This window comes from Cornus florida, unplaced genomic scaffold, assembly GCF_030987335.1.
Source record: "Cornus florida cultivar Cherokee Brave unplaced genomic scaffold, ASM3098733v1 CherokeeBrave_3.0.0_Hap2_Chr10, whole genome shotgun sequence".
Classification (NCBI taxonomy): domain Eukaryota; kingdom Viridiplantae; phylum Streptophyta; class Magnoliopsida; order Cornales; family Cornaceae; genus Cornus; species Cornus florida.
This window is the reverse complement of record NW_026775580.1, coordinates 60,265,079-60,337,167: the sequence shown is the minus strand read 5'-3', so window position 1 is coordinate 60,337,167 and position 72,089 is coordinate 60,265,079. Positions and strand designations below refer to the sequence as shown.

Here is a 72,089-nt window from a genome sequence, read left to right as displayed (position 1 = left end):
ATTTTCTAAAAACGGTTCTCAAAAAATTTAGAAAAATATAAAACAATTTTCAAAAACTTTCAACCAAATGGACTGAAAATCTTGTCCAGCAAAAAAAAAAAGTCTTGTTTTGTCCGGTTAGTGATATACCTTACAAAAATATTGTACGAAAACATAACTAAAAGGATGACTACTGTTTCGCATGTTAGGATTTTGATCACAAACAAATATGATTTTTTAATTTTTAATTCTTAGAAAACTATTCTTAAAAATCCAAGGCAAACAAACTCTAGACCTCTTAGGAGAAACCCTAATTATCCTTCGGACTCTAATCCCTTGGGAAAAACACACGTCATAATGTATTCGTAGAGGAGGGAACATGAATTACTGTTTCGGAGGAGAGAATTTTGATCCCAACCAAATACAGTTTTCTAGTAATTTTTAGTTCTTAGAAAACTGTTATTAAAAATCCATGACAAAACAAACTCTAGATCTATTGGGAGAAACCCTAGCTATCTTTCTCAACTTGCAGACTCTAGAGTCTCTTGGGAGAAACCCTAGTTATCTTTCTCATCTTTCAGACTCTAGAATCTCTTGGGAGAAACCCTAGTTATCTTTCATATTTCAGATTGCATTGTGACAACGAAAGTAGGAAAAGAAGTTGATAAGATTTGCATCATTTCTAAGAGCATTGCAAACACAAATTATGCATAAATACACACGTGCTACAAACGCACATAGGCATACACACAACAGACACCACCAAACAAGTTACAAGACATCACACCAACGTACCATCACTAACCACCAAAGCCTCTAAAAATGTCATTTCTAGTAACAAGAGAGACATAAACCCCATGATAGAAGCAAGCACGACATAACCTCATGATCTGCATTTCATTGGTCCAATTACAAAACCACCAAGGGGAAACAACCAGTTCCACCGTATCGACAATGATGGTCGTCACATTGATAGCATCTCTTGCTCACAGCCACACACAGGAAATTGAAGTTGATCGATGGATGGATGCATGCATGCATGTAGTGCTCTATCGAGGCCCCATAGCAGAAAAGAAGTATGTGATGAACTGAGAACACGTCTCCCTCGTGCAATTTCCTAAGAAAGGAAAACCCCACAATGGATACTATGTGACGAGATCACGAAGATGGTAGAAAAAGTGAAGAGTTGGGGCCTAATTCACCCACCAAGCCTGCACTCTTCCCTTTCTGGAGCCAGCTGGGATAACCAGACTTTGCAATCCACACCACTACCCTCATGCGCAAAATAGTGAATGTCACTTTGTTTGAACCCCAAGGCATCAACTAATGATTCACCACTCTTTTATTGGGGTATGATATACTGCTCTTTATGCATGTATATATATATATATATAGAGAGAGAGAGAGAGAGAGAGAGAGATGTTTCACCGGCCAAAGCTACCAATTCCAACACCCTCGCTGAAGAAAGACTTCATGAGTGTTTCAAGCTTCCTTTCCAGAACATCCGGTTTTCATTTCTTATGTCGGGAAAATCAGATTCAGCAGAAACTGTCCTCTCCAACTAATGTTTTCCAACTTATTGTGCACACAAATTAACAACTTCTAATGAAGCATTAGTACTACTATTCTCATGAATGCTATCGTTTCGTCTCAGAGAGTATTGACTCCTAATTCCTTGGCTTTGCGCTTCAATGATCTCAAGTAATGGATAGCTTCATCAAGAACCACAATTGCATCCTTGCCCTTCCCGCCAGGAATTATACTCCGGAGAATGCTAACAGTCTCGCGTATTTTCTCCTTCCTCGACATCTTGTTGCCCAATGAGGAACCAAATTCCCCTAACTCTTGATTCTTTTCAACAGCACAACTAGATTCTGCATCAGCCTCATACTCAAAGCATTTATTGGGTTCCTCAGAGCTTGGCATTTTCACGAATGATGGTACAACATAACCTATATCGGACAGTTTCTGTCGTTTGGTCGACTCAGCAGAACTAACAACTTCTTCTGCATTTTTCTCAAGCCATTCGTGCTTATCATAAGCTGTCACTGTACTTGGAGAGTGACCCGTGCTTGTTTCTTCATCATCCTCAGAATAACTGGTATTATCATCAGAGTAAAGCAAGGCATTGAGTTCTTCTGTGTCTTCATGCATCTCACTCTCACTATCATCCCTGTGATTTTCATTATGCTCATCAGTCAAAATTGGACCAGATTGATGAATTTTATCCATCTTGATTCCTGGTTCTTCCCTATTCAGATCGTAAGCACCAGGAGGTTTGGGCATCCAAGAAGTCATACGCTGAACAGGAGGAGTCCCAATCCCAGAACTAAAAATCAAGGTGGTTTGATCACCGGACTGATCAAACACAAGAAACTTCTTCTGAGCACATCCAGTAGCTGGATTGGGTGTGACAACCTCCCTGCCATTCTCATAAGGATCAGCAATTACTTTCTCTTTGAAAACGGAGTTCGACATAGCAGTGGATGCCTGACGATAACGAGGTAAACAATAAAACCAACCATGAGGTTCATTTGGGTGGCTCGCCTTAAAATGTGGCATCCCAGAAAATGGAAACGCAGGCAACATCCCATTTGTAGAAATCATATTAGTGCCGGGCCTCATGCAAGGCGGGATGGTGTTTTGTTGCCCCAGGTCCAATGGAGACCGCAGGGAATTCAAATTGGGTGATTGCCAATCAGAATGCGGGTGTTGAAACCAGGACCCCAAGTCCTTTTCCATCCAACCAAAACAATCACCTATCAATTAACAAACAAAAAGACCCAACCTATCAGATAAATCAGGTGTAAAATAAACTGCAGTTACACAAATGACAGGTAGGATACGGCAAAACATACCAGAAGAATGATATATGCAGTATGAGGGATTGCTGATCACTTCTTGTATCTTACAGGAACAATGGAAAAAACTAAAAACTCCAGCTTAACTTGAATGCAAATCGGGGAAAAACAAACTACGTAACCGGTTTAAGCAAATGACGGAAATATTCGGCCTGACAAACACACAGAAACTAAAATCATACAAAAATTTCTAGACTACCAACATAAATTAGAAGCACAAAGCATCATCATTTGAAGGACACAGAGTGTCTATACATGTATATATATATACAAATCAAAAGCTCAAACATCAACAAATTGACTGCGAATCAAATATTACTAACCTGACAATCTTGAAGTTGTTGAAAGCATGCTATTACTCTAACTATAATGGTGGCGTTCCCGGCAATCCCATTCTCATGTTTCAGTGCCCGAAATCTTGTTTGGCTAGCTGCTTGGCACACCATAACTACTACTTCCCAACCCTTTTTAATTAACACAAAGATCGCGTTAACTTCGATCAAGCAACAATCAAAAGTACCAAACACCCTTCAACCGAAACTCAAGCAGATGACAGATATTGAGAGAAAATGATCAAAGACGTATCAAGCAGCAATCAAATAACCAAACACCCTTCAACCAAAACTCAAACAGAAGACAGATATGGAGAGAAAATGATCAACGATGTATCTGAATCAATGTGGAGAATGAAATGAGTAAATTTTGTGGAACAGAAAGTTCAGCTGATCCTGCGGACGTAGCAGGGAATGACTACAAAGAGATTAGATCCCATGGAAGGAAAGGAAAGAAATGTATGGAAGGGAAGGGAAAGGAAATGGAGGATTGTGATCTGATAGAGGGATTTACAGAATCACACGACAATAAAGGTTCAGAGAGATGACTTTTCGGAACACGTCAATAGAAAGACTGTACCACCGCATGCTGTTCTTCTCTGTAATTTGATCGCCACAACTACCACTTTTGATTTCAACTATGCAAAGTCCCTGCAAAAGTAGTACATTTAGATCTCCCAGATATGTATATATATATATAGACCTATAAGTAAAAGAGAAAATGAAAGAAATCTGAGGAAGAAAGTAAAACCCTTTTTTTACGATGTAAAACCCTGTTTGGTTGCTGAGAAAATGGAGGAAAGTGAATGCAAGCATTTTTGGAAATTAAGATTTTTGTTACTAAAAGTTACAAGTCTAGATATCAGCTCAATTTAGGGGTTGTATTAGGCAAAGCTGAATCAGGATTTGTGTTACTCTGTGTCTCAAATACAGGGAAAAATGGGGTATTTGCAATTCTAATCTTTCGCCATTCATACCTTTTCTCAGTAACCAAACAGAGCTAGAGCTGACAAATAATCTCAATATATGCAGTTCAAATAAAAAATAACTTTCTTCAATCAACGATGCAGAGCATAACAGAACAGAACAGAACCCATCAGAAGCTTTTGAGAATTTTCCGGGAAAGTGAATGAAAAACACAAAGCAATTGAAACCCACAAGAGAGATCGGAAAATATATCAACAAAAACACACAGAGTCACACATACAAAACCCAAAGGTCTTTCGTACAAAGCATGTGGGGCTCAAGAGAAACAAATCAACAACAAAACAATGAACCCAGAAAAGATCGAAGAACAAACTAACTTACAAGCACAGCCAATTATCAAGTAAGACCTCGAATAGCTTATCCACCAGAGATTGATACTCAGATCGAACACACGAGAAGACCCAAAAGGCGTTGCAGAGAAAAAGAAATGGCAGAGAGAGAGAGTATCGTAGAGAGAGATAGAGAGAGAGAGAGAGCACAGTCAAAGTCGAAACATGAGAGAGTGCACGTATGGTGAGACTATATAGACAAAGGAATTGACATGAATGTCCTTTTGGCTCGTGCGGTGGTGGGGACTACAGTTTTCATACGTGCGTAGTACACGCTTGGTATCAGTGTACAATCATGTGCAACACACACATATATATACATACATAGATGTAACTGTGTGTTTGTGTGTGTGTGGTCAATATCCAATATCGTAGATGAGCGAACCTGCTTGGGACGTGGGTGGACCCGTCGGTGGTTGCATAATGCATCATGATTCCATGAGTCCGTGTCCAGTTGTTTGATCCATGTGTGCGGTTCGAACCAACCCTCTTTGATTAATATGGACTCACCATTTAATGTCAACACACACACACACACACACACACACACACACACACAATGTTGATGTATGTGTGTTATTCCTATAATGCCCTTGGTTTGATTGAAAATTCTCTTCTTTTCTCTTTATGGGAAACTATAATTGAGGCGAATTGATAAGTGATTAAGAAGTATAATTGAGGTGAATTGATTAGTGCTTTACTCGTGTGACCTTTAATTAATGTAGCCAACTATTGAGTTTACATTATACCTGCTCAAATTAATTATGTTCTACTGTTTAAATCAATGAATTGAAAGGCCAAGAATAATCACAAACCACAATACCATAAATGGTGATTGGAAAAAAAGAAGTTATAAATGGTGATTGAACATCCATTAAACTCAAATGACATGACCCACAATTTATTTTAATTTAGAGTTTTGCTAATCCGAGTTGCTTTGCTAATCACCCAAAGAGTTGGGCAACTGTCTCATTATGATCTAATAGTATTCTTCTTTATTCTATACTTTCTTCCCGAAAGAAAGGGGGGTGAAGAGAAGATACTGCATTCATTCAATAGAAAGGAGACAATGAGAGAGAAAGAATGGATACAAATTTTCATCACTTCTAATATGGACGGATGGAAGACAAATGACCTATTAAAAATGTTTTGAATTACAATATTAACCTTTATAAATTACAATAATGTAGTTAGCGATAGATATAATAGTAAAAACAATTTAAAACTTTATCTTCCTTCTCTCCTCACGAACACATTAAGTTGTTACTTTATTATGTTATCTTTCATCCAACCGAAAAAAGAGAGAATAATACAATATTTTCTTCAAGGATGTCTCTTCCATTGCTTCTTCTCTCATTTGTATCCAAATTTTTTTGCGAATACGTAAATTTTGGTTTTTTATTTTTCCACCATTATTTCAATATAAAACACTAAACTCTTCTTTCTTCACTAATGCATTCATTGATCTTTCTTACACATAACCACTCTAGTTTCTCCCATCTCATCTTCAATGGATACAAATTTCAACTATTTCATGAATATAAGAATATCTACATGTATGTGACGCTTATATAATCATATCTTCATTGCATTTTGTGTAATATATAAAAATGAAATGGTCTAATAATTATTCTATACTTCTCTATATAGCAAATCTTCTTTTGATTTTATTAATACGCTCATCTTCAATCTCAATAACTAATTTTAGGTAATAAAGTTATTTACTTTTTATGTCTGCTAATTATTGATCTTATATTTGTTTAATTCGATCTATTCCTTAGCTTTGTGGTATACACTGTAAATTGTGGACATCGCTATGGAAAATCTGAAGCTCAATTGTGCCCTAATGCCAAAATCTGAAAGCTATTTGGCATAGCAAGCAAAAAGACAGAAGTTGGCGCCATAAAGAAACCACTGTGATTCTTCAACTTGCAAAAATAAAAATAAAAATACTAATAAAAGACTACAACCATATATCCATACCAACCCATAATGACATCTAGATTCTAATATTACCCCCTGAAATTAAAATAAATAAATAAAATAAAATAAAATAAAATTCATTTTTACCCCCTTTTACTCAATATCTTGGATTCGATTATGCATAGATGTTTACTTCCGTAACTTTGACTAAATAATTTATTTTGATATTTTGTCTCAAATATCACTGCTGAAAAATGATAAACTTAATAATGATAGACTGATAATTAGTAATTGAGATAAATTCCTTAAAAGGGAGAATCTATTCTTTTTAAAAGCTTACAAAAATCATTGTTTAAGACCTAAACAAATCGATTGATTTTTACAGCATTACTCATGATTCTATTCTAGATTTAGCATTTAATCCAAATCAAAATTCTCCCTAGTGTACCCTTTTTCTCTGCCACTAATGTGGTCAATTGAATTTTGCCATTGGGAGTGGGTAAAAAAAGAGGAGAAAAGAAATACTATTAAGATTAGGGAAGATGGTATCCTATGTTTGGCATGAATACCAATAATTTGAAGCTTGACCGTTCAAACTATGAATCATATTAACACAATGTAGCCCCCCACTAAAAAACACACTCTCTCACACACACACACACACACACACATTATCTGTATAAATTCGTAGTCCTCCAGTACTGAGTACTCCTCTTCATCCATCTGACAATGTAATATAAGTATCTCCAGTTAGCTCCATCAATGACCTACTTTAAGATTTGGGTTAAAAAGGGAGCTTAGGCCACTGGCCCACCAAAGAGAGTACAATAATACTTTTCATTGACGTGATTCATGGCCATGTCTGAACCACCAAAGAGACCCATCAATCGCTGCCCAAAAACCAGGGTTGGTGACCATATCATCAAAGCTTTACACTACCCACTTACCATTATATTCTGGGTCACTTCTCACAAGTGTGTGTAGTGTGTGTTTTTATTCACTACTTTTTAGTTTATGCCCCCTTTAATCAACTTTATTCTCTCCCTCTTTTTATCTTCTCTTTTTTTCTATGATAGATGAGAATTTTAATATAGTAGTAAATAGAATAATACTCCGGAAATAGTAAAGACATATGTAATGGACTTTATTGTAAGACTTATAAGATCTAACGACTAATGTTGTGCAGTCGTGAAAGTCACAATTGCACGTGGCATAACTCAAGACATAAATATTTTTGGTTAATTAGGGTTTTGGCTAGCATTGGCCGCACATCTAATAGGAAAACTGATGACAGGGATAGGTTTGCTACGAATGTATAACTAAAATTAGGGTGGTAATTGTAATTATTTAAAAGATAGGAAAAGTAAGTGTAATAAATCCTAATTATAGGGGAGGTAAGTATAATTTATCAAAATAATAATAATTAAGAGAATAGACCTCAAATCATCTAAACTTGAATTTTTATTTTATTATTATTATTATTATTTTGGGTAAAGATAAACTTGTTGCAAATCAAGCTGAAATTATAATTATTACAAATCAAGACAAATTAATGATGCAAATTAAAATTTTTTTTTCTTCTGATATTAGAATATTTTGTAGTTTAGTAGTTATTGGAGAAAATATCATGAATTACTCAATAATGCTAAAAAAAAATAAAATAAAATAAAAAAACTTTTCAAGTGTTAAGAACTTATATTTTAATACTAATTAATGCCGAATCATGATTTCAAGTTTATCAGGACTCCAAAAGGGAGGCAAATCAAGCTGTCACTTTTTAGGAAAATTTTGCTTTGGTGGAAAATTCTTGAATGAATGACCATTAAGAATTGTCTCAGCTACCTTGAAGAGACAGGTTGAGAGGGATAGTTAGTATCATACTTGGGTTCTCTCAAATAAAACTAGGGCTTGGTGGAATCAGTTTGGTCCGAGATTTGATTTAATTTGATTTGAATTCTTTTTAACATATTTGAAATTTCATTTAAAAACGTAACGGGTATATACGTTGTTGAAAGATTCATCTGTATTCTATAATTCTTAAGTAGATCGAATTTTACTCGAGGTTCAATCCAAATTTAATTTATTTTTACTCTTGTTTAAAATATATGAGTCGAGTACGGATCATGTCCCTAACAATAAACTATGGATAAAAATAAAAAATAAAAAAACCCCTAAGTTGGCAAATAACACAAACTAACTGAGAATTGATTAAAAAATTGAAAACAAATAAAAAACAAAGATGGCCATGATTTAATCACCTGAAGAAAATCTTATGCACAGATAAGAAGATCCAAGGGACCAAATAATATATATGAAGTCTGTTATAAACTATGGATAATGATATGCATTATGCATACTTTCATGCCCTCTTGTTTGGAGTGGAGGGAACAATAAACATGCCCAGTTAAAGTTCCTCTTTCCCTTTCCCTTTCCCAGTCCCATTGGGTCTACACTTTTTGCAGCACTAACACACTCCATATATAAATATTATATATATATATAAGTGTGTATGAATATGTATATATATTATACACAAGATGTAAAGTAAAAGTGTCTTATATGTTATTTAATTGTCATGCTTACTTTAATCGTCAAACTGTATGGAGTATTAAATAACATTTATATTTTAATTAATTTGTTTATATTTTTAAAAAATATATATAATTTTATACAGGTGTCAGTGGGTGACAGGAGATTAGTGGTTGTGGATTGACCACTTAAATTGAAGTAACAGGGTTTTAGAAGCTACATAAGAGGGTTTAGTTAGTAGCTTACCCACCCGGAAATATTTATGGTTGATTGTGGGACGCACCATAATACCATTGCATAATGTTTGTCATTAGATACATACATTTTGTATTTCATTTTATAAAAATTTATAGTGAAATTGTTATGTATGGCAAAAATGGGAATGATTATTGAAAAATTCTCTTTTTTTTTGCCAACTAGTATCAAATTAGTCTAAAATACAAGGCCATCACAAGTTGTCGAGAAAATTGAAATATTATTAATGCAAGGAATATATTCGTATTTAGGTCAGGATCAAAATTGTTTCCTAAGTAATGACTAATCACTGGACATATCCTACGAATGGATCTCATCGGATTGAAATAGGTGCGTCGAATGGTATCGGAAAATGTATTACTTCCTCCGTCCGGCCTTTTGTTAGTCTAAATGGTTCTCTTAGTCATCAACAAACAACTCGTTCTATATCATAACCTTAAAAATGTAAATAAATGACAAAAATAGTTCATGTAACTAATGTGTTCCAGATTGACTTTTTATTTTAACTTTTTCAAATTTTTTGAGAAATTTATTCAGACGTAGGTTAGGATCAAAGCTAATCCGTACATAGTGATCAATCCCTGGAGAGATTCTAAGAATGAATCTCATCGGATTGAAATCATCAATTGGTATAAAAAATTGTATTAGTTTCTCCGTTTGGCCTTCTGACGGTCTAAATGATTCTCCCAGTCATCAATAACTCATTCTACATCATAATCCTAAAAATATAAACAAATAACAAACATGGTTAGTGTAACTTGCTACAGAGTAACATTTTCATTTTGCTTTTTCCTAATTAGATTATTCTCTCTCAAGAGTATATATCTCTACCCATCCATTAGTACTATATTATTCCAAAACATTGTCCATCATTAGACGCAATTCCTAACCAATTTTTCTACCATTTGGACTTCATTTGGGGAAGTCACAACTAAACATGGTCTTCCACGATCTGTGCTATTACAATTAATTTTAGGCATAAAAGTATTGTTTTAAAAATACACATTACCAAAACCATAGTGCAATGAGATGCACAAAGACGTGACACCTTGCACGCTAGTATAGTTAAATACACACATATATATATAAATCTATTTATACATACACTTTTAGGGAGGCCATTAACACATATTTGAATTTGGTGGGGGAGTGTGGGACATGAGACCATGGAGCCATTTGGTTGTGGATTCTCCAACAAAAACATCCACGCTTGGAAAGCTAAAACGATAACCTCTCCACTAAAACCATTACATGCTATGCTTTTAAAAAATACCCACAAACCAATTTGCAAAAGTAGAGCACCAAAGGAGAGGAATACATGCCCCTCTCACCTCACACACATATTTTATGTTACATTTCCACCCACTTTCTTAGACTTTCTTTTCTCCCATTCTACTTTACATTCAATACATTTTCTATCTCAAAAAAAGCCCCACTAGAAAGTAAGTGTCAACCCTCCCCCCTCACCTTTTTCTAAGGCTGTGTTTGGTAATTAGGATATTAATTAGGGCACATTAGGTTTCAAACTCGATCATCAGACACATGTTACTAATAAGTTATGACGCTATGGCCAAAGTTCAGTATGCCAAACGGGGTTTTTAGCTGACGTACATGAAAAGGATTGAATCTCTTTTCTTTCCAAGCTTTCGTGAAGTTTAGTGAGAAGATTGATTATTAGGGCGACACAATTAGTATTGATGGAACATCATTTGGAATTGGCTTTTGCACGCTCATGTCCTTTTTTATTGGCAAGAATATTAATTAGGGAGCCTAGGTTTGAAATTCGATCATTAGTTTATGACGTTGTGACCAAAGTTAAGTATGCCAAACAGGGCTTTTAGCTGATGTACATGAAAAGGATTGAGTCTCCTTTTTTTTTGAGTTTTCGTGAGGTTTAGTGAGAAGATCGATTATTAAGGGGAGACACAATTAGTAGTGATGGAACATCATTTGGAATTGGCTTTTGCACGCTTATGTCCTTTTTTATTAGCAAGAAAACATGAATCATCTAATCAAGGTCACTTAAGATGTAATGCTGAATGTAAATTCCCATATTTTTCTTCCCACAATGATAAAAGTACAATAAAAATAGTGTGAAGGCACATATGCAAGTGTCCATTTGTAACAGAAGAGCAATGTTTTTGACATTTTAAAATCTAAGAGAATAGTTTTGTAGTGTCAACCCAAGACATATGGTTGGGTTCAATCACTTTGCATTTTACTATGGAGAGTGAATATTCCACTAAATATCCACTCAAAAGACAATTGTGTTCACCTAAAACAAATTGTAGCCAAGCATTTTGATGATCATTAGGGTCATATGTTTATCTACCTATTTTTGAGCAAACACAAGTACTTCAAAATGTGTAAGTGGTTTTTGCACTAGATACACAAAGTTGTAATAATAGTGACACTAGCAATATTAAAAAATCACATAGTACTACACTCTTAAAAGAAGTGGAATTGTCAATTGTGATTCCACAAGAGGTATTTTTCAGTGGCCTAATTGATCGAGCGTCTATGTAACATTCTCTGTGGGCAGGTGTGATGTGGATGGATGCGAGATATTGGACAAGTTACTACACTGGCAAGTTATAGGGTGTCATGATCCCATGTCGTTTGGGAAAAATAATGTACTATATGTAAGATTAAACACCCTTTTATGACATAACGTGTTTTAAAGTCGTGAATCCATTAGAACTCCGAAATTAAGCATAATATTTGATCTGAGGGAGTAAAAAACGGACAATACTGAGTCTTGGGAGGGTGAGGGTTGTTACAGCATCGGGTGTGTATGTGTAAAAATACACCTCCCTTAGTTTGCCGAGAAAAAAAAAATGTGATTCCATAATTAAAAATAAATAAATTATTAATTTAAGAATGTGTGCACGTTCGCACGTATTAATTTATATACCATTTGTCTTAGGATTAATTTACACTAATTCTTGCACCATCAATAACATCCCATATGATTAAATAACTTTATTGTGCTTATTATTCGAACCCTAATTTTAAAATGAAGAATATTAAAATATATTTCTCAATTATTTAAAGTGTGACATTGATGAGGCTGCTTTTTTTTTTTTTCCGATTAATTTGATAATTAGTATGCATGATAAACATAATTAAGGACATAATTAATCAAACGATTGATTATACAAAAGAGAAGAAAAAGAACTTAACAAAATGAACCAACTCATTGTTAACACATAGTGTAATGTATTGGTGTGTGTGAAAGTTGAGGCGGATTTTGCGGTTGTTGAATAGTGTGTCCATTTAATTATAAAGACATTAGTACTATTTCACACGTATGGTTCTACTTCCACTAATTTCTTTAGTTTTAAAGGTCATAAAAGGTTGGATAAGACATAATTAGGGATTGATCAATTTTCAACTATTTTCACCAAACCAAAGTGAGGTACTTAATTACAGGTTGAATTTGGGTTATTTGATTTATTTTTTTGGTTAATTTGCGTTGATGAAGTCAAATTTATCTAACCAATAGTTGAAATGTAATTATCCTTTTTCATGTGAAAACAATTATATGTATTAGATTAATTAATTAATTAAGCCCCATTCCCACGCAAAAATAATGAGATGGTGCCTTAGTGGGATTCAAGACTTTGGTGAGTAAGGTGGACTTTGATTAAAAGTGCACTTTGAAAACCAATCAACTTCTAAACAAATGATGTACCAAAAAAAAAAAAAATAAATAAAAAATAATTTCTAAACATATAATGATAATAATAATAATACCAACAACAACAATCAAATGCAAAACATATGATGATAAATAATAATAAAATCAATATGAAGAAGAAAAAGAAGAAGAAGATGATGAGCTTTGAATGAAATTCTTTCAATCAAATGCAAAACATATGATGATAAATAATAATAAAATCAATATGAACCCATTATTTATTTATATATATATTTTCTTTTGTAAAAGTGACATAATTTCCTTTAAAAGTGGAATAGAATAATATTTTGAAGATTGTGTAATTTTATTGAAAGACAAGTAATGTGTGAAAGTATTTTTTGTAGAGTGCGAACGTGATTTCGTATCAAAGCTATCCATTTATTAAGTTTATGAATTTTTCATTAAGTTAAGTCATTTTATTTTTATAAAGGTAAATTACATTTATCTCTCTTGAAATTTGGACAAATTATACATAGATAGATCGTTTATCGTTTATTACTTTGACCTCCTCTAAATCTATTCGCTAGTGGCTAGAAGATGACTTTTAGTGTGAAAAGTCGGTAGTAATCTCATTTTAAGGAAAAACAAGATTTTCATACAAGGTATTGGCAAAATTGTCATTTTGTAAAATTTGAAAAATAGTTGTGTCGAGAAGAAAACACTAGGTGTCATTGAGTACACGTGTTTGACACTTGGTGAACTAATCCAATAAAAATTAATATTGAGATCCCTTTATAATATATTAATACACTCTTCTGAACTGTTTTCTTAATTAGAGAGTCTGAATTGAATTAGTCCACAATTGCCTTCTTACTAATTTTTGCATTTATTGGAGTTAGCTTCTGAAAGAAATCGAAGAATTTTTTGAGAATCCTACAAGATCCATTCGTTCTTTTTTCTCTGATAGATGGTTAGAACTTCAGCTGGATTCAAATCATAGTAGAGGTCCACTAAAAATCAAAAATTATTAAAGAAACAACAAGATCTTTCTTTTATTTCTTCCAGGCAATCGGAAAATAACACTCCTTTCTTAAGTCACTAATTTTCACTTTGTCCATCTATGACAACCAGGAAAAGAAGAAAGGTCACTTTTTAGTCTAGATTTACATACATTCCATGAGTGTTCATCTTTGACTTGTGATTGGAATCAGCCTATTTCAAAGTCTCTCAATCTGTTCTCAATATTTCAACTCGTCACATGTACAACATCCCACTATATAATAGCTGCAGAGAAAATACAAATGCCACTTCCAAGATGAGCCATAGAAAAGTACCAAGAAGCTTAAAGAAGTCACAGTATTTCTTTTTGGGTAATTGAACGTGACATTGTATTTGGCCTCTCATATTTGTCACTATTTGCAATTTCAACTAAATGCTTTTCATGATACCAAGTCACTCCCGTTTCTTTCTCTCTACTTTTTTTTCTTTGGCCTCTCTTTAATCCTCGGCAGCCTCCCCTTCATCTTTTCTTTTCTGCCCTCACTCTCTCTCATGAGAGTGAGGAGGGGCCGGTCCTTGTCTTCCACCGATAAATAAACTCGGCGTGATGTAAATAGCTCGCTCGGCGGGTACTTTCACGTCGTTTTGCTGCGATTTTGATAGATCTGCTCCTGATTTGGCTTGACAGGGTGGACGTGGTGTTTTGTCTCCAGCTAGTCCCTGATCTATGTCTGGTTTTGGTATCTCAGCCTTTTTGTGTGGGGTTTGGATGGTTTTTTCCCCAGTCGGTAGCGCCTTGTGGACGCAACCTTGGAGCTGTTGCCTTGATGATGACCTTTGGGTCACTTCCGTTGCTGCTCTTCTTCCTGAATGGTCCGCTGGTGTTTTTTGGCTTGTTTCTTACCAAATCGAAGGCCTGTTCTTCAATTTTTATTGTATTACTTCTTGATTTGTTTACCTTTGTATGATGTTTATGATTGTATTTGTAGATACCGTATGACATGCTGTTTTTCTTGCCAAGATTTAAAAAAAAAGAAAAAAAAAAAAAAAAAAAAAAAAAAGAGCTTTTCATGATGTCACTACTGATTCTGCAACAATAATGCCATGACTTAAAATGAATGCAAGTCTAATCAGTGTTAGATTTGTTCGGTCATTCTGTAATTTATTAGCTTAAGTGTGTCTAAGTAAAATATTGGTGTTTATGTAAAATCTTAATTAGAATTTCAAATGTATGGAATTGTTAATAAACAAATAGTTTGGTTTTGACTTTTGTAATAAGAATAATGATTTGGAGTCCGAAAATCTGACAAGTTCGACTGATTTAGAGAATTTTGTTGGACATCATCACAATTTCATTAATATGACTAATGTCATACTGACATCAGTTTTTACCCCATAAAATTAGTCAAATGTGTTGGACTCTCAGATTTCCATTCATTACTTGGGAATGAAATTTTGTATATTTTCATTTACCTCCTTAGGGATGGGATTGAATATAAAAATTACCCAGTTAAGTTTGAAAGCATCATTATAAATGCTGCATCGTTTGGTGCATAGAAATAAAATGAAATGCAAGTGAAAATGGAATGATTATTTTCATTCTATTGTTTAATTGCAAATATGAGATCTGTAGGAATAGACTAATGTAAAATTTAGAAAAAAATGAATTTTAAATTGAATTATCCAAAATACCCTTATAAGTGACAAATAATTTAAATTAATAAAATAACATTCCTCTATAATTTTTTTTTAAAAAAAGAAATGGCGGCGGTGGTTGATGGTGGTGGAGGTGGAAAGTAGTAGTGGTGTTAGAAGGCGACGGTGGTGGTGAAAGACAACAATGGTATAGGTTTGTAGTGGAAGGTAGCGGTGGTAGAAGACGATAGCAGTGGTGGAAGATGATGGCAGTGGTGGAAGTCGGTGGTGGTGGAAGTGGAGGTGGACGTGGCGATGGTGGTGGAATGTGGTGGTGGTGATGGTGATGGAAGCAAGTGGCGATGGTGGTGATGGTGATAGAAGTCAGTGGCGGTGGTGGTGGAGGTGGAGGTGATGGCGGAGGTGGTGGAAGGTGATGGGAGTGATGGAAGTCGGTGGAGGTGGTGGTAATGATGGAAGTCAGTATTGGTGGCGGTGGCTGTGGGGTGGTGGTGGAGGTGGATGTGGATGTGGCAGCATCTATGGTGGTAGTGGTGGAGGTGGCAGTAGAAGTAGTGGATGCGGCGGCGTGATGGTGGTGGAAGGCAGCTACGGTGGTGACGGTAGCAGTGAGGGTGGTGAAAGGCGACAATGGTGGTGGAAGGTGGCAGTGATGGTGAAGGCGACGGCAGTGGTGGTGGTAATGGTGATAGTGGTGGTGGCATTGGTGGAAGTCGGTGGTGGCGATGGGCGCGGTGGAGGTGGAGGTGGCAGTGGCGGTGGCTAAAGGCGACAATGGTGGTGGAAGGTGGCAGTGATGGTGAAGGCGACGGCAGTGGTGGTGGTAATGGTGAAAGTGGTGGTGGCATTGATGGAAGTCGGTAGTGGCGATGGGCGCGGTGGAGGTGGAGGTGGCAGTGGCGGTGGTTAAAGGCAGTGGAGGTGGCGACGATGTGGCGGTTGAAGGTGGTGGCAGTGGCAGTGATGGTGGTGGAAGGTAATGAAAGTGGTGGTGATGATGAAAGTTAGTGGTAGTTGTGGTGGTGGTGGTGGTTTTTGGATTTGGAGCATGAGGGTGTTTTGGGAACTTAATTTTTTTTTTAAAAATAGTACTTAAGAAAGGAAATGGTCATTACATAGATTGAATTTTGGAATGAATTTTCATTCTAATGAAATGGTTATTCCCAGTTTAAATTGCATACCAAACAAATGAATGCTTGGAATAGACAGTTTATTCCACACCAAATGTAGCATAAGGACCTATTGGGCAATCGCTTTTGTTCATGTTTCCTGTTACGTATGGTACCTATAACATCGTGAAGTAAAACACCGAAACACATATAGTAACTTTTGTTACAATATAAATAGTAATGTTTTTGTTGCCCAAAAATGGCACAAATGGAAAATACTAAATTAGTGTTTCATGATGTTTTTGTGTTAATTATAGTAAAACACTATAGTGGTGAATAGTAAAAAAAAAAAAAAAAAAAAACTCTCTAACCATTTTGTTTTTCAATCTTGCAATATTTTTTTATCAAAAGTGTTTCATGTTTTTGCTTTCAATTTTGCATTATCAAACATAATTCCAATTACCATTGAACACTCTAGTCTCTCCACAACTTTTATTTTTGTTTCAAATGAAAATACAAACGTAAAATGGAAACAATTGCCAAACATATCCTAAAGGCTTTTCACTATTTCTTTTTTGTTTGTCCATGTTAGAGATCGATAATTAAAATCTTTGTAAAACTAAGTTTATTGCAAGAATTAAAAATAATGAGAAAAAAATAAATTTGTTTCGGAGAAAAACATAAACGTAAAACTGAAACACAGTTGCCAAATATATTCTAAAGGCTTTTCATTATTTCATTTTTGTCTTTTGATGTAAGAGATCAATAGTTCAAATATTGGTAAAGCTAAGTTTTTTGCAAGAATTAAAAGTAATAAGAAAAAAAAATAGGAAAAAAAACAGGGTAAAAAATGCCCTCGAAGCATCATACTCAGCTCAACCCATTCATTCCTTAATATTAGCTGCCAAAGTAAAAATTCCCTTTGTAATAATGATTAAACAATCCACACTAATGTCATGTTTACGACAATAATTAAAAAAGTAATAAAAAAATAGAAACAAAATCTTTGAATTCCGACCACAAAATCTTCTACACAGTAAGCAACTGCAGACTTTAGTAGCAAAAGGCTCTCACGCGACTCGCACCCTTTACTCAACACGCCGTCTTATCTTTGACGACACTGACACAATCCCACAACTATCCTCTCCTTCTCGCGTGTACGTACACCCACCCGCATCACAACCGTCCAAACCCCATCAAGCGGTCACTAACTCGCATCACATACAAACAAGGAAGACCATTTTTTTAGTGTCCCCGAAAAGGACTTGGTGATGTGTGAGAGGTTTGACCTATATTCGAAGCCGTTGGATTCGGTACATAGGGGGGATTAGTATAATGGGTGTTCACATTGGTCATCCAAACCAACGCGTTGAAATGGTTGGGAGTACCGGATTAAAATAATAGCGGATGCACCGTAGAATTACGCGTGGAGGGCATGCCTCGTTTAAAGGCGTGTCTAGAGATGCAACAATGATGAGCGTGAAAAGAGTGTGTGTATGTGTGTGTGTTATGAGAGCATCGCATCACCGTCGGGATCTATAATATCTATAGGCTCTCGCATGCATTCGTGCACGCTTCGGCTCTTGGATCTATGAGAGTGAAAAGAAAGATGGCTATATATGCTTATATATATATATATATATACACTCACACGTTACTGTGTGAGTGTGTGACAAAAAATAACACGGAGTACCCAGTATGAAAATATTGAAAATTGGGAGTTTGGATTTCCTTTGAGCTCATATGTTTGTTTCATTGGAGAAAATAGCATAACATTGTTGTGGCCGATCAATCACACGCATTACTTTGATTGGTAAAGAGCAGTTTTTTAAGAGGTTGGATATCCCTTTCATTGATAATAGGTTGAAGTATCTAAAATACCCGTAAAATTTATTTTTTTGAGCAAATACACTCCTGCCTTTTACTTCGGTATATAAATTCCTTCAAATTTTAAAAATGTAACAAATTAGATCTTTTTAATAGTGAATCATTAGAAAAGTACCGTTAACAAATCATGTACGTTGCACATGACTAATTTATTATATTAAATACCGAATATGTCCTTTTTCAATGAAAAAAAAATAAAAGAGACCGTTTGGTAAAAGTCATTATTGTCATTTTACAATAACTAAGATTTGAAATTTTTTTAAAAATAATTAAAGTAAGGATATTTTAGTATTTTCATCAACTCATTAATGATGAATAACGAGATGCCCTTATTCGCCCCTAAAATGAACTATAGGGACATTTCAGTGTGTCAATCGTTGGACATGCTACTTGAGACGGGAGGGTTTCGACTGCCTTGACGGATTTCTAGTTGGATGATCCGGTTATATGATTGGAATGGGCTTAGGGTGTTGGGCCTTTTAAAATGGTAATGAAATGCTCTGATCCATCTTACAAAAGAGGAGGAACTAAAATAGTACTTGGCCTTTTGGGTTATATTCATATCAACAGCTCTGGCCCATACAAAGATAAATAGGTTCACAAAGGCTAAGTGCATGTCATGCTAGATATTTTGGGCCTAGTTGTTTTTAAGCGTCAGCCCACACTACCAAGACTATAGGCCCAATGGGCTGCATAGTTAGTTTCTTCATACTTCCGTAAGTAGATTCATTTAATAGATTTCTAATTATAATTCCAAATATATTTGAGGATAGGAGGTTACACCATTAGATTAATAGCTCATCGGTCATATTTGACGGTTTTATTTATTTATTTATTTTTATTTATGTTGTCTCGACCTTTTACTTTGGAAGGTGAAGAAGTATCAAATAATGTTTAACGGCACATGTAAAACACTTTTCATAATTATTCTTTTTTTTTTCATAAATAAATTCATTCTATAATTATTTACCTCTACTTGCTAACATAATTCAAAACTCCAAATTTAAATTTGGCGAAAAACTCTACTAGACTAAAATCTCTTCCCTTGAAAAGCATGTCTTTTTATTTTAATTTTTAATTAAATTTTTTTTTTTTGCCACCAAACACAATTAAAGTTAATTTCTAAAATTAGAAGACAGAGAGTTAAAGCCTGACACTACAAAATTCACTGGAGGGACTAACCCACTGGATTCCCAACCCCAAACATCGTCGTGGGCCCCCATGTTCTATGTCCATGGGCCGTCTTATTAGTTGGACCGAAATGGCCTTATGAAGTAGGGACACAATTGTAATTTCGCAGGAACACCACCGCTAGTCCTTTGAATCAAACCGTTTGCCTTTCCCGCCCTGTATAGAATCATCTCTTCGCATATCGTACTAATTGACTCATTATCTCCCGCTACTTCTTTCTTTATAGGGTTTTATACACCACATAATAGAGAGAGAATATTCAATTTCTGGCGATCCGAGTAATCTAGAGAGAGAAATTTTTTCTGATGGTTTCAAATTCACCGGTAACCGAGTTTTTCTTGACATCTTGTCATTGCCGATCTCTCCGAGAAGGTCAGCGATCCAATCTTTTTGGTTACATACACAATTAGTTGTCAATTCTATTTAATATTTGATGAATTCGTAGCCGTTCGATTTGAATGTATGGAAATTTATGATCAATTTTGGCCCTTGTGATTTTCGATTCTGTTTTCACAATCTTAATTGTTTTCATGATTGTTACAAGAACAATGTTAACAAAATAAAAATAATCAATGAAGGCCTCAAAATGCAGAGTCTAGATTGTAAAAGTTGGCTCCTAACTTACCCCAAAAAAACAAAAAATGGTTCTCTCTGTCGAATTTATACACTTTTTTTTTTGGCTCTCTCTCGGTATCACATATATATAGTCGAACGAGTCTCACATCGGAAGGAAATCTGGGACTTATATGGGGTAAAGGTCACTCCAAATTAACAATTTAGGGTTACCATTTAAGGTTGAGGAAAAAAATAATAATAAAGAAGGTAATCTGGAACTTATATTGAGGTAAGAGTCACTCCGCATGCATTAACATTTTAGGGTTACCATTTAAGGTTGGGGGCAAAAAAAGAAAAAAGTATTGGGGTGAGAGAGGCTCGAACTCTCGACCTCAGGATTGCTCCCAGCTATGAGACCTACGCGCTAGCCAACTGCGCCACCACCCCAATGTGAGAATGTTGGTGGTTAGCTAACTGGTTTCGATAGATATTCTTGAATCAATTTGGTTGAATTTTTTATGTTTACTGATTCTGTGATCCTTTTATGTATATTATTAGTAGGTGCTTGATATTATTTATTCTTTTTTGAAAGGATTTCAAAAAACTTTTACCATATTCTCATGGAAACTTCTCAATATTTTAATATTTTTATTGTTTGTTCTTCAATCGACAAATAACGGAGTATATTACCAATACATAGTTTTTGCCATCATGTGAATTCAATCATCTTTCTATTATTTACAGAAGGAACACATTTCTTTCCTGTAGTAGTCTCTATGATGGACAACATGACTTGACAAATATAGAGAAAAAAGAAAGTGACAGAAGTATAGATCAGTTTTCAAAATTGATTAAGGTGTCAAAAAAATCGATTCGAGTATCATAGCATTGCTCTAGAGAAAAAGTGGAAGGGAATTCCATATAAAATCTATCATTCTGAAAAATCCCCCTGGAAATCTATGATACATAAATGGGAGAAAAATAAATATCGGGATCAAACCCTTATTTCTCTTAATCTTAGGTCAATTTACTTGAGCAAAATTGAGGACTTCTTTACTTGAGGACAATGATCTTCTTGTTTGGTTTTTAGCTCTCTTGTTCTGCATTTTGTATGATTGAAATGACTGCCTACAAGTAGCATGAAATATGAAGTACAATTATGGAGGTGGCCTTGGAATCTAATGGTTTAAACAAAAGCTAAAATACAAGTGTTGTGTGATCTTTGTAAGACTGTTGTCTGAATGTGGAGTGATGGCTAAGACTGATGGACAATTAAGTCTTCTGATCAGTCAATTTTCTGCACCATCACTGATTTTCGAGATGGTATAGCTGGAACAGTATCTTGTCTGCCTATTATAAAACTGGATGCTACAATGATGTGCCTGGGAAAGACTTAATCGGAACAAAATCCTCTCGTGTGGAACAGTGATCATGTTCAGTCCGGTTAGTGAAGTATGTTATCAAATGTTGTGAAGTGAGCTCTACCATACTTTACTAACCGGACTGAACAAGACCGCTATTTGACAAGAGGTCCAAACTTAAACAAGATAAATCTGATTTTATTTTTTTTTGGTTCCCAAAAGTTGAAGCAAACACTCTCACAACATGGTTTTGAATTCTCAACCTCTCCAAAGGAGGAGGAGAGATAATACAATCCGAACTATTATAATTATCGTAGTTTTTGTTTGTAGTAGAATTTTATATTGTGTGATCAATTTTATATTGAAACAAGGCAAGTTCTAGGATTCATTTATTCTGTCTTATTAACTGCTAATATTGTGTAGATTTTTTCATTATTAATCAAAAAAATTAGTTTACTAGGACTGCTGTCATAAGATCAGCAATATGATTCAACAGCTAGCAAGCACACTTCTTTTCTTTTCTTTTATTTTTTATTTTTTTCCATTGAAATTAAAGCCTCAAGTAAATATAATGTTCTCTAATATTTCACCATGCATGTGTGAAAACTGCTGTTTCAATTTTTATTTTGTCGAACGTATGATGTTAATCTTTTTCAAATTCTGTAATCAGATGAAGAATGTCCAAGCATTCTTTACGAAATTATATCGCTTATGCAATAACTACGTTACATCGTTATTTCATGATAGTGCGTTCCGTCACGAGACTGTTACACTAGTGATACAGAACCAAGGCACGGGATCCCTTCTCCGAGTTGCTTCATGAAACCCGAGGAGGTACATCACTCTTTCTCTAAAAACTTTGCCGAATTCCATGCGTCATATGACAGTAAATGAAGAGCTATTACATTTACTAATTTTGTCATGTACTTTATAAAGTTTGCTTTATCATCCACCTACACACACACACAGATGAAAGAGCTTGCTTTATAGTCCCAATTGAATAGAGTAATGAATTCTGAAACATTCTGAAACAACACCACGACCACTCTATTCATTTATCTCAATCAGATCTTCTGTTCTTGGGTCCTGTGTATTTATTGGAACAAGCACACTTAAATAAATAATGCCCAATTCTCATTTCTACGAGCTTAGTAATTCTTTATATATATAACAAATTTTTTACAATCTATAATTATGGATGTACATCGACTCGATTGCATGGAATTGGAGTTTTCAAATTAAAATTGGTAGAATTTAAAAAAAAATTAGTTCGAAGTTACAAAAAATTAGTTCAAAGTTACAAAAAATTGAATCAAAGTTTTCTCCAATTCCAATTTCAAAACTTTAATTCTATGTAGCCGAATATGGCCTGAATTTAATCTTCTTGATTTATTGTGAAAGAAAGATAGAGATAATTTATAGTATACAACCCACAAACAATACACACGGAGAAACCAACGTTATTTTGTCATCAAACTATATATATTATATTCAACCCACTCGTTAGTTACTTTGGATTCTCGGTTGATTTGCAAGTTCTGAATGCGTGCAATCTCTTACAAATTACATGCATCATTTAAATCTAGGCCTCTCCTTCGATGAGACTCGAACCAGATGTTGTGGTTTTGTGGAGTCTGATTAGGTAATTGTTTTTTAGGAAGATTTAGTTATATGGAAACTTCAAGAGTACTGAATTTTAGAAAAAATTTAATTTCCTGATTTGTTTTAACTTCCTTATTGGTTTAGGAAAAATTCAGTTTCCTAATCTGTTTTAACTTCCTTATTGATTTTGGATTCTACAAAAGGCAAGTTCTTGTATGACAAGTTTGAGACTCTATAAATATCAACTCTAATCAGATTTTAAAGAGTATAAGAGTTAGAGATAAATTTGTACCAATACAAGAGAGAACAACTGAGAGAGATTGAGAGAAAATTTTCCATTGTAATTCTTCAACTTCTTTATAGTGAATTTGTTCGGTGTACTCCATGGACGTAGCCTTAAGATTTGGGTAAACCATGTATATCTTGTGTTCTTGTGTGTGATTTTTTTTTATTCTTCGTGATTGCTTATTTATTCCTTGAACAACGTTATTTATTTTGCGTTTTCGCCATAACAACTGATATCAAATCCAGTTGATTGTGCAGAGCAACTCTAACAACTGGTATCAGAGCCTCAATTTGGTTGAGAACCTAGGGCACAGACGGTGTTTGATGAAATTCTGAAAGTCTTTCGATCAAATCTGTCCGTTCGAGTGGGAGTAATGACATTAGAAGATAAGACATTCACATCCATGATCGAGAAGTTCGATGGCACAAACTTCGGTTTCTGAAAGATGCAAATAGAAGACTTTTTGTTTTAGAAAAATTTGTATCAACCTTTGGGAGTAAAGCAAGAGGATACAAAGGATGCAGAATGGGAATTACTTAATAGGAAGGCTCTTGGTACTGTCAGATTGACGTTGTCAAAGTCAATCACCTTCAATATCAAGAACAAGAAGACGACAAAGTCTCTCATGGCAGTCCTTTCTAGTATGTATGAATAGCCTTCTGCAGCGAACAAGGTGCACTTGATCAAGAAATTGTTCAACATGAAGATGGTCGAAGGTGGTAAGTTCAACGAACATCTAAATGCGTTTAACGAGATAGTTAGGCAATTAGAGTTTGTTGATATCGACTTTAAAGACAAGGTCCGAGCATTACTAATTTTAGGGCAGTTACCCGAGAGTTGGAGTGACACAGTTATAGTGATCAGTAGCTCTGCAGAGAAGACCAAGTTGAAGTTTAATGAAGTTGTGAGTATGATTTTGACGGAAGAAATCAGAAGGCAAACAGCAGGGGTTTCCACCAATGGTTCGGCATTGAATGTTGAAAGTAGAGGCAAGGGTTCAAACAAGAAGAAGGGTAACGGTAATAGAAATAGAGGCAGATCCAAGTCAAGGAATGAAATGACACAGTCTTAAAATTTCAAGAATTCCACAGATCTCAGTGACGTTGAGTGTTGGAATTGTAGATAGAAAGGACATTACCGTGTTGATTGCAGACTTCCAAAAAAAGGAACCGAAAGAAAAACTGAAGCAAATGTTGTCTTAGAAGAATCAGATAATGCATTGATATGCTCTTTGGAGAGCAAGGCGGAGTCATGGGTTTTAGATTCCGGTGCATCGTTTCATGGTACCTTAAGCTGTAATACCCCTAATTTTAAAAGGATAGTCTCGGTATTTAATTAATGATTTTTTGCAGTTTTATTTGATTATTTGCTATTTGCTTAATTGTTTAATTATTTAATTGTATTTTTATTTGTTTAATTGTTTATTTGGCTGTTTATTTGAATTAATTGATGAATTGTTTTATTTAATTGTATTTTTATTTTTCTTTAATTGAATTAATTGCATTATTATTTTTCTTTCATTGAAGCAATTGTTTTAATTATTTAAATGCGTTAATTGGATTACATTAGGGTTTTATTAATGTTTAATTTAGGTTTTGTTTTTCTTTTATGATTCACGTTGTGGCTGACTGGGATTAAATAGGGTTTTCCGTCTTTAATTATAAGTGAACATTAGCCTATAAAAATAGGGTGATAAGTTTGTATAGGGTTACAAACAAACCCTGTTCATGTATTGAAAAGTAGAGAGAAACAGAGGTGAAACTTGAGAGATTAACAGAGGGGTTTAAGGAGGACGAGACGGATTGTTTCTAGGCTGAACCAAAAGCAACGGAGGTGTAGAACGGCAGTCTAGGAAGTGGTCGAAAAACTCAAAGACGGTGGTTTAAGGTTTTGAACAAAAACCAAAAGGCAAGTTCCTATTCTAACTCCTTCCCTTAAACCTGTGTTCTGTGCATGTCTAAGTACACTCCAAGGATTAAATTAATGCTAAAACATATCTTTTATGCATGATTAAACTGTATTAAATCTCATTGAATTAAACTGGTTTAATTTTTCTTAAAGTTTCTAACTGAATCCTGCTGCTGTTGTTTTAAAAGCTTATGATCAATTCATGTCGTGATTGTATAAGAATGTTTTATGATTAATCTAGGACTAAGATTGAACCCTAACAACATATATTTAAGCAGTACAGAGGGTTTAGATAGCATCGGAGGCGAAGAAGACGGTCAGAACAGGTATAACGGCTCATAGGGAGAGAGAGACGGCTCCCTGAATGAGGGAGCCAGCTTCCTCAATGATGGAGCCGACACCCAGGAGTGTGGAGCCAGCTCCCAACTCCTTAGAGCAAGCTCCCATTGTTATGGAGCAGGCTCCCAAGTGTTTGGAACAGGCTCTCAAGTTTTGAGAGCCTGCTCTCGCCCAGAAACGCATATTAACGATTTTAAAGTTTTGTTTGAGCTGTACAGGGTGTTTTTAATCCGTTTAAATTGCATTAAATAATGTAAGTAATTGCTATGGACCTATAAAAATATGGGGAAACATTAATTCATAAATGGGTTAAAGAATAGAATAATATGAATTTAAGGAAAAACCTACATGTTGCACACTGTTTTGTTAATTAATTTATTTACTGGAACTTGGAGATTCTTTTGTATATGATTTGATACTGTAATCATATTTCAACAGAGTTATAAGTATAGTGGATTATCTGAAATTAACTATGCTTGGTATGGATTAAATTGATATTTAATTTGCCGTAAACTGTGTCAATTTATGGACGGTTTGGAGGATTTAAATACTTAGATTTATTTTAGCAATTTAAAGGATTGGAACATGATTTTTAGGTCTTATAATGAAAGCCTAATATTGTCACATATATATTAAACTTTATTTATGCATATCTTGGAGAATGGTTGATAAATACCTATTACTGTTTTATCAATTATGTTATTTGGAGGATTGTATGCACCAGTATGGGACGGTGGCATATTAGGGATGGATTAGTTCAAACACTAACTCCTACCTATTCTGGATTGAGGTATGGATTAACCATAATGGTTAAGTCCTACTCATATTTGTGTCAAGTCAATAAACAATTGAATGACATACTTTGGTTGTTGGATGGATTGTTATACATATGTTAGGCCACTATATCAGATGGATGATATTTTGTATTAGGCTTATACGGACTTTATATATTTATAGTTATGGTGCCATGGTATGAATTTGAGTCTTAGGACCATAGTTAGGGTGGGTATATCGCTTAGGATGGATAACTAGACATAGTTGTTGTTCCCTGGTAGGTCTAGGTACACATGACCATGTTATGTACGATTTGCATGGTATCTCTACTCAGGCTGAGACAGACCTATTCGGCTAGTGAGCGTCCTATAGTTTGTATTTATTCATATATGGACTATTCTAGTTATTATTGAGCTATCTAGGATGTATCTGCGTATTGGTTTTCTATATGGATTGTAGTAAGATAAAACTTGCATGTGGGCCTGACCCACTCTCTTATTTTCAGGTGTTCGTCAGTTCCAGGGTTAGAGCTTGATCTTGCAGAGTAGATACAGTCACTCACTCCTTCAACTACGTAGGACTGCTTTTCATGTTTAGCTTTAGATTTTGTTTCAATTATTTCCTTTTCGATTTGGGATTTTATTAGGGGTCCACTAGATAAATTCTCGAGTTGTTTGATTAATGGAGGTTTTTGGATTATTGGATTTCAATTATTTTATTTTGAGGATTTTTAATTTAGAATTCTTTCAGCTTATTATTTTATTCTTACTTCATTTTTTGTATTCCGTGCTTATTTACATATTAATTGTTTGGTATCCCTCAGATATGTACTCGGACTTGATCACCCATGACTCTAAAATCGAGGGGTATCACACAAGCAAAGACCTATTTATTAGCTATGAATCGGGTAACCTTGGCAAGGTATATCTTGGAGAAGAGCAAATCAAGTTGAATGGGTTAGCTTAGAAGTTGAAGGATGTAAGACACATCCATGACTTAAGGAAGAATTTGATTTCGGTAGGACAATTGTCAGATGAAGGTTGTGTTACAACCTTAAATGGAGACTCGTGGAAAGTTTCGAGAGGCGCTATAACCATTGCACGTGGTAAGAAATATAGTGCTTTCTACACAACTATTAGTGCTTGTGAGTCTATAGCAGTTGCAAAAAATAGAGAAGATCACAACATTTGGCACCAGAGACTAGGTCACATGAGTGAAAGGGGGCTCAAGATTATACACTCAAAGGGGAAACTACTAGGCATATGGGCAATTGATATTGACTTCTGTGAGAGTTGCGTGATGGACAAGCAGAAGAAGGTCAGTTTCAAGAAGAGTGGCAGAGATCTCAGAAAAGAGAAACTTGAGCTAGTTCACAAAGATGTCTGGGGCCAGCCAATGTCTCACCATTGGCAGAAAATCCTACTTCGTGACTTTCATTGATGACCATACGAGGAAGGTATGGGTTTATTTTTTGAAGCATAAAATGGGTTTGTTTTTTGAAGCATAAATCTGAGGTATTTGATGTGTTCAAGAAGTAGAAGGTCATGGTGGAGAATGAGACAGGTTTGAAGATCAAGGGGTTGAGGTCAGACAATGGTGGTGAATATGAAGACACTTGATTCAAGAAGTTCTGCCTTGATAATGAGATCAGATTAGAGAGGACTGTGCAAAGGACCCCACAGCAGAATAGGGTGGCAGAACGGATGAATCGAAGCCAAAAGCATGCGCATACATTCGGGTCTACCCAAATAGTTTTGGGCAGAATTAGTTAATAAAACATCCTACCTAATTGATCGGGGACCATCGGTGCCTTTGGAGCATCGAATACCAGAAGAGGTATAGAGTAGCAAAGATGTAAATTTTTCATGGTTGACAATTTTTGGTTGTATTGCATATGCGGATATTAGTGACCATGCTAGGGGAAAGTTCGATCCTAAGTCACTAAAATGCATCTTCGTTGGGTATGGCGGAGATGAGTTTGGTTATCTACTCCGGGATAATCAAAATAAGAAAATCATTAGAAGTAGAGATGTGATTTTCAACGAGAAGGTGATGTACAAGGATAGAGATACAGCACAGTTAACTAGTCCTATACAAAGTAAGCCTGAGTTTATTGAGTTGGATGATGATCCAGAGAGCATTGACGCGGAATAGATAAATAAGAATTCACCGCGGATTCCAACTCCTAAGCCTGTACCCAAAAGGTCCACGCGACCTTATGTACCGAATCGAAAATATTTAGATTATATGTTGCTTACAGATGATGGTGAGCCTGAATGTTATGATGAAGCATGTTTGGTTGAAGATGCTAGCAAGTGGGAGCTTGCAATGGAAGATGAGATGAAGTCTCTTATCTCTAACAAAACATGGGAACTAACCAAGTTGCACATGGAGAAGAAAGCTCTTTATAACAAATGGGTGTACAGGGTGAAAGAGGAACATGATGGTTACAAGAGATACAAGGCAAGAATGGTGGTCAAAGGCTTTCAGCAAAAGCAAGTCATTGACAACACAGACATTTTTTTCCGGTTGTGAAACTAAGTACCATTCGCTCAGTTCTTAACATAGTTGCAGCAGAGGGGTTGTACCTTGAGCAGTTAGATGTCAAAATTGCTTTCCTCCATGATGACCTAAAGGAGGAGATTTATATGTAACAACCAGAGGGTTTTTCAGTCAAAAGGAAAGAGAAACTAGTGTGCAAGTTGAAGAAAATCTTATATGATATGAAGCAAGTCCCGAGGCAGTGGTACAAGAAGTTTGATGGTTTTATGAAGCAACATGGCTACAACAAGTGCAACACTGACCATTGCTGCTACTTCAAGAGGTTTAAGTCAAGTTTCATTATCCTTCTACTTTATGTTGATGATATATTAATGATAGGTTCTGATTTTGAAGAAATCAGCAAATTGAAGAAGCAATTGTCTAGTGAATTCAAGATGAAGGATCTTGGTGTAGCGAAGCAGATTCTTGGGATGAGGATTAGCAGAGATAAGCAGAAATGTACTTTGCAGTTGTCTCAGGCTGAGTACGTTAAACGGGTTCTGAAGTGGTTTAACATGAATAATGCTAAGGCGGTAGGTACTCCTTTAGCTAATCACTTCCGATTATCTCAAGATCAATGTCCAAAGACAGAGGATGAGAAAAACTTCATCGCTAAAATTCCATATGCCTCAGCCATTGGAAGTTTGATGTATACTATGATGTGCACAAGACCGGATATTATATATGCAGTGGGAGCAGTCAGCAGGTTCATGAAGGATTCGGGCAAGCTACTCTGGGAAGCAGTAAAGTGGATATTGAGATATCTACGGGGTACCACAGACAGATGTTTATTTTTCAGAAGGGGCGAAGTGAAGCTACATGGTTATGTAGATTCAGACTTTACTGGTGAGGTGGACCACAGAAGAAGTACTACCTGGTATGTGTTAATGGTGGGTACAACTACAGTTCGTTAGGTTTCGCAAATACAGAGGATCTACTACAGAGACAGAGTATGTGGCAATGACAGAGGCCAGCAAGGAGATGATTTGGTTACAAGGTTTGTTGACAGAGTTGGGATTCGAACAGGTGAATAATGTTTTGAACAGTGATAGTCAGAGTGCGATACATCTAGTAAAGAATTCAGCATTTCATTCAAGGACCAAGCATATAGGACTTCGGTATTACTTTATCGGATCTTTGTTAGAAGATGGGATGTTGACACTTGAGAAAATACTTGGCACCAAGAATCTGGCTGATATGTTGACCAAGACAGTGACCATAGAGAAACTGAAGTTGTGCGCAACTTCAGTCGGTCTTTTAGCTTGAAGACAGAAAGAAGCGCACCGACATGTATGGGGCTGCATGAGAAGAAAATTGAATGGGTTTACAAGTGCTCCAGCCTCCAAGTGGTAGATTGTTGTGGTTTTGTGGAGTCTGATTAGGTAATTGTTTTTTATAAAGATTTTATTATATGGAAACTTCAAGAGTAATGAATTTTAGGGAAAATTCAATTTCCTAATCTGTTTTAACTTCCTTATTGGTTTAGGAAAATTTCAGTTTCCTAATCTGTTTTAACTTCCTTGTTGATTTTGGATTTTACAAAAGACAAGTTTTTGTATGACAAGTTTGGGACTCTATAAATATCAACTCTAATAAGATTTTAGAGGGTGTGAGAGTTAGAGATAAATTTGTGCCAATACAAGAGAGAGCAATTGAGAGAGATTGAGAGAAAATTCTCTATTGTAATTCTTCATCTTCTTCATAGTGAATTTGTTCGGTGTGCTCCATGGACGTAACTCTAAGATTTGGGTGAACCAGTGTGATTTTTTTTTTTTTTATTCTTCGTGATTGCTTATTTATTTTGCGTTTCTACCACAACAACTAGTATCAAATCCGGTTGATTGTGCAGAACAACTCTAACACCATAGACCTAAGGAAAGTACCACTTCGATGAAACTCAAACCAAAGACCTAAGGGAAATATGATATACCAAATGTTTTACCCAAGTCACATAAAAAGGAAGCGAAAGCGTAAAAATGACAAAATTTAAATTACAGTAAATAGAAATGAGAGCAAGAGTGCATTCAAAGTATAAGAACGACACCCGTTACTAAAAATTGTGTGACTAGGGTTTTACCAGTCAAGCAGCATGTGCAGGGCTAACTCATTGCATACATTAATCCTTCAATTTTTAACCTGTCAATCTGATTTTGTATTAATATGGCTTCAGATTGAGCTAGATTAAACATAGTATTTATATGATGATGATGAGAGAGAGAGAGAGAGAGAGAGAGGGGGGAGAGATTTTCTGAAACAATAGTAACTTACTGATTGAAACTGACCATTCTGAGACAGAGTTATAGGCGTGGGTGTTTTATAGTTTCAAGACATCCGTCTTCTGTTTCATCTATTTCCCTGTCTAGTATTTGCATTTACTGTATTTGGATGCTCCACTAATTGTTATATCAGGCAGTAAAAAAATAAAAAAAAAACAGAGTGACCATGCTTAGTTGTTTAATTTTTAATTTGCACATTATTGCTCAGAGAAGTCAGAAAATTGGTTCTATTTGGGTGAAAATTGAATGGCTTAACTTACCAGTTTGTATTACAATGAACTAAAAACTAACTTTGCTAATAGATTGTAGATGACATATTACTACTAATAGCAACAAAATTACAAACATAAAAAAAAAAAAAAATTAGAGTAAAACTAAAACGAAATATATGACATGTAAATTTGATAATTACTTCAAAAAATTATTTCCATTGATTTGGATCAATAATACAGAAAGATGGGGTGATAGGTGATGTTGAAGTAAGCTGAATTGGATTTGGGTGGACAATGTGGTGACAAGCTAGTGGTATCTTTTGTGACAAGTGAATATTAAATAAATCAAAAGGAAAATTTTATAAAATGTTTATTAGGTCGACAATTTCGTATGGAGTAGAGTGTTGGGCGTTAAATGATAGAAATGGAAGAAAGAAGATAAATAACAAATGCGTGAAAAAAAACATTAGTTATGACACATATAATTGATAAAATTAAGAAAAATATACTTTGGTTGATAAATCAATTTATGTCCCATGATGCACCTGTAAAATGAGGAAATGAGAAATGGTTGTTTTTCATTCTTTTAAGTCTCTTACAAAAGTGATGATAAAAGACATAAAAGACCACCACAAACCAGAGTTCGGCAAGGGTTTGTAACTTTGTATATTGCAAACCCATTTCCCAAAGTATGGCAGGTCCAAGCAGACACATGGTCAAAGAAAGAGCCAGGCACCATTCATAGCAATTGATAAATATAGTCTGATAATTTTTTTTATTATTATTATTAATATGGGGGAACAATTCCTTAGTGATTTAGGTATATGAAAGACAAAAATCTTTTCTTTCCTTTTTTTTATAATTATTTTTCTTTTTGTGTCCTCTCCTTTTGTTCTGCTAAAGGGACTGTAATTTCACTAAAATTTTAAACAAAACATTATAAATGTATTCAAATAAAAAAATTTTTAAAAAACATAAAATTGAACAAAGGTATAACAACTTCTCACAACCCTACAATATAACTGTATTCCCCAAACAAAACATATTTTCTTTTTCCTTTCTGACTATTTCTTGTCCATAGCTACCAAGAAGAAGTCTAATATTTAACAGCTGGTGACTGCTTGCTTCATTCCAAGAGCATGAAACATCTTGATTCCAACCTCCCACCCATTCACTTATCAACATCTTCTTACAACAACATTATAATTTTTTTTTTTTTTTTCCTCAAATCCTTTTTTCTGTGTCTCTCTGTATTCATCATTCCTTTGTTGGGAGGCACCTTCTTGACCACACCAAAATTCCCATTCCTACCAAATATCATCAATGTTGTGAATTGGGTGAGAAGTGAAAATCCCACCTCTAAAGCTCCAGTTCATAGGGTCTGTTTGGCTTCCTCCTCTTAGCATTTGGGCTATTATGAGAAGAATTTGCACATGACCCAACTGCAGTGTCATCAGTTTTGTAGCTCAAGCATGCAGCATCCAGCACACCAATTGGACTTTGGGGCACAGATGGGACTGATGTTGCATTTGCACCCTTAACAGCCCCACTTATCAATGATGATGACTCATGGATCAGTTCCACACACTTTAGCATTCTCTCCTGCAAAAAAAAAAAAAAAAAACCATTTTAATCAACTGATAATATTTTTTTTAGCTAATCAAACCCTAAATGATGAGAGAAAGTGAAAACCATCATTTTTGGACCACTAAACTTCACCTTTTCTACATGTTGAATGAGAACAGAGATTGCTTTATCAGTTTCCACTGTTTGGTTTTCTCCTGCAACAGACATTGCCACTCCTGCTGCAATCTCAGAAGGCTTGAATTCCAAAAAGTCAATCCCTGCATTTAATTTCCACCCACCATAGTATTAGTCCCTCTTTCAAATTTCACTTTCATCATTCTTACCACTACTACAGAGTCCCAAAAGTACTTATTGTTAGACCGAATAGTCTAACTGAAAAAGCTTGGATGCATCGGATAAGATCAAAACTTTAGGATTCTTGGTTAGTCTACTAGGTCTGAATAGCGTTGTCCAAGTACTTAAAATGGTAGAAGGTACACATTTAAATGCAAACAAATGTACATTATATACATACAAACACAAACACACACACACACAGAGATAGATAGATAGAGAGATTGACCTTTTATTGTGCTTAATATGAGTTGGATGGACTTATGGATTGAAGATTTTGGAGGGTTTTGATCACCACCATTCATCTTTCTAAAGAAATAGTCTATGAAGGAGAATGGAGTGACTGCTTGCATTCTCCACTTCAATGTGCTCAACACCAGAAGCTCCATTCTCTGAATGGTTCTAGCTTCGAATAGAAATTTCGATTCACCCACCTGTTATTATCACTTATGATCATCAGAATAACTAGAAAAAGCATTCAATGGACAGACAATGCACATAAATACTAATTCACACATCTATTAACCTGTAAATCCAGACACAAAGGGACATCAGTCTCCTCCATTTTGGCTGCAAGAGATAAACATGCCACAGCCAACAGCTGCATCATCCAAGCTTTGCCCTTCTACAGACGGCACATAACAAGATGAGACACAATCATGTAATATGATTTGATGAATGAAATGGATATAGAAACTAAATAACATTCACAATTTGATCCTGACTGAACTCACAGGTAATTCATAGGTGGAGAGGAATCTATCCAAGTAGTTTGTAGATAAATATGCACACAGAGGTCCGAAACCGAAATGGGCATGAGCCTGTTAGAGCAACAAGAACACAGACACTGATCATTAACCAAGAAAAAAAAGTAAATTTTTCCACAAGAAAATCCAAAAGATGACAACATTGTAGTCAATATCACAATGAGTTTTCATCACAAAAGAGAATAAAAACAAGGGAAATGCAAATCCAATTCCAGACAGCTAAGAATGGGGGATAAAGAAGAAAAAACAGATATATACTATTATTAACAGGTCAGTTTCAGTCAAACCACAAGCAAAAGTGAAGAGATTCCATCCAACCCCATTTCAGGTTATGTGTGAAATGTATTAAAACAAGGAATCCCTAATAAAAATAAACCCCAACCCACTTCATCAAACACCTGGGAGTTAATGTTAACATCAATACCAGTTCCAGAAACAAGAACACAGAAAACACAAAACCCCAATCATTTAAATCATCAAACATATAAACAAACACATAAACACAATACCAAATTCATGATAAAATAAAGAGTTAATGAATAACCATTAAAATATGACCCATGAATTAAAAGCTCAATGAGAATCCAAATCCAAATCCATTTCCAAAAACCCAAAACCCCAATTCATTAAAATCATCAAGCATATAAAGAAACACATAAACACAATACCAAATTCAGAAAATTCAAGAAAAAAAAATAATAATAAAACCCATTAGATATGACCCATGAACCAACCTTTCCAATCCAATCCACAGCCTCATTTCTGGCCCCCAAATCCAATTCCCCATTCCTCAACCGGTTCAAGTAATCACTACCATGGAATTGTTCACGTTCCCTTTTGAACAACAGGCTCAAGCTCTCATCACTCTGCATTGGCAACCCAATCAAGGACTCTTCTTCCCTAAAAAAGCTCTGGTTTTGATTATTGGTTTGATGATTTCTATGATGACAAGTCGGGTCAAAACCCTCCACTGCCCCATAATCAACATCATCATCACAAAAGATGCTGTCGTTGTCTTCTCCACAGAGAAGGCTTGATACTCCACAATCAAAACTGGGTACCATTGCAATCCGTTAAAACTTTCTCACACTATATATATATATAACTCACTCTCTCTCTCTCTCTCTCTCTCTATATATATATATATATATAAATCCTATGCTTCTATATCTGTACGTGCTTTAATAACACATTTCATCAAATGGGAACGATTAAATCGAAAGGAAATAAGACAAAAATATAAAAATATAAAAAAAACAGATGAAGAAGTACTCTCTCTATCGCTGTATCAGACTGCTCTTTGCAAGAGAGCGGCTTATGTAGGAGAAATGAGTGTCCTCTTTTGTGGGTTTTAGGGTAAATGTGGAGAGAGAGAGAGAGAGAGAGAGATAGGAGAGAGGGAGACCAATGAGGAAAATGAGGTTGCATAATATAGACATGGAGGAGGAGGAGAACATTTACAAGATTGAGAGAGAGAGTGATTCTCTGGACACATACATATGTCTTATGCACAGTGGATGATGTACGCGTGGAATACTAAATTTTGTGTATTTTTCAATTCAATTAATTTATAAGAAAAAAAAATTTTGAAATAATTTATATGGTAAATAATATTATATCGAAAAAAAAAATAATATTTTTTTTATCAAAATAAATCAACTTAATTATGTACGGTAAAACACGGTACCGCGTGACAGACACGTGTGTGAGACACGGTTATAATGTATTTCAATTGAGATAACTCATAGGGAAATTTTTTTGAAGTAATTTATTTGCCAAATATTTTACTAAATAAAATCAACTTAATTACATACGGTGAAGCACGGACCACTTTGACGAGTACCGTGGCGATATCGGACACGTGGAAGACATTATGTGGATTCAGAAATGATTTATTCTGAATGCTCACAAAAAACAGTGAGTTGGTTTTGTAATTATTTCTTTGAGAATAATATGATTCAATATAATTTAAAATATATTATAAATTAACTAAAAAAATAATATAAAATTTGAGTAAATAAAAGTAACAAACATTTTATTATAAAACTCCAAATTAGTGATATCAATCATATAATTATATGGATAAAATGAACAAAAATAATTTTTTTATATATAACAATAATTTATATATATATATATATATATATATATATATATATATGCACTGTATTCATGTCTCTTTTTTTGTGTAATTTGTTTGTACCGTACTCATATCATGTATCCATATCCACGCTTCCTAGACTATGTTTATTATCACTTCAAGATGAAAATGTAAATGTGCATGAAGAAATATACACAAGCTTCATGAGAAAATAAATTATTCTATTTCAACTAGAAGTAACATAATTTCATTAAGCAATTTAATTATGTTTTAATATTTCATGTTGAATAGAACGATTTGAATTTTTTTTGGTAAAAGAATAAAATGTTCATTGAATCATAAAGAAGTACAAACTCTTAATTATACTATTGACCCAAAAAAAAAAAAAAAAAAAAAAAAAAAAAAAGAAACCTCTTAATTATACTACTAAAATAGGCCTCCTTTCGGGTACTAGTGCATTTTATAAGTATTACCATAATTTCTGCAACTTTCAACTAATTAGTTAATTAATTAATTAATTCTTGTTATGTTGGAGTAATTAAGCAGTTGTGGTACATTTTTATGGTGATTAATGTTTGTGTATTGTCTCAATTTTTTTAATGAAATGTAATTTATTCTTATAGCATGTGTTTTTTTAATTCATTTGGTAAGAATTCCGCATTAAATTTTTTGTTATCGTACTTTATGAAACATCTAGAGAGAACATTGACTCTCCTTAAATAGCCATAGTTTGCTTTTTAATTTTCATTGAAATTACTTTATAAATGCTATTTAAAAATAAAAATTTGGCTTTAGTGAAATGAAAGAAAAAGAATAAAATGATATGTTTCATAGATGAATAATAATTTAAGAATCGGATTCGGTATCCTAAATCACTACTCAATAAAGATATGATTCATCCATAAAATTAAATTTTAAAAATATAATTAAAATAAAATTAGTACTATAGATGCATAATATACACGCAATATAAAATTTGAAACTATTGTAATAACTGTTTTATTTCATTATTAATTTTTAAAAAAAAGTTTCTTGTGGCAATTCACTTAATATGAATAAATAATTAGTTCTTAAACAATCATCAACTACAAATATCACAAGAAGTCACTGTCGCAAAATGCTATACTAAATTGATGTAGAAAAATAATTGAACATACTTATCAAAATTATATATTGATAAGATAATATTTAAATTGAAAAAATAACAAAAATCAAATTTATAATCATTGTAATATATCAAACTTGTTGTACGCATTTTCCCATCTATTTTAATATTTTGAGTAATAATATGTAGATGCTACCGTATATGTCATACAGTAATAGACTTATATACGTATTTTTGTTGTATTCAAATTTTTATACCATACTTTTAATATGGTTTTACATAAAAACTTAATATTATATACCATCTTCTTTCTAATAAATTGATTTGGTCTACTTGCCAAATAAAAAAGAATAATAAATCACTTACCAAACGTTAGTGGAAACTGAAAAGTGACCAATTGACGGAGTTTGTCTTTTTCTTTGGGTGGTGCTCTAAAATACCAATTAGGACATGAAAAAGCCGTTTCAACCACAAATTTCAATTATGACACTTCTTTTAGGGTTTTTGGATAAGTGGCAGAATTAGTTTAAAGGTGTCAATATCATACTCCGTGCACACTCTCACTCTTTTGGTATTTTTGTTACAAATTATTTTTTATTTATTTAAAATAATAATAAAAAAATGATCAGACATATCAAACTAATTTTATGTAAATAAATATTAATGGCATCATGATATCATATACATCATCATGTCAGCCCTCACTTACATGAATCAATCAGACTTTTTTGACTTTCAAACTTCAAATTATCATCCTTATTTTTATGCCCTCACAATATATCATTTTATTAGTTATCAATATTTATATAACTATTAAATTAGTTTAATTTTAATTTCATAAGATGGAAAAGGAGAAAAAAAAAAAAGTTCATTGTTGGGGGTCCTTTGATATATTTATATTTTTCTTTCTGAACTAGATATTTTTTATTTTTATTTTTTTTTCAATCCTCGCAAACTAGGGAGGAGTGAGGACTCGAACACGAGCACACTCGTTTGGAGAGATAAACACTCGACTAACTAGGTCGTTGGATAATACCCACTAAACCGAACAATTGAGTTTTAAAAATTTGTACATTCACACAATGAAAAGCCATGGCAAGTTTATCCTTTGTAATTTCTTATTTGTGGTTATTAGTAAAATTAATGAGTGAGTTCCACTAATTGAATATTTATGATTTAATCGACTTAAGAAGTCATTGCTACATTTGTAAATTACATCTAACAGTATCCAAGCCACTACTGTTGATTCATGTTCTGAATGACTAGTAATTACTCCTTTTTCATCATAGATGGGGTAAATGCTCATAAAAAAAATAAAAAAATAAAAACATTATTGAGTACGGCATCAAATATAATTTAATTCACAATACAACAAATGCTACATGAAATTTAAAAAGGATAACTAATGAACTCTAGGTTAGATGGTATAAATTCTCTTCTTCTCGTGAAAATGTTGAACTTTTTGACTCGCGTTTAGAAAGTTTAGGATGAGACTTTAGACGTGTTCCTTAAAAATTTGGTTGAGTAAATAATTTTCTTTCTAAGCTTTTTTTTATTATTATTTTATTGAAGAAATGTCAAGTCCCAAGTGAAAACTAACTTGTAAACCTTGTGATGTACCATTAGATGTCATGTCTGTGGACCATAAAAGCTTTGATTTAATGATGAAAAATGGGAAAAATTTGCACTCTTTGAACCATATGTAAAATAGTGTTGGAGGCGAAAGAGCATAAAAGAGACATGTCCTTTTGCTTTTTTTCCACTTTTGGGCGCGTCTGCAGTGGGGTTTGCAAAATCTAAAGTACAGCTTTTCCCTAATATTCAGCAATAACCCTTTGATTAGGACACTTATGACTGATTAAGTAAGGATTTATATCACTCAAATAGTTTTGAAATTATTCTCCCCCTCTAAAATTTTTACATGACCGACACGACATGTAAATAAATGTGTCAATTTTATAAATTAATTCGTTGTAATTAATCGGTGTAATAGTAAAATCAATGTTAACAAACGTGAATTTTCATTTTGATTCTGATTACGTCTTGTTCGATAAAATTGAAAATTAAATACTGAAATTTTTAAGAACTGAATTTTAAATACTAAAGTTTTTAGGTGATAATTAAAAAAAAATCTATATAATTTGATATATTTTCAACATTCTGTAACAACATTCTGTAACAAGTGATGTCTCTCTCATTTAAAATTTTATTCCATTTTAAGTGACGTTTACCGTTTTCAGTGATATTCAAATTGACTTATCAAACACAATTAATTAAATAAGCGTTTAATTCATTCAGAATTAAACATTAGAATTAAGTTATCAAATAGCATGTGTTTCTCATTCTAAAGCGTGACGTGATCAATAATGGATAATGACTTTCTTAAAGTTTATATTGATTAGCGGGATTTAACATAATTTATATAGAATGAGAAAAACCCAAATTTTACCTAATAATTGTGTGATATTTTTAATGGGTATTTTCCTAAGATCCATTTTTTCTTTTGATGGTCAGGACTGGCCAAAAATTGCTACTGTGATCATGATTGATGAATTCAGCTGTAAAAAAGTAAAGATTTGAACTTGACCACAATTAAGATTCAATGTGTAGTAGTGTGAACTTAGGATACTTGTTTGTGGCATTTATTTAGACATTTGCTTTAAACCAATTCCTAAAGAGACTTTAGGACACAAATCTCTAACCCTTTTACCTCAAATTCCTCTCTTTGGAATTCACCTTTCCATGGTCTTTCTTTTGCAGCAGTAAATTCCCTTTGGACCAAAATTTGAGCCCATTTGGATCATGTGATTGATGTTGTCAACATATTCCTCCATTTGCACTCTTTCTTGTGTGTGTGTGTGTGTGTGTGTGTGAGAGAGAGAGAGAGAGAGAGAGAGAGAGAGAGGCCCCTTGTTAGACTTTTTTAAGTCTGGTCTAAAGAGAGTCTTACTTATACTGTTTGAGATCCGAGCTCTTCAGTGTGTTCTGATCTGTGGAAAAAAGAAAGAAAAGAACTCAATCCTTTTGCTTGGTTTTTATGCTTTTTTTTACTGCTCCAACCCAATGTCGGGTCATCTATACATGTTAGCCATATGACCATCTCTCTCTGTATATATTTTTATATAATTAGATACACACATATATACATAAATATATATATATACATAAATATATATATATTAGTCTGTATTTTATATTCTATACGGTTGCTGGGGTACGCGCCTAGATCAGGTCTAATTCACATCACACTACCACATTGTGTGCATATATGAAGGACCAGGGAAGACCGAAGAGTTATTGTCAATATGTGAAATCGATCCAATTCAATCTGATCCGTATAGATTGGATTGGTGTTTTAGCTTTACAATTCGGTTACAGATTGGTAAATAAAGAATTTGTAGTCCACATATCGATTAACAGATTGTGGTCTTAAAAAATCGATCCAATACGTAAATTTATCTATTAGGCCATAGTTTTTTTTTTTTTTTTTTTTTTTTTTCACTAATTTATCTATTAGGCCATAGTTATAAATAATACTATTGGGTGGGCTAGTAGGAAAAAGGTCAATCCATGAAACCAATCTGATCTGACCATAAAATGGCTTAATCCAATCCGTAAAGCAACGAATCGCATTGGATTCGATTTTCACCAATTTGATCCGATATGATCTGCGATCACCCTTAAACCAAAGAGCCAATTTTACAATGGAGTCGAGACCCTCTTTATATATATTTTACAATGTGCATATTGTTGGAAAATATATGCTTCAAATGACATTTAAGATATAACTAACCTTATACTAATATGTCATGAAATAATTAATATTATACTAAAAATAATTAATTAAATATTCAATACGATATTTAATTAAACATGCAAATTAAAGTAATAAAATAATAATAATAAATAAATAATATGGACCGAGGCTAGTATTGGATACTATATCCTTAAAACAATTTACGCCCAGCATGGTACTGACGGACTTTGTAGTGCTTGTCTCCCATGATACAATAGTCTACATCCACCAGTAGCAGCACTACAAACTCGTGGATATGGCGAACCTCCTCCGTGTAATACTCTTTCTGACTCAAAAAATGCATCTATACTATATAAATGCTTAATTGGGTGTAATCCGAACCATTTGACCTATAAATGGTTCGAACCAATCTTAATATAGCTCGATGAAATTGGATTAGGGTCTAAGTGGCTCGGACCACTTGACCTATGGTTTGAACCCACTTAGGTTGGGTTCAAGTCTAAAGAGGGAGAGAGAAGAAAATGAATTGAATGACTTGCAAATGTGTAATCAATTGGGGGTATTTATAGATAAAATGGTGCCTCTTGGTTACTAGGTATGTCTATTCATCACTAGACACAACCATTTATATGTGTCTCTTCATTACTAGACATAACCATTTATATGTGTTTCTTCATCACTGGACACAACCACTCCAATTAGTTGCAATGGTTCACATGGTATCTGTTCACCACTAGACACATCTACTCCAATAGGTTGCAATGGTTTTACATGGTATCCGTTCACCACTAGACACATTCATTTCAATAGGTTATGTTTATTCGATTTTACCTTTTCAACCAATTCACCCATTCACACATGTATTATAATCCAATGCATCTTTACAGTTTATTAACCGTTTTTAACCAATCCTTAACCATATTAAAACATTAAGAATGCGGTAAAGAATCGGTAGAGGTTATGTTAAATAACCTGAATTTTAGACTTTGCATGCAACCTTGACATTAAGATATTCACGTTGTAGTCTAACGTGATACACATAGGCACCCGACTTTAAATTAGTTGCAGACAAGTTTCATTCACACTTGAAACACTAGTTTTCATAACTAGGTTCCAACAATCCCCCACATGAATGGAAATTGGTTGCTTAAATGCAAAAGATGATCATGCAGACATTTGAGAGAGTACAGTCAGAAAGTTGCTGCATCGGGATAGGTAGCTTTTGGCCTTAAACCTTCCCTAGTGTATTACTATCGGATTTATTGGCTAACCAGTCTTGAACTGTTCAGTTGTTGATGTAAACCAAGACAATAGCAAATACACAGTTCCCTTCCTCACAGAGTTGGTTCTCATTGTTATGTTCATTTTGGCCTGAACAACTCCTGGTATTCAATGAGTGCTCCAGAAAACTTAGCCTTTTATAGTTCTCATAAAAGCGACCCCACTTCATACTCATATAGATGACTTCTTATTAAAAGTATCCTACCATACCCCACTTAAATTTTCAAGGTATAAGAGTCATTAAAAGCATAACTTATCCTAATTCTCGTTGTAGGTAGCACTGTCTCATCATAGAAATGAGTAGAAGATTTATATCTTTTTAGTGCTTCTAATGAGTCGCTCAGAAATTCTGTTATCCCTTTGAACCTAGATCTTGGGATCTCCAGTTAGTTAGGTTCAGTTTTCATTAAGGTGACTCATTAGCTTTCGGCTTTAACCCCATTTCCCTTGATGATCTTGAATAATTGTTCTCTAATACAACCCTATATTTTATATGTGGCCACATGGTTGTATATAGAAATATTATACTCTGTAGAGATTTCCCCAGTTGAGAACAAATGTATACTTTATGCCATAAAATTGCTTATTATTAGCAATATTCTTTTCTTTAGTGGTATAGGTGTAGAATTACTTTGAAATGTCCTTTAGGTTTGATTTATTCAAAGTTTTTTACTTTGATTATCTAAAAAGACATACAACTACACCTTTAAAATTAAAGACATGTCCACTATTGGATTTGAAGTCTTTAATATACGACATTCAGATTGCATCACCGTTATACTTTTAATATAGTATAGCTGGATACCTCGATCAATGCAAACTCGGGGTGTTGCACAACTACCTTATTTATCATTTTCAGTGATCCTAACCTGGATTAATTGTGTGCAAATAAAGACATTTCTTAAGTTGCTGTATATTCTCAACCTATGACATACTTTCTAGTATTTATATTTGAGATTCACATCTACAAAAGTTAGCTAGGCTTTTTTTATCTTAACTTGTGTTATCTCAATCTTACTTTATTGAGAATATGCTATGCTATCTGATGTTAAATCTTTCATATCAAATACACTAGTTAGTATATCATCAATGTTTTAAGGCATACAATGACTTCTTTATCACATTTATGTCATTGTCTCGGTTCTTGCTTTAATCCACTCAAAGAATTATAAGCTTACACATTTAATTTCAACTGAAACAAATAACTCAGCTCTTCAACTGGAAAAAGAACTCTTCTAGTCATTCCATAATATTTTCCTTGTAGGAAATGACATGCACTATTGTTAGAATACTATATATGATTTTTGGTTTTGTCCTAAAATTCTTATGACTCGGAAGCCCCACATTTATAAGTATTTCTCTTAAGAAGAAATGACTCGTACCAAATTCATCTATAGATAATATTTCCCCAACATCTTTAGGATAATCCTGAAATTTTATTTATGATGTATTTATTATGATTTTTTAACTCTTGAAATACCATATATTAAATATTTCACCTCATCTACCTTTTTGATAAGTGTTGAAAAGTGCACATTTAAACCCTATAATCTTGAATGTTCTAGAACCTTATTCAATCTTATTTTTCCGTTTTAGTACTAATTTATGTTTTTGTCTATTTTTAGGTCAATAAGGTTCAAACGGGCTAATTTCGATCCATTAAGGCATTTTTGGAGTCAAACTAAGTCTTGGTGAGAAGCTGGAGCAAAAGGAGGCTGATGCTGAAAACTGCCTAGTTGGAACGATCGTGTGAACGATTGAACCCTAAACGATCGAACCCAAAATGATCGAACCAACTCTGAACGATCACACCATACCTCTAAACGATCGAACCAACTCTGACCGATCACACTGTTGGTTGGATCGATCAAGCTGTTTGCAGAAGCTATAAAAAAGCAGATCTAAAACTCATTTGGAACCAACTTGGGCTGTGCTTAAAAGGGGAGATCCTAGGGCCGAGTTCTCATATTTTTGGGCTCTAAAAGCCTTGTATATATGAGAGATTTGACCATTTTTGTAGGGAGATTCATATTTTTACACTGTAATTTCTATATTGTTGTAGTTTCTCTCTCTAGAAAGTTAGATATTAGAGTTAGAAGAAAAGAGGGAAGTGGAGGCACATCTCAAGAACACATCTCTAGATCCACATACTCTCTCTCTCTATAGCTTTAAAGAAGAGGAAGAAGATGGAGCCATGTTTGGAGCTTGCCCTTGAGGGCTTCATGATCACACCCACCTCCTCTATGATTGGTTAGGCTTCTCCTTGGGGCTTGGATGATCCCCAAGCTTGTAAATTTAACCCTTTCTCTTGACTTTTTAGGGAATTTATCTTGTGATTAGTATTATAACCCTGTGAATAAAATGAATCTTGGTTTATTTTTATGATTTATATGGTTTGATTCTTCCTATTAATTCTCTAGTTTATTTACATGTCTATGTGTGATTAAATTGGGAATTATGTCTCACATGATTTATAGGTTTAATTCTTCCTATTGATTCTCTTTGTGATTACATGTTATCTTATGTGTGATTATTTGAGAATTGATCTCTACACTAGTTTCTCTATATTGGTTACATGTCTATGTCTGATTAATTAAGGATCTAGTGATGGCTATTCATGGTATTCATTGAATGGGTTTGTTAATTAATTTGATGGATTATACTTAGGCTTGATGGGTTGTTCTACAATTTAATTCATGCTTATAGGTAGGTAGACAATCTATGCTTGATTTTATATTTTATGGCTTATTGTTGCAAATTCCATGATTCTCTAGATTGATGTGTGCTACAATTGTTGACTACTTTGATGGGTTATGCTTAGAATTGATGGGTTGTGCTACACTTAGTTTATTTGTCGGTTAGGTAGGCAATTCATACTTGACTTTGATGGTCCATGCTTATTATCGCAATTGGTAGTCGCATTTTGGTCACAAGAATGTTTTTCCCCAATTAGTTGAAGGAAGTGGATTAGTGAATGAGCTTGGTGGTGATTCCGACGCCCTAAACCTCTATTCTCATCTCTTAAATCCCTATCTCACTTTAGCTTAATTTTATTGCATTTTAATTAATTGCATCTTAGTGTAATCAAATAACCAACCTTCTTTTGCAATCATTTGGTATATTAGAGTCGAAATTAAATTTCAACACGTATAATCTCTGCGGACGATCCCTATTCGCTATACTTCATTAGTTGTAGTAGTGGTTTTATAAATATAAATTTGACTTTAAAAGGCTTCCTAAACCATAATCATATTTTGACCTTGCGAAGCGATCTCTCGCATTGAAAAGTCAGTTTTCTATCATATAGAAAGGGGCTCATCAAATTTTGGCGTTGTTGCCGGGGATTAACGGTTTTGTTGGAATTAAACTAGATAATAGTGTTCATTTGATTGCTTCTATTTTTATTTTATTTTATTTTCCATTGTATATTCTTTTCTCATTCTTGATATTATTTGTTCAATTAGGTACTTGACTACAAAAAAAGCACACATTAGATTTTAAAACAATCATTGGAGCCTAAAGCTAACATTGGAATTTGAAGTTGCTTAAGGACCTTTGTGAGCAATTCTTGGAACTCTTGTATTTTAATTGTGCACTTCCTTGCATGCTTGTGATAGCCCTTGTTGAGGCTAATTTAATTGTTTTATTTTTGTCCAAGCATCGGCCCTTGTGGGGCCAATATTTTCTTGCATTTAGGTTTTGAATGTGAATGGAGGAATTGTTTGATCCAAGTTTTGAGGGGGGGGGGGGGGAGGATTACATTCCTTCACCTTATGCTCCTCCATCATACTTTAATCCTTATGAGATTGAGTCCAATATTCAACATGCATCATTTTATTATAGACTTGATCACTCTTTTGATCTTCCTTGTGACTATTACCCTCCCCCACCATTTTATGATGAACCAACTCCACCACCTTCTAGGTACTCACTCAAATTTCAAGAAAAAGTGTTAGTTCTACTTGATGTATTTAATTCACAAACTCAACTTATTCTTTCACATTCTCAAATCTTAACCAAGCTTGAAGCTCAACTTGAGCAAATTGCAAGTACACTTTTTCGTCAAGAAGAGGAGGAAGAGGCAAATAAAAAAATGGCAAGAACTTCAATTTATATAGATGAGGGTGAGGAGAGTGAAGCGGAAAAAGTAGCAAGTGAGCAATTTGAGGAATTAATAAGTCCACCAATGGCTAGTCCGATAGAGCACAACATGACTTATAAGGATTTTCCTTACTTTGATCATGATTTGATTCCGGACTTTGATACTTTAGAGAGTGAGGAGACGGTAACCACTATAAAGGTAGAAGATGAGGAGGAGAAACTTATTGAGGAGAGTCTTCCTTTTATTATCTCCAAAGGCCCTCTTGAGATATGTCTTTTTGAAATGTATAAAAATTATGGTTTTGACCTTGAAAGTTCCAAAAATGAAGTGAACTCTCTAATGAACTCCTTAGCTAACTTGGAAAGTGAGGAGATGGTGATTATTGAGGAAGAGGAAAGGGATAAAGAGAGTGCAATTATTATTAATCCAATTGAGTCTTTAAAAGACTTTGCCTTGCCAAGTGCAAGGCCGCTCATTATTGACTTTATTTTCAAGGCCGTAGATGAAAAGAAACAAATTGCATCTTTCATAATTTCTTTTCAAGTCATTCTTTTGAAGGATGTTTACATTGTTGTGAGAGATGATCTACTTGAGAAAATTGACAAGAGGGTCAATGAGGATATTTCATATTCGGTTTTTTATTCGTTCGACTAGTAAGTCGACCCAACGTCTTGCTGGAGACGTTAAACACTAGTTTTCGTAGAGTTTTAAAACTCTATTCCTCCCTCATTTCTTTTTATTTTTCGTTCTTATGTACATTCTTCCATCCATTTTTCAATCTCCATTTTTGTTACCATCATTGGGGCTTAGCATAGGATTTTTTGCACTTTCATCTCAAAATGAGGCATTTAGTGCCTATTTGATCGATCCAGGAGTGCCTTCGAACGATTGAAGTTCCACACTTAGAAAAATTTTGAAGTTTTGCAGATTTCGGGCCTATGTCTGTCGTGCGAACTTTCTGTTCGATCGTTCCAAGTCACTTCGATCGATCCAGGTGCCCCTCATAATCGATCGAGGTTTCATACTTAGAAAAAATTTTGAAGCTCTGCAAATTTCATGCTCTCTGTCCCATCGTGCGAGCATTGAGATCGATCCTGGTATGATCGATCACAGTTTTGCCCCTTTGACTTTTTGACTTTTTCCTCTTTCTACTTTTATTTTATTTTGTTTTTCATTTTCTTTTACTTTTGTCATTTTCTTTTTTTTTATTTAGTTACTTTTCTCTTGAAAAAAAAAAATTATTTTTTTACATTCTTTTTTTCCTTGCATGTTTATTTCTTACATTTTTATTTATTTGCCTTTTATTTTTATTTGTGTACATATTTGTTATGTCTAAAAAAATTTTAAAAAATACAAAAAAAAATGACGGTTTTTCAAAGTAGTATTTCGTCTTGTTAGAGACATTAAACTTAGCACCCACATGACACATTGTGTATTTTATCTCTTGTATAGTCCATGTTCATTTTTCATTTTTTATTTCTTTAATTTTCTTGCATGTTGTTTCATTGTATATACTTTCATAAAAAGAAAAATATAAAAACTTTTCACCATTGTGCCCTTATATGTAGTCATGCTACTTTCATATTTTCTATTAGGCTTGATCTCATATCTCTCTTTCATATTGTGTTATATTACTTTAGAATGCATGATTTGATTATTCTTATCCCATTTGATATTTGATGTGAGTTTGCTAGTGTGGTTATTCAAATAGGTTGTTGATTGCAAGTTTGGGAGAAACCCTTTTCATATTGGATCATTGTCGGGTTTCATGCTTTCGCCAACACGGTATATTCTTTTCATCTTTTCCATTGTTCTCATTGCACATTGAGGACAATGTGCGATTTAAGTTTGGGGGTAAGGTGTCTTTATTGCATTCTACTTAAAGTTGAGTTTTAAATGCATGATTGAGATTGGAGATCCATGTTAGCTATAATTTTGATCTTTTGAGGACCATGATACTTAAAATTTAAAAATTACTTGACTTGAGAGTCTAATACTCCTTGTATGCCTTCTGGATGCCATTTAGGAATAAATTTTTTGAAAGATTGATATCTTGCTTGCATTTGTGGTCTACGTCATCATGATTTTGTGATTATTTTGAGATTTACTCTAGGATTCTACACTAGCATAGGCGCACACTAGCATTCATTTATGCGGTATATGCTTTATTGACTATTGATTTGGTTATATCCCAATTGAGCGAGTAGTACATTGAAAGCTTTCATTCTTGACAAAGGTGGATAACAAACCCTTTTCACTAAGTAGCTAGGATTCTAACTTCATCAAACACTGAATTTCTCGCGCCGAAAGGTGGAGGGCCTAAACTCTAAGTAAAAAAAAAAAAATGCAAATTTTGCAAAAGCAAAAAAAGTGAGAACTTCTCCCAAAAGGTGATAAATGGGAAATGATTAGATGGGGGTTGTTTTGATTTGTAACCAGTTGATTTAAGCTTGTAAGTCTTTAGGGGTGTCTCTACACCTAGTGCTCTAAAGCCATCTGGTTTGGGAGTCATTGACCTAACGCTCGACCTCATGAATCGTTAGAAAGTTTAATAGATCAACACATTGCACCATGCTTCCATCTTTGATCCCTTAGGTTAAAATAAATAAAAAAAATTAAATTAAATTAAATTAAAAAAATTGAGTAAAAAGAATAAGTGCACCTAGTTGAATAAAGCTTTAATAGAAGGTCCATTCTTTGTTTTGATGATCGGTACTAGATTTGTGTGCTAGTTTGAGGCCGGATGTGATCATTTCTTTAGTTGGCTTAGATAGCAATATATTTGATGTTGGTTCACTTAAAAAAAATTCTAGAATTGTTTTGATTTGCATGATCATTGTTTTGATTTGTGGAGGACCATACTTGCTTGCTTGAAGTTAAAATTTTGAGAGATTGCTTTGAAATGGTTGAAAATTTGTAAATTTGAGGTAGTTTTCTCCCAATGCTTATTTGGAATATTGGTGCCTCTTTAGTGAGAAAGAGCTTAATGTTTGTAGGTATCATTTCTGGAAACCTTCACGAGACTTCACTCGTCTACTAGGGGTAACCTAGGGGTTTAAAAGGTTTGTTGCATGTGCTAAATGCAATCGTGTTCCCTACGAAAGTGGCGTTATCCATTTATTGCTTTCTAGTTCATAGTTGTTTAGTAGTTCATTTCTTTCTTTACTTCATAGACCATTGCTAGGGATTAGCAATATTTAAGTTTGGGGGTGTGATAAGCGCTGAAAAGTGCGCATTTAAACCCCTTAATCTTGAATGTTTCAGGACCTTATTCTATCTTATTTTCCCGTTTTAGTACTGATTTATGTTTTTGTCTATTTTTAGGTCAATAAGGTTCGAACAGGCTAATTTCGGTCCATTAAGGCCTTTTTGGAGTCAAACTAAGTCTTGGTGAGAAGCTGGAGCAAAAGAAGGTTGATGCTGAAAACTGCCTAGTTAGAACAATCGTGTGAACGATCAAACCAACTCTGAACGATCACACCATACCTCTGAACGATCGAACCAACTCTGACCAATCACACTGTTGGTTAGATCGATCGAGCTGTTCGCAGAAGCTATAAAAAAAACAAATCTAAAGCTCATTTGGAACCAACTCGGGCTGTGCTTGAAAGGGGAGATCCTAGGGCCGAGTTCTCATATTTTTGGGCTCTAAAAGCCTTGCATATATGAAAGATTGAACCATTTTTGTAGGGAGATTCATATTTTTACATTGTAATTTTTATATTGTTGTAGTTTCTTTCTCTAATTTCTATTAGAGTTAGAAGAAAAGAGAGAAGTGGAGGCACATCTCAAGAACACATCTCTATATCCACATACTCTCTCTCTCTAGAGCTTCAAAGAAGAGGAAGAAGAAAATGGAGCTATGTATGGAGCTTGCCCTTGAGGGCTTCATGACCACACCTACCTTCTCTATGATTGGCTAGGCTTCTCCTTGGGGCTTGGATGATCCCCAAGCTTGTAAATTTAACCCTTTCTCTTGAATTTTTAGGGAATTTATCTTGTGATTAGTGTTATAGCCTTGTGAATAAAATGAATCTTGGTTTATTTCTATGATTTCTATGGTTTAATTCTTCCTATTAATTCTCTAGTTTATTTATATGTCTATGTGTGATTAAATTAGGAATTATGTCTTACATGATTTATATAGTTTAATTCATCCTATTGATTCTCTTTGTGATTACATGTTGTCTTATGTGTGATTGTTTGGGAATTGATCTCTACACTAGTATATTGATTGCATGTCTATGTGTGATTAATTAAGGATCTAGTGATGGCTATTCATGGTATTCATTGAATGGGTTTGTCAATTAATTTGATGGATTATACTTAGGCTTGATGGGTTGTTCTACAATTTAATTCATACTTGTAGGTAGGTAGACAATCTATGCTTGATTTGATATTCCACGACTTATTGTTGCAAATTCCATGATTCTCTAGATTGATGTGTGCTACAATTGTTAACTACTTTGATGGGTCATGCTTAGAATTGATGGGTTGTGCTACACTTTGATGGTTCATGCTTATTATCGCAATTGGTAGTCGCATTTTGTTCACAAGAATGTTTTTCCTAATTAGTTGAAGGAAATGGATTAGTGAATGAGCTTGGTGGTGATTCCGATGCCTTAAGCCTTTCTTCTCATCTCTTAAATCCCTATCTCACTTTAGCTTAATTTTATTGCATTTTAATCAATTACATCTTAGTGTAATCAAACAACCAACCCTCATTTGCAATCATTTGGTACATTAGAGTCGAAATTAAATTCCAACACATATAATCTCTGCGGATGATCCCTACTCGTTATACTTCATTAGTTGTGGTAGTGGTTTTATAAATATAAATTTGACTTTTAAAGGCTTCCTAAACCATAATCATATTTTGACCTTGCGAAGCGACCTCTCGCATTAAAAAGTCAGTTTTCTATCATATAGAAAGGGGTTCGTCACTTTTCAAGGTTCCACATCCACTTCTCAACAAGCATGTATAATAGTCTCTAGTGCATATGTACTCACTTTATTACTTTATCTCTAACTTATTCTTATAGTAATTCACAGACATTATTGTGAATTAATGTTAGAGATATTTATTACATTGGGCTCTAATTAATATTTGTTTCTAAATTCCTAAAATTTATGGCTTGAGTTATTTATGCTTAGGTTCATGTTAAGTGAGCCATATTAACATATTATAACATTTCATATGTCACACATCACATAACTCAATCATTTAAGCAAATAACTCACTTATTATTTAAACTTTGGATACATCACAACATAATGAGCACTCACTTTTCAGCTATCATTACTAGTTAAAAGTGAGTTCTTAGCTATCGTTACTAGTTTAGATTAAGCACACTATTCTCATATCTCACTACTAGGTTATAATGAGCACTCACTTCTCTGCTATTACCACTAGCTTGAAGTTAAGTTTGCTCAGTTATCAATTGTAGTAGCTCTTAACTTTAGTACACTCTTATCTAAGTTGTTTATATTGGTAATAGAGGAATTTGTTTTGAAAAATATTATCCAAAAACTACTACTTTACAAGTAGTATTCTTCCCTCCTACAAATAGCTTATAACTAAAATAGTTACTCATATTCCTCTTTTTTTTTTTTTTTTACCAAGTTGAGCGCTAGAATCAGTTAACAGATTTTCATCTTCTCTTGGGTTTTTTGCACCTCATTAATCATTTTAGCTTATAACTAAACTAACTAGTTTGCAGCTTAGTAACATTTTAGCTTTTAGCTAAATTGTACATTATAGCTAACTAGCTTGATTTAGCTTGTCTCGGTATACTAGCTTAGTGTATCCATAACATTTTCCATTAAACTTTTTAGAGTTATTGAAAAATCTTCTCTTATTCAGCTCATTCACAGTTTTACGTGTCTTAGATACAAGTATAGATCTTTTTCCCTTGACTATCACGAGAATTGGCATAGCTAAATTAGTCAATTTTTATTTATTGTATTAAATATACAAACCAGTCATGAATATAAGAAATAATGTGATATTATTAACTCATACAAAGTTAATAATATCACATGATTAATTATATCATATAATTAATATAAGAAATAATATTATGCAGGAGATGACTTTGCTTCCTTAAAGTTTTGTGGCTCATTCTCCAATAAACATGTCAGAAAATTAGGACCAAAAGATTTAGACGTTCTAACCCTCTTGCTACGTCTAAGCTTATCCTTATTTTCATTGTATGATTTTGTACAAGAAAATGATATGCACTACAGTTATGAGCATAACCTATTAAAGGTTTTTTTTTAACGATCCACACCACCACATGGTATGATATTGTCCACTTTAGGCCCGAGTACTCAAGATTTTGTTCTTAGATTTTATCCCAAAAAATCGCATACCAATTGGAAATAACACCACTACATAAAAGTATTTCACATTTCCCTTACCTAGGCGATATGAGATTGTGCACATGTAGCTCGCCCAGTGTGGTAAACTGTCAGTGCCTCTTACACCCGCCCATGGCACACCTACCCACAAGGTCGCCACATTTTAGGTCACACTTTAACTTTATTAGGAGTAGGTATTGCAACCTTAATTAGACAACCCCACACTTTTAAAAATTTATAGGAAGGTTTTTGACCTTTGCATAATTCATATGGTGACACATTAGTTTTCTTTTGAGATATTTTATTGAGAACATAATTTGCGTAAAACAAAATTTCCCTCCACAAGTTCTGAGTTAAACTAGAACTTATCAACATAGCATTCATCATTTACTCTAAAGTACAATTTTTGCGTTCTTCAACATTGTTCCGTTAAGATGAATAAGAATATGTAGTTTGATGAATAATACCATATTCTGAACAAATGTTAGCGAATGGTGCTTCATATTCACTACATCTATTACTTCTTAATACCTTGATATTTTTGCCAAGTTGATTCTCAACCTTATTTTTGTAATGTTTAAATATTTCTAAAGCTTTATCTTTGCTTCGTAGCAAATATACATAACATCATCTTGCGCAATCATTGATAAAAGTAACGAAGTGCCTTTTTTCACCTCTAGTTGGCACAAATTTAAGATAATATAATATATTATATAATATCATATTACAAAAATAAAATAATTCAACAAATATTAACTTATATAAATAATTCAATAATCTACTTATATAACATGCTTCAATTTCACAAAATATTAAACACATCAATATTTAGCATATTATCATATAATAATGCATATAACATTATTTTATTATATCTCAATTTTTAGTATAATCTCTTTTGTTTATATCTTAAATAGAAACATATAATAAAATCTACACAAGGAATAAATTGTCTTAAGATTGTGAAATATATGCTTCAAATGACATTTGAGATATAACTAACATTATACTACTATGCCATGAGATAATTAATAATATGCTAAAAAATAATTAATTAAATATTCAACTCGATATTTAATTAAACATGCAAATTAAAGAAATAAAATAATAATAATAAATAAAGAACCTGGATCAAGGCTAGTCTTGGATACTATGTCCTTAAGACTATTTTCGCCCCACATCGTTCTAATGGACTCCTGACGCTTGTCTCCCATGATACAACGGTCTATATCCACCAGTAGGAGTACTACAAACTCGTGGATGCGGCGAACCTCCTCTATGTAATACTCTATCTGACTCAAAAAATGCATCTATACTATATAAATGCCTAATTGGGTGCAATCTGAACCATTTGACCGATAAATGGTTCGGACCAATCTTAATATGGCTCGATTAAATTAGATTAAGGTTTAAGTGGCTCGGACCACTTGACCTATGGTTTGAACCCACTTGAGTTGGGTTCAAGTCTAGCAAGGGAGAGAGAAGAAAATGAATTGAATAAATTGCAAATGTGCAGCCAAAGGGGGTATTTATAAATAAAATGGTACCTTTTGTTTACTGGGTGTGTCTATTCATCACTGGACATAATCATTTATATGTATCTCTTTATTATTAGATATAACCATTTATATGTGTCTCTTCATCACTAGACACAACCACTCCAATTGGTTGCAATGGTTCACATGGTGTATGTTCACCACTAGACACATCTACTCCAATAGGTTGCAATGGTTCACATGGTGTCTATTCACCACTAGACACATCCACTCCAATAGGTCATGTCTGTTTGATTATACCTTTTCAACCAACACACCCATTCACGCATGTATTGTAATCAAATGCATCCTTATAGTTTATTAATCATTTCTAACAAATCCTTAATCACATTAAACATTAAGAATACGGTAAAGAATTGGTAGAGGTTATGGTAAATAACCTGAATTTTGGACTTTACATGCAACCGTTACACTAAGATATTCACGTTATAGTCTAACATGATATATATAGGCACCCAACTATAAATTAGTTGCAAACAAGTTTTATTCACACTTGAAACACTAGTTTTCATAACAAGTTTCTAACATATATATGATGTAGAATAAGTTACCGAGAGTATGAAAATCTTTTGTACTGCCAGAAAGTCAAAGGGACAGGTTTAACGCATTTTTTAGGATAGTATTAACAAGTTCATTTAACTTATAGAAATCAGCATCTGTTTTGCAACTGAATTCCATCATTAGTATATCTTTTTTAGCTATATTTATATATATATATTTGTTTGGCTCAAAGTATGCTGCTTGGGATATACTTGGTATTTCATGTGTGTAGGTGTATCAGAATTATACAAGTCCAAATTTGCAACTAAGCGGGCTAGGTCGAGCTATTAAAAGCTAAGCAAATATTCTTGATTGCTATGGCTGACTGGGGCCTTATAGACTTGCTTAACCTGACTTGGGCAATTGTGGAGAGAAAAATAACCCTCACTGATTCTTTCTTTCACTTCGGCCTTAATTCAAAGGCACAACTAAGTAACTCAAAGTACTATTTTTTGTGATTTTCTTGTTAATGATAAATGAGATAGAGATATCAAATTTGAACAATCCAATTATCAAAACCAAAAAGTAACTTTATCGTCATTAACTTTAAAACTAGATGAAGATCGATTATAAGTTCTTTTTGGTTACAATAAAAAGGCCCTTCCACATTCCACTTTGGACAAGCCAGAACAAACACTTCACGGACATTCAAATATTTAAAGCTTAAGTAATAATTGAAAGAAATGATTACACTAAGGGCCCGTTTACTAACATTTTTACTTTCTTATTTTTGCTTTCTTGAGAAGTAAAATCATGATTTTGATTTCTTTGAGATGAAACATAAAGTAAAATTATGTTTATTAACTGCGGACTACTTTTGAAATGTGAAAGCAAAACACAGAAAGTGTGTTTAGTAAAAACAATAAATTTCTGATTTTGCTTTTGGTTCTTGAATTGGGAACAACAAGATAACTGTTTTTAAACCATAATTATTATAACAAACCATTGAAGATATGTATGAATATATTAGGTGAAAAAAAAAAAAAAAAAACTAGATTAATTTTTATTGGCCAGTAAAAGCAAATTACAAGAAGCTACTTTAAATTTTCTAAAGAAACATGATGATATTGATCAGCATCACAGATATAAAAACGAATATTGTCTACTAATATCATTTTACAACCTTTATCATATAATACAATGAACACATTCTAAATCATATCCAACACAAGTTCTGTTCGCAGCTGGAGTTAATAGTTTCATAAAAATAATGATATAGAGCATATTATAACATGAATGTAATGATCCGGTCATTTTCTTCCGTTTCCCTTTTTCTTCAAATTTTGTGAATAAATTTTTTTTTCATTATCTTTTCCTTTTCGGGTTCGATTTCCCGCCTCTTAGTGTCGTCTCGAGTGCTCGGAAATGGTTTCTGAGACTCTTTCCTTTGGATTGACAACTTCCTTTGAGGACTGAGCCATTTCCACATTTTTTTGTTTTTTGACACTATTCATTTTTCGTCTTTTCCTTATTTTGTCCTCTTCTCGTTTTTCACTTTTACTTGCATAACCTCATTTTTTGTGCTCGGATTTGATTCCGGTTTTGCATACATCCATGATATTTAAATTCCATAACATCTACATTTTTACTTTTGTAGAAATGCATATTAAAATACTTACTTTCTTTGTAAAAGTCATGAAAACAAGACTTTTTGCAATTATCCATAACTTGAGGGGTTTTGGGGTAATTAAGTAAAGTAATTATTTTTCGTCTTAGGGACCATTTTGTAAATAAATTGGAAGCTATTTTCAAAAATGACCTTTTTGCAATTTTCAAAAAAATGTGACAAGTGTCACATTCCTATGGTGCCACTTGTTGATTTTGTGGTGGAATCACTTGGAGGTTTAATCTCATGATACATGGAGGTTTGGAGATTCACCCACTTGTTGTCCTAGGATTGGTGCACTTGTTGGCATGGATGGTTGACAAGTGTAGGGTTAATATTTAATCTTTGAAGCTTACTTGGATTTATGATAAGTGTAGGACTCACCTTTAGTCTTGCATTAGTGTGTGTATAAGAGGTAGTGCAAGAGCATCTAGTGAGTGGAGAAGCCCACCAATTTAGCTTAGGGTTTACCCATTTTAATTCATTCATCACTTTCCTCTCAAGAACCCTAAGGAAGCCACCATTGGAGAAAAGCTTGACTAGTAGCTTTGACTTCATTTTTGGTGTCCTTTCACTCACCTTAGAACTTTGAACTTGGAATACTTTTTGTTCCCCTCATCCTCCTCTTCAAAACCCTTGAAGGATCTAGCCTAACTCCTAGTTTTGCTTTTGTATCTAGAGATTTAATTCTCTAATGAGGTATTGATCTATTATTTTGAAGTATTTTTATGTCATTATTGAGTGTTTTACATGCATAGAAGAGAAGGACTTGTATTTTGCCCTTAAACTGTTTTAACTTGAAATTAATCATGTCAAATTAAATATAGAATATGAAAATATACTCAATTAGCTTTATTTAGTTTTGGTTTCATGTAATTTGAATTTAAAATGAATTAGTTATGAATTTTTGAAGTTGCAAGCTAGTTGCTGGAAATTTGAAGCTTTTCTTTTTCAGTCCGGAAATGAATTTTTTATATGGAGCTGTGGTACTTCAATTGCCTTAAAATTTTTACTGGAACTTCCCCCATGGGTTTTACACTACTCAAAAGTTTTGCACGATTTTAACGCATTTCTAAATTTTTTTAAAAATCTGAAACTATCTGCTGTCCATGTTTTTATTGCAGCTAGAAAATATATTTTTATATGATTTATTTCACTAACCTTTTGACATTAGATCATAGCTTAAATTTCCAGTTTTACACTCTCATATGTTTACTTAGAAAATAAATTAGGTGTTCCCAATTTGGATGTCAAATGAATTTTTCATGAATTTTCAAAGTTGGAAGCTGCAGGCTGAAAATGTGTTTTCTGGACAGAATTTGTTTCAAAGTTGTGGGTCAAAATTGTTTCAATTGGGAAAATATTTTGTTAAATTAAATTTATATTATCAAATTACAGTGTTTAAGCTTTCATTGGGCTTTGGATTCATTCAATTTGGGTTAGAATTGAATTTTTTATGAATTTTACAAGTTGAAGGTAGTAAGCTGAAAAATCTGTTTTGCGGACCGAAAATTTGGGGCGATTTCATTTCGGTGGTAATTGAGATTTTCATTCCAATTGAAGTAGGGAATGTTTTAGGATTATTTGTGTGTTGCATTGTATGTTTGCCATGATTATACAACATATATATATGTCTTATATCAAATCTAGAAAGTTAGTAATTTTTATTTCTTTGTATAAGATTTAAATTTTATGATGATGTATAACTTTGATTTCAATTGTAACATGCTAGGAAATTATGCTTAGATTTGTTGGTTAACATATATTAAATTTGGATCATTTGATTAAGAATTACAACTTTTATTTAATATTTATCTTTAGTGAAAGTTTAATTCACATGGTTGTATCAAGTATTAAATCAAGTTGTAATGTGGTATTTAAATAGGCCTTGGCATGTTCTCTAACATAGATTAAATTGAGGGCATTTGGAATTGTTTAAAAATCTAGATGAAATTAATTAATTAGCTTAATTAATTTTGTTTTAAGTGTTTTAATCACTTAACTTGTCATTTGATGTTATATATATGATGACCATAACATGCCTTTCAATATATATTAAATTGAGGTTATTTGAATTAACTTGGAATTTAGAGAATTTAACTATTTATATTTAATTAAATTCTACTTTATTACTCCATGGATTTAATTGCATTTTGGAAGTTGTTTCTATATTTAAATCATGGATTTGGATTTAATGTATGTTCACTTGATTACTTGAGTATTGGATAACATAGTTGTTACTTTTATATTCATGAGAATATGTTTTTCCTTATTGAATATATTGTTGCTATGTGTAAGGAATTGCACACTTTGTATTTGATATCTTACATGCCATAGTAGTTGTGAATTTTGAGCATGTATTGTATAAGTTTCCAAAATTTGAATTGTGCTCGGTAAATAGTTGATATCTTGTATATACATGTTGATATATATATGTTGTTGCACAATTTGTTGATTTTGGAAACTTGGGGATGTCATTGTTTGGCTACGGCTAAGACTTGGTTCTAGTACGGGGGATTGTCCCTCTATACAGTCTAGTGCGCACATAGGGAGGTTACCCGTGGGCTAATAATCCTAAAGTAACTATGTTGTCGGTCTGATCTGGCGTGACGTTCGAGTATCCACTTTGTTTGATTTCGTATTTCATTTCAAGTTGATAACTAGATGATATTGTAACTTGTTGTTCCTTATTTGATTTCCTATTTTGAGTTTAAGATGTAGCTTTGTGAAAGCATGCTTCATGCGTTGTATTGGAAGTTCCATTGTTGGTTAAATTGCATCGATATCATAATTTGTGTTTTGATGTTCAAATGTAGTTTAGGAATGACCTTATAGATTCATTTTGAACATAGACGTTAGGTGGCATGACCCACACTTGTTGTTTTCGTATTTTGGATTTCAAGTTGAAAATTTTGAGAATCTATATCTTGTTGCCTTGTATAACATGTTTCCATGTTGTTTGAATTGCATGAACAATGTGATTATGATATAAATGATCTAGGTAGCTTAGGATGCTCCCTAGGTCTTATCTTGACACAGATGTTAGGTGGCATGAGTCCCTTTAACATGTTTCACCATAAGGTGATAAAATTGTAAAATGCTAGGTCGATGCATGCTTATCTCCTACGAGTAGCTTTATGTTACTCACCCCTACGATACTGGGGCATATTTTAGGTACAGGACTCAAGATTTGAAGATTCCATTGCTCCTTGGATGGCTTACAGTTTCTAAGTTTCTATTTTATTCAAGTGTTAGCATAAGATGCCTCTTTGTAGCCTTATTTGTTTAAACTTGTATTCGTTGATTCGTATATGTAAAGTGTACGTAAGTGCACTCTTTTCAATGTATTTAATATGTATGAGATGAGGCCGGAGGCCAATGACATGTATCTCGTTTTCTATGTACTTTTGTTTTCAAAGTTTATTATGAAAATATTGAAAAATGTTAAGTCATTACTTCATAACTTTCGCATCGGGTGTTGGAATTTCATATCTTTTCTGCCCGGACTCGGAATCAGACGATTCTTGAGTCTAATTTTGTTCATTTTTCGTTGTCCTTCCAATGGTGTGCACGGTGGCACCCTTTTCAGTAAGAAATGACCATTTTGCCCTTAGTTCATCTCTTTTCGGGTTAGGCATTCTTGCTTCATTTGCTTGGCTCATTTGAGTTCCGTGGCTTCATGGAGAGTCATTTTGGGGCCTTAGGGATGACGTACATCTCTTGAGATCATTTGGCTTCTTTCGCTTCCGTATTTCGGGTCCGTTATCGGATCAACTTCCAGTTCATCACTAACGCACCGAGTTGAGAAATCCGGGTCGTTACAATGAATCCAAATAGCATTTAGATACAAAATAAATCCAAATAAAAGTGACTATATTACAATATCTAAATAAAAAATCCATCCAAGTAAAAGTGACAATATTACAATATCCAAATAGAAACTTAATCCTAATAAAAGTGACAATATTACAATATCCAAATAGAAAATTAATCCTAAAAAAAGTGACAATATTATAATGGGCAAATAGAAGTGATTCATCTATCATGATAGTTGTTTCACAACTCATTTGCAACTGTATCACGGATTTCACTCATCTCTTGAATTAGCTCGTGTGTAACATTTACTCTCTAAGAAGTACCACCTAGCTCCACTCCTTCTTCTTCTTGAATTAACATAAAAATGATTGAACGAGAAATGTAATTCATCTCAGTGCTCTAGACATTATACATGTTCCTAATATTCATCAACACACTTCTACAACTTATTAGATCAGAAAAAAATAAATAAACAGACAACATTGTAAAAGTAAAACATGGTACAACAATTTAAGGGACAACACACTACTACAACTTATTATATCAGAATTAAATAAATGAGCAGACAACATTATAAAAGTAAAACATGGTATAACAAATTTAGGGGTAACACAATTCTACAACTTATTAAATCAGAATAAAATAAATGAGCAGACAACATTGCAATAGTTAAAGATGGTATAACAAATTTAAGAAAAAAATTACTTCATCTACAAATTTAGTGGTAAAAATTACTTTCATTTTCAAATTTAGGAAAAAAAAATTAAGCCATCTTCAAATTTAGGGGAAAAAATTACGTTTATATTCAAATTTAGGAAAAATATTACTTCATCTTCAATTAATATTTCCTCACAAATGCATTTACTGGTATTAAAATCAAGTTCCTGTTAGCCCAAAGCTAAAATGCCCTACCCCATCCCTATACGATCATTCATTAGCCACATACTTTGAGTATAGATCTAATAAATATAAAGGGAAAGATAGATATTTTACTGAAAATGGAGCATAAAATGATCCAGGAAGAGATAAATTGCACATTTCTAGGGCAAAAACTTCATATATGAAGAGAGAGAAAATTTGAGAAGAGAAGGCGAACTTATAGACGGTGTTGTCGGTCGCCCGTTGAGTTTTGTCTCTGTTGTGTAATACCCCTAATTTTAAAAGGATAGGCTTGGTATTTCTTTTATGGTTTTATTGTAATTTTATTTTCATTATTTGTTTATTTGGCTAATTATTTAATTGATTTATTTGTTTTAATTGAAATTGTATGCTTGTGTGGAAATTTAAATAATTGTTTTATTTGAATAAATTGGTTAAGTACATTATGTGATTAAGTGTTTATTTTAGTTTGTTTTTTTAAAAAAAATTTATTTAAGAATGGATTTGGACAGTAATGATAGACCACCTATTTGGGTCTCATGCACTATTTGGGTGGGAGGTTAAATGGGTACAGTTAATACCCATGGATGGTTATGCATATATAGATGGGTATATATGTATATAGGGTTAATTTAATTATTAATTGTTATTAATGGTTAAAATAGTACCATTATTTATTATATATGTATAATATAGTTTTAGGGTTTTATATATCTTTATGAAATCACGTAGTGGATAGCCGACTTAGTTATATTTTTATTTTATTTTTCTTTTCCTTCTCTAAGTATAATTAGAATTAGGTAAGCCTATATATATGTTGTTATATGTCTGCCAAGGGTTTAGAAATCTTATTCATGTAAACACGGAGGCAGAGAGATATACGGAGAGGTCTGAGAGAAAAGTTAGGGTTTTGGCCATAGATTAAAGGTCGGACCAAGGAGGAAGGAAGAATATTTCTTATGGGTTGCACCAAGAGCAGTAGAGGAGTTGAGAATAATGAAGGAATTACCAGAAGTTTAGGAAGACGACGTAGATATTTTAGTCCGAAATCTTAAAGGCAAGTTCTATATCTTACTCCTTCCCTTAGACTTATGTTCTGTGCATGCCCAAATAATCTCCAGGGTTTAATCAGATTTTAAAACTGCTCTTGATTGCATGCTAATTCTAATTAAAATAGTTTTATGTGATTTTATTTGAAATTGTTAATCTTGAAATGTGTTACATAATTATGTGTTTTTAATTGATATTAATGATGCATACTGTGTTATATACATGATGGGGATGTGTTGGGACCTAGTTCAGACACCTAGGGACCTTAGCTATGGAGGACATGATGCATACTGTGTTATATACATGATGGGGACTGGAACACGCCGGATACGGAAAAGATGGAGTCTAGGAGGAGTGGAGTCGGCTCCACATAGTAAGGAGGTGGCTCCTTTGGGAGTGGAGCCGGCTCTACCTTTAATGGAGCCGGCTCCCCTTTTGTGAATACACCAGTAGGTGTATTTTGACGGGTTTTTGGATATTCAAGGGTTCCAGTGCAAATATGAACTTTTGTGGATGGTTTTAAATGTTTAAATAAGCATGTTAAAATCCAAGAAAGATTAATCTATGCTATGAACTTGAACATCTAAGACTTAAAATTAAATTTGCATGTTGTTAATGGTTTTAAAGGATTTAATTGTTTATCGTCATGTTAGCAAGTTAAATGGATGGTTATAAATTTACTCTTGTATATAATAAGCGCTGAATATTGCATATTCAAGCACCTTTATTTGCATTAGTTAAGTTCATTGGTTGATAATAATGTATAGTTTAGCTTTATTTGTTTGCTTTCATCTACTTTCAGGTTGGTTCCCCCGAATATGATTAAAAAAGCGGTTTTGACAATCCTTTGAAGGATCAGAGCACGCCGTTGCTGTAATAACCCAGTCATTTTCATTCCTTTCCTTTTCTCAAATTTTCACGGATTTTTTTTTTTTCCATTGATCTTTTCCTTTCTGAGTTCAGTTTCTCGTCACTTAGTGTCATCTTAAGTGCTCGGGGATGGTTTCCGAGACTCTTTTCCTTGGATTGACAACTTCCTTTGAGGACCGAGTCATTTTCATATTTTCACTTTTGTGACACTATTCACTTTCGTCTTTTTCTCGGTTGTCACTTTGTTGGCATAACCTCACTTTTCGTGTTCGGATTTGATTCCGGTTTTGCATGCATTCTTGATATTTGAATTCCATGTTATGTGTATTTTTATTTTGGTAGAAAAGCATGCTAAGTGTTTACTTTTCTTGTAAAGGATATAGATGCAAGACCTTTTTGTAATTTTCCTAACTTTAGGGGTTTTTATGTAATTACTGTAAAGTAATTATTTTTCGTCTTAGAGACCATTTTGCAATTTAATTTGGGAGATATTTTCAAAAAAGGCCTTTTTACAATTTTCGAAAAAGTGTGACAAGTGTCACACTCTCATTGGTCCACTTGTTGACATGTGTGTGGAAACACTTTGAGGCCTTGGATGAGGACATGTGGAAGGTGGAGATTTAACCACTTGTTGGCCTAGGATTGGTGCACTTGTTGGCTTAGATGGTTGACAAGTGTAGGCTTTAGATTTAGCCTAGGATGGAGCCTTGGATTTGTGACAAGTGTAGGCTCACAATTTGATCTTGCATTAGTGTGTGTGTGAGAGGTAGTGTAAGAGCACATAGTGAGTGGAGGATCTCTATCCCCTCCACTCACATTTCATCTTCATCATTCTCCATTTCCTCCCTCTCTTGTAAAGAAAACCCTAGCCTCCATGGATGGAGCCTAAAGCCTTAAGCTTTGACCTTGATTTTTGAGAGCCTTCCATTGATTTCCAAGCTTGAACTTGGGAATACATTTTGTTCCCCTCATCTTCCTCTTCATAACCCTAGAAGGATTTGTCATTTTGTGTTGATTTTGCCTTGGATTCTAGAGAGACACTTCTCTAGTGAGGTAGGAGATGTAATAGGGTTATATGTTTGTTATCTAGCATGTTTTGATGCTTATACAACTTGTATGCATGTATTGTATTAATTTGAGATTATGATTAATAAGAGTTGCTTGTAACTCATTTTAGATTTGGTAAATGGCATGGCCATGAGTTGATCTTTGATATATATATTAATTTTGGTTGATTTAGATGAGTTTTTAAATCTAGAAATTAAATGGATTTAATTTGATTTAAATTCTAGTAAATTGTGTTTTGCTTGTATCCCATTTTAGATTTGAGATATGGTATAACCATGATTTGGTGCTTGTTATATATTAATTTGAGATCATTTGAATAACTTTTGAAATCTAAAGATTTAATTAAAATTGAATTAATTAAATTCTATATGAAGGTATCTTGCTCATTTTGTACTTTTGACTTGATATATGTAGTGAGCATGCTATATTGTTTAACATAGATTAAGTTGAGGTTATTTGAAATAGATTTGAAATCTAGAGAATTTAATTATTTTGTTTAATTAAATTCTATCTAATGGCTCCATGGATCTATTGGTATTTTAGAGAATTTGTTTCTATATTCAAATCAAGGACTTGAACTTGTTATGTATTCACTTGGTTGTGTTTTGAGCATTGGACAACTTTGTTGTTATATTTATATTCATGAGAACATATTTTCTTTATGAAATATATTGATGCCTTGTGTAGTGAATTGCACACTTTGTAATTGACATTATGTATGTCATTTTAGAATTAAAACTCTAAGGCATGGAATGTGTAGTTTCAACCTACTTGTGTATGGAAGGTGTTTTCATGCATTATATAAATTATGTATAAGTTGTGAACTTATTTGGTTTAATTTTGGAATCTTGGAACATTGTTGAGTTGAGATGGCTAGGGTTTGGCTCTAGTACGGGGACGTGAGTTCTCTAAGTCATTGAGATAGTGCGCACTTAGGGTGGTCTTCCCTGCGGGTTAGTGCCCGGAATAATCATTGAGGTCTCGGCAGAATTCCGAGCTTAGATGTCCAAGTCTTCCACTATTTGTTTTCACATTCAATTCCAAGTTAACAATCATGTTTATATTATAACTTGTGGTTTTGGTTATTGGCGATTTTGATGTTGTTAAGTACATCCACGTTTATGATTTTAATGAATCATTCTGATGTTGTTAAGTACATCTATGTTTTATGATTTTTGTGAATCATTTTGATGTTGTTAAGTACATCCATACTAAATTGCTATATTTAGTTGATTACACACTTTTAGATTTCTAGTTGATAACCTAGAGAACCTATGTCTTGATGTGTGGTATTAGAGATTCTAATTATGCTAAATTGTTATATTTAGTTGATATTGCGTTTTAGACTTCAAGTTGATTACCTTGGGAATCTATATGTTGTTGCTTTGTGTAAGCATGCTCCTATGTTGTTACTTAGTGTAAGTATGACCCTATGTTGTTAAAATTGCATGAATAAGGTGATTGATGCTAGAAATGATCTTAGGTAGCTAGGATGCTCCTTGAGTCTCACATTTGACATAGACGTTAGGTGGAATGAATCACAATAATTAAATCATGCAAACTTGTAAAACGTAGGTCGATGCATGCTCATTTCCTATGAGTAGCTTTAAGTTACTCACCCCTACGATACTGAGGCATATTTCAGGTACAAGAACCAAGGTTGCGATTCTCGTCATGCTTGGATGATTGGTGGACTTGAAAATTTTCATTTCTTGTAAAGGTTGGCTTGAAAAACCATTTGTTGCCTTATATGTCAAAATATGTATATTTAAATTTAAACATGCAATGTGTACATGAGTACACTCCTTGCAATGTATTTGACATGTATGAGATGAGGCCGGAGGCCAATGACATGTATTTGTATTCTATGTAGTTTTGACTTCATAAAATATTATGAAAATATTAAAAAATGTTAAATTATTATCTCACTATGTTTGCATCGGGTGTGGGAATTCCGTTTTGATTCTTCCATAAGATCTCATTAATCATGCATGAAGTGTGGCCAAGGGCCAAACAGTAATTTCCAATCAATTGCTAATTTTGGTTTTCAAAATATCCATTTCAAATTCATTTTCGCCTTTTTGGCCGTTGGGGAGTCGAATTTTAACTCGACCATTTCTGGGAGCCGCGGACCATTCCCGTGCACTCAAAATCACTTATTACATTTGCGTGCATATTTGTTTCAGCCTAGAAATGCATTTGGGGTCAAATGCATACTTGGTGTAAAGTTGCATTTTCGCCGTTTTGAGCCTAAACTGAGCATAAGGGCATTTTGGGATTTTCATTTGAAAAATAAAGTTTTCTTTTGGCATGGTTGGCTAGAAAACATGATTTTGAGGGTAGTTTCTTCTTTGTGTTTTTCTCAAAAAGGTCCGAAAAGTCCTCAAAATTGCATTTCAAAGTTGCATTTCAGGTGCAGCTACAGGAGTTCGAGCGCTCTAAAGGGGAGTTCGAGTGCTCGAAGTTTGGGCACAAAGTTTTGGCCTCGGGCATGTACTGTTTGAGCACTCGAAGTCCTAGTTTGAGCACTTGAGGTACTGTTCACGGGTATAAGTGTGTCTTGGTTCAGCACTACATCTCCGACTTCAAATCAGCATATCTTCTTCGTTTTAACTCCGAATTGGTCCGTTCTTGAGTCTAAATTGATCGCGTCAAAATAAGCTTTCCAATGGTACTAATTAAAGCTTCAGATTATTCTTGTAGCTTAAGATATTCAAGTTTTAGTAAGGTAGTGTCTATTTTTGGTTCGAACCGGGATAGGGTTTCCCTTCCTTCGACTTCAGAACTTGATATCTTTATCGTCCGGACTCTAAATCAGGTGATTCTTGAGTCTAAATTCATTAATTTTTCGTTGTCTTTCCAATGGTGTGCACGGTGGTACCCATTTTAGTGTGGAATGACCATTTTACCCCTAAGTTCATTCTTATTCATTTTTGAAATGTTACTTCCGCATTTACTTCCTTTTGGGTTTCGTGACCTTGTTGAGGGTCACATTGGTGTCATAAAGGAGTGTTGTGTCTCTAGAGACCATTGTTCTATCTTTTGCTTCCGCATTTTGGATTCGTTTCAGGTCATCATAGGATACACTATGTTAAAAAATCCAGGGTCGTCACAGTTGCTGGGGACCGTTATTTAAGCCAAGTTTCTTGAGTCAGCATGTGCGTGAGTTTTGCGGCCTTGCATTAAAAATGATAGCCGTGTCACCGGACCAATTAAAATGGCTAAAGTGAGGGCTGAGTGCTCTGAAAACAAGGCTCCGCGGGCGCCCACTCCGCCACCGCGGGCACCCGCCAATCACTCCAGAATGCTGCCTTCATCCGCGGGGTCGGGCAGTGGTCCGCGGGCCCCCGCCGCCAGCTCCGTCGGCGCCCGTTCGAGATGCAAACACCCACGGGCGCTCACCGATCTGCAAAGAGCAGATTACCTGCTCCTGATTTCTTGCTGCATTTGGTTCCCTAGTGATTTTCTGTGGTCCTCCTTCCTCCTAGGGGAATTGGAGCTCAAGATTGAGTGGTTAGAGGAAGGATTTTGGCTAGATAAGAGGGGGGAAGCTTGTATTTTCCATTAGCTCATATTTTTGCTAAGTTTAGAGAAAGAAATATTGAGTTATTGAAGGTTTGGAGCCTTGGAGCCCTTAAGCACGAAAATGAAAGGGAAGATCTCTCCTTCTCCTTCATTCATTGCTCCTATGGGTAACTAACTCCCTTTCTAGGGAGGTGATGAAGCCCTACATTGTAAGCATGCTCTAACTTTTGGTTTATTTTGGAGAAAATGATGTATTTATGTGACTACTTCATAATCTAGAGGTTACATGTGATGTAATGAATCTAATTTCTTATAAATGATTATGATGAATGTATTATCTTGTCTTAGATCTTATTTTCTCATGATTGTATCGCTTGCATTTTCATAGTGACAATGGAAATGAGATTGTGAAATGAATTTCTTGGCATGTTGTATGAGAATCTTGATATTCCGTAGCTTAGGACCTCATTTGATGGGCTATTCTTGACTCCTGACTTCATTTGTTCTTACCATGTGATTAAAGGCTTAATAATCTCTAGCTTAGCAAGCATGTTTATGACTACATCCTAGTTTAGGTAGTTCAAGCATGTGTAACTTTGATAGGTTATTCTTGCTATTAATTTCATGAATTTCTTGAAGGAATGTAGCAATTTTGTATTGTAACATTTCATAGTCACATATTTGTGTCGTTTCCCCTAAGTTTCTCAATTAGAATGCTTATAGGGTAGGTAGTGGATTCACTTCCCTAGTCTTCTCTACTTATATCTCTTTCCTCTAAGTTTCTTGCAAATTATTGCTTTAAGCACATTTTAATTTTAGTGACAATCCAACAAACCTCTATAACCCTTCATCATTCTAAAAGTGATTTTAGACACTGTGGTTGCCATAAACTAGCAGTCCCAGTGGTTCCACTTACCTGACCAATAGCCCTATTTTACAATGATTTATGCTATTGCAAAGGTTGATGTATAATTGACAACCGATCAGTATATTACAGTATAATATGCTCAGTAGATATCAGACTTGTTTTATTATACTCTTCTCTGTATTTTAATTAATGTTTTAATTTATTATTTACGTCATCAATTATTGGATTTGTGGATTATATGCACCGGTATAGGACGGTGGCATATTAGGAATGGATTAGATCAAAACGCTAAGTCCTACCTATTCTGGAATAAGGGAATGGATTAACTATAAAAGTTAAGTCCTACTTATATTTATGTCAGTTCAATAAACAGTTGAATGACATACCTTGATTTTGGATGGATTTATATATATATATGATTATGAAACCGTGATATGAGCTTGAGTCTCAGGATCATGGTTAGGGTGCGTTATATTGCCTAGGTTGGATAACTGGACTTAGTAGACATCTGGTCCCTTGGTAGATCTAGGTATACATACCCATTTTAGGTGCGATTTGCATGTTATCTTCTATTTCGGTTGAGATAGACATATGGTTTAGTGAGCGTCCTACAATGTGTATTTATACATATATGGACTATTTAGCTATTATTGTGTTATCTAGGATGTATCTACGTATCGGGTCTTTGTTTAGATTGTAGTAAAGTAGAACTTGTTTGTAAGTCTGACCCACTATTTCTTTTTTCAGGATCTTGTTCGTGCTGAGCAGAGACAGTTCACTCACTCCTCCGACTACGTAGGATTATTTATTTATGTTTTAGTTTTGGATTTCCTTTTTAGTTCAGTTGAATTACAGTTGGGATGTTATTAGGGGTCCACTAAATGGATTCCTGAGTTGTAACAAATATTGGAGGTTTTGGATTTAGTGGATTAGTTAATTATTATGTTGAGGATTTATTATTTAGATTCTTTCAGCTTATTTATTCTTTATTCTTTATTTCTTTTGTAATCAATGCTTGTTATATACTTAATTGTTTGGTATCCCTCGGATCTGTGCTCGGACTTGATCACTCGTGGCTCTAGAATTGAGGGGTATCACAGCTAGTATCAGAGCACTCCAGGTTCAAGTGTCTCCAGGATTCTTTCGTATAAGACTTCCGCTACGCGTATTTTCTTGTTTAGAGCTTAAGTTTAGGATTCGTTGTATTCCTTTACGGTTCGCTTAGAACGTACTGATGTCAATTTTATTCTGTAATTTCAAAATGTTTGGCACTAGGAAAAGGATGTGGTCCGTGATGAAAGCAAAAAAGGACCCAAAGAAGAAAAAAATTACTCAAATGATTCCCCTGCGAAGGCGAACCAAGAAGGCAGAATTAGAGACCAAAGAATTGTTTCCAATAAGTGTTGTTGCAGAGTATAAGCCAAGGAAGATTTCTTGTGTTTGAGATTGTCCACCATACTGTGGACCCAACACAACTTCGGTGGTGCTCGAAGCCGAGACAAGTGGAGAGGAGGACCCCGAAGAAGATCATAATAGAGGAGATATCGAATCATCTAAGAAGGAGGGTACCGGAGTTTAAGGATGAATGTTCTTTTAAGAGTGATTTTTATTACTAGTAGTAGTGGAAGTATTATTAAAAGTGTAGTACTGATTTAATCATGTACACTAGTAGTATTTTAAAGAAGATTTTACGATTATTCTTTTGAAAGTTTATGGTTTAAAGAAGTTCTTAATACAGTGAACTGGTGGTTTTGGCACCTCAATTGTGTTTCATATGAGTATTTTTGACATTTTCATAAATGTTTTGATTGGAATGAGATTGTGCGATAATATAGAAATATCAAAGTGGAGTGGTTGATATTTGTGAAAGCAAACAAATATTTTTGCTTATAGGTATGTTGGGTTGAGACGGGACAATTACCAATGAGTTTATAAATGAAACTTGTGGGAATCAATTCTATAAGTTTAATTGTAGAGGAGACAGTTTAGCACCTTTAAGGGTAGTTGCTATACTTATAGAGAGCTTGAACACACTTCCAAACAATATCCTCGAGTAGGATAAGGATAGGGATAGCATGTGCAACAGGGACAGAGGGCACCAGTGCCTTTATCTGCTCCACAGATCCCACGGACTCAGGGACAGACATATCCGGCTTTATTAGCACTGCCACAGCCTCAGGGATAGGCACTGCAGCAGTTGCATTATGGCAGGGTGTTCAACCCCATGCCACAGGATGTTCAGGCACCTCAGGTTGTAGAGGGAATGTTTCATATTCAAGCTACACAGAGTCGTATTATATTTGATATAGGTACTACACATTCATTTGTGTCTAAATCTTTTGTTGCATTATCTGGGATGACAACGCGAGTATACGATAGACCTCATAGTATTTGTACACTTTTAGGCAATACTGCCATTTTACATGAGAGTGATGGGCCTGTGACACTAGATATTGGTAGATTCAGATTTCTAGCCAATCTATTAGTCCTAGACATACACACATATGATGTGATATTTGGGATGGATTGGTTATCTTACTGCCATGCCCAAGTTAATTGTTATGATAGGTCTATTGTTTTCATCATACCTGGTTATGATATGTACGTCGTCGCTATGCCACGTTCTAACAGGGTTACCAGCATATATTTATTCTATGTGGAGGAAGAAACTGAGGAGGAGATTACTGTATCACTGGATAGCATACCAATTATACAAGAAATTTTCGGATATATATCAAGAGATTCCAGGGTTGCCACTTAGTTGAGAGATAGACTTTGTGATTGACTTAGCTCCAGGCAGTACGTGTGATACCTCTCGATTCTAGAGCCATGTGTGATCAAGTCCGAGCACAGATCCGAGGGATACCAAACAATTAATATATAAATGAACACAGAATACAAAAGAGTAATAAGAAATAAATAAATAAATACGCTGAAAAGAATTCTAAAATATAATCCTTAAAACTAAATGATTAAAAACCAATAATCCAAAACCTCCATTAATTAAACAACTCGGGAATCCATCTAGTGAACCCTATTAAAATCCCAAACAAAAGGTAAACAACTGAAATAAACTCTAAAGCTAAACAACTCAACAATAACTACATAGTCCGTACATATCTATAACCACACTAAGGGACTCTCACTGGACTACAAAGGGGTTCTCAACCTGAATAGAGGCAACATGCAAAATGCACCCGAAGTGAGCATGTGTACCTAACCTTAACAGGGTACACCGCTACCTATCATAGCCAGTTATGCATCCCAATGCATATACATTCCCTAACCATCAATCCTGAGACTCAAACTTATATCGTGGTACCATAATCATATATATATAAATCCTATCATATCCATCCATAAGAAATCCAGTTAGTCATTCAACTT

General features: G+C 34.0%; 3 protein-coding genes and 1 non-coding gene across 5 annotated transcripts; 1 reads left to right on the top strand and 3 right to left on the bottom strand.

Annotated features, from left to right (window-relative positions):
• Positions 1-628: 628 nt before the first annotated feature.
• On the bottom strand, positions 629-4,654 carry LOC132276067 (transcription factor bHLH143-like). Of its 2 annotated transcripts, XM_059777320.1 has the most exons (4): positions 4,481-4,653; positions 3,164-3,823; positions 2,838-2,992; positions 629-2,738 (listed from the first exon to the last, which is right to left on the bottom strand). In XM_059777320.1, exon 4 carries the CDS (start codon positions 2,719-2,721, stop codon positions 1,630-1,632), a length of 1,092 nt encoding a protein of 363 aa, XP_059633303.1. In that variant the 5' UTR covers positions 2,722-2,738; positions 2,838-2,992; positions 3,164-3,823; positions 4,481-4,653; the 3' UTR covers positions 629-1,629. The 2 variants fall into 2 exon arrangements, with proteins under 2 accessions (XP_059633303.1, XP_059633302.1); XM_059777319.1 differs by lacking the exon at positions 2,838-2,992 and having other exon boundaries at positions 4,481-4,654.
• An 11,251-nt stretch (positions 4,655-15,905) lies between these two features.
• On the top strand, positions 15,906-16,256 carry LOC132277676 (glycine-rich protein 2-like). The gene has a single exon (XM_059779517.1). The coding sequence runs from the start codon at positions 15,906-15,908 to the stop codon at positions 16,254-16,256; it is 351 nt and encodes a 116-aa protein (XP_059635500.1).
• Positions 16,257-20,595: 4,339 nt separating this feature from the next.
• TRNAM-CAU (transfer RNA methionine (anticodon CAU)) lies at positions 20,596-20,679 on the bottom strand. Its single transcript is given in 2 exon segments — positions 20,596-20,631; positions 20,642-20,679. It is a non-coding gene; the product is annotated as a tRNA-Met (tRNA).
• Positions 20,680-32,477: 11,798 nt separating this feature from the next.
• LOC132279214 (cyclin-D4-1-like) lies at positions 32,478-35,678 on the bottom strand. The gene is made up of 6 exons (XM_059781142.1): positions 34,953-35,678; positions 34,186-34,272; positions 33,978-34,076; positions 33,681-33,885; positions 33,251-33,375; positions 32,478-33,133 (listed from the first exon to the last, which is right to left on the bottom strand). The coding sequence occupies exons 1-6, from the start codon at positions 35,280-35,282 to the stop codon at positions 32,891-32,893; spliced, it is 1,089 nt and encodes a 362-aa protein (XP_059637125.1). The 5' UTR covers positions 35,283-35,678; the 3' UTR covers positions 32,478-32,890.
• Positions 35,679-72,089: the final 36,411 nt, after the last annotated feature.

Bases quoted from the DNA above. Each gene is read 5' to 3' on its own strand.
- LOC132277676 (XM_059779517.1), top strand. From the start codon at position 15,906: ATGGGAGTGATGGAAGTCGGTGGAGGTGGTGGTAATGATGGAAGTCAG.
- LOC132276067 (XM_059777319.1), bottom strand. From the start codon at position 3,191: ATGCTTTCAACAACTTCAAGATTGTCAG. The intron at 2,739-3,163 runs GTTAGTAATATT...GTTAATTGATAG, and splicing joins AACAACTTCAAGATTGTCAG to GTGATTGTTTTGGTTGGATG.
- LOC132279214 (XM_059781142.1), bottom strand. From the start codon at position 35,282: ATGGTACCCAGTTTTGATTGTGGAGTATCAAGCCTTCTCTGTGGAGAA. The intron at 33,886-33,977 runs GTTAATAGATGT...TGATAATAACAG, and splicing joins CTTTGTGTCTGGATTTACAG to GTGGGTGAATCGAAATTTCT. The intron at 33,134-33,250 runs GTGAAGTTTAGT...TTTTTTTTGCAG, and splicing joins TCATTCAACATGTAGAAAAG to GAGAGAATGCTAAAGTGTGT.